At 36.2% G+C, this 72,089-nt stretch overlaps 3 protein-coding genes and 1 pseudogene across 4 annotated transcripts; 1 reads left to right on the top strand and 3 right to left on the bottom strand.

Moving 5' to 3' along the window:
• The first annotated feature begins 19,309 nt into the window (after positions 1 to 19,309).
• On the top strand, positions 19,310 to 60,770 carry LOC148166825 (uncharacterized). 2 transcript variants are annotated; one of them, XM_088048407.1, is made up of 5 exons: positions 19,310 to 19,462; positions 38,855 to 39,034; positions 55,300 to 55,458; positions 56,577 to 56,726; positions 60,440 to 60,770. In XM_088048407.1, the coding sequence occupies exons 2-5, from the start codon at positions 38,863 to 38,865 to the stop codon at positions 60,661 to 60,663; spliced, it is 705 nt and encodes a 234-aa protein (XP_087904533.1). In that variant the 5' UTR covers positions 19,310 to 19,462; positions 38,855 to 38,862; the 3' UTR covers positions 60,664 to 60,770. The 2 variants fall into 2 exon arrangements, with proteins under 2 accessions (XP_087904533.1, XP_087904532.1); XM_088048406.1 differs by having other exon boundaries at positions 60,416 to 60,770.
• Positions 29,176 to 30,329, bottom strand: LOC148166828 (uncharacterized). The gene is made up of 2 exons (XM_088048425.1): positions 29,238 to 30,329; positions 29,176 to 29,205 (listed from the first exon to the last, which is right to left on the bottom strand). Exons 1-2 carry the CDS (start codon positions 30,327 to 30,329, stop codon positions 29,176 to 29,178), a joined length of 1,122 nt encoding a protein of 373 aa, XP_087904551.1.
• Positions 30,372 to 34,254, bottom strand: LOC148166827 (uncharacterized). The gene is made up of 2 exons (XM_088048423.1): positions 34,185 to 34,254; positions 30,372 to 33,937 (listed from the first exon to the last, which is right to left on the bottom strand). The coding sequence occupies exons 1-2, from the start codon at positions 34,252 to 34,254 to the stop codon at positions 30,372 to 30,374; spliced, it is 3,636 nt and encodes a 1,211-aa protein (XP_087904549.1).
• Positions 45,259 to 54,691, bottom strand: LOC148166826 (uncharacterized; annotated as a pseudogene).
• Positions 60,771 to 72,089: the final 11,319 nt, after the last annotated feature.

Raw genomic sequence — 72,089 nt, 5'->3', positions numbered from 1 at the left:
CTTGTCTGTTAGACATCGGTTCGGCGGACATTTCAACACAGAACAAAACATAGAACGCCCAGAATGATGTTAAAATAACTTTTCCACCAGTAAAATAATGAAAGGAATCATCAATTTAAATCCATTAAGATTTTATTTATTTCTACTTAACGTGAAACAAAAATTTTGAAATGCATTGTTAATTTGCAAAGTTTTCTCCAAAGAAGCGGCTAATTTCAATGATTCTGTGCGTTTTGTGTTGAACTGTCCGGTGCGTTCTGTCCTGGTTCTGCGTTGAAATGTTCGCCGAACCGATTCTGTCTTGGTTCTGTGTTGAAATGTCCGCCGGACCGATGTCGATCAGACAAGATGGTTCGTTCATTTGAATCAGAACAGAATGTTCCTGAATTTATTTCATTTTCATTTTATTTATACTTCAAGTTACCTCTTACGTGGATATGTCTGGTATGTTAACTGTCATTAAAATCCAAAAAATTCAATTCATAGAACAAAATTAAAAATTCAAATCTTCAGGTAATAACTCTGACCAAATCCACAAAAATACAGACCCGTCGGTTATTTCAAAAGGGTAAATCCACTCACAGAGTTAAGAAACGTACATACCTGCATTCATTCACGCCTGTTTTCATACTTTGATTCTGTAAATTTCAATGCAGGAAATAAGTACGTTCATCTATATTTATCACGATCTTTATAAGAATTAATCCACATTTTTATGTGTTATTTACTTTATTAACATTATGATAAAAATTCAATGTTCAAATTAAAAAAATTGAAGTAATTAAAACTGTTTGGTTATCACCAAATGTAGCAGTTCGTGTGGTGGTTTGGCGTTTCATCCAGCTTGTCCGCCCGAATCGGAACAGAGGATTGTAAACCAAGGGTGCAATAGGATTTGCAAATTTTCTGACCGCAAAATATGGTGCAATAACTCAAATTCCATCGTAAATCAAATTCTGTTCTCTCTAGAACGGACCGTGGAAATGAGGCTTAATAAAGCTCCAGGCAGTTTGAGTATGTCGAAACAGCTAGACGTTACGTGGATGTTATTACATAAGTATAAAATATCGGATGTTCCAATGTGGGTCGGATTTCACAGCAATAGCAGGATCTCCCTACAAAATTTCGTAATTTTTGTCCAAATTTTGTTTCAACCCCAAGAGTGGACTTTGAAAATAAATCTCCGGAATCCTGCCGCCTATGGGCTATTGGGTCTAGCCATGTTGGAGTCGTTCGAAAATTCTGAAAAAATTCAGGTATACTAGGTTGACTAAGCTAATGAAGAAAAAAAATACTCCACAATTTTAGGCCTCCAGGAAGGGGGTGGAATGGGGTAAAGGGTGTTTTTTTTTTAAGTTAAACGTAAAAGTGTCCTATACTTAGAATCGCCCTGTTTTGAGAAGATTTACATGAAAAGGTGGTATTTTTTCGTTAAACAACTTCGGGCAGAAAATACTGGTTTTGTGACAAATTTGCAGGTGTCCGACGGCATTTGTCTCCAAGTTGTATTAATGTGATATTGTGAGCAAAACAAAGAAAAGAGTACCTCTATGTATTATGGAACGTTTGGAAAAGTAAAAAAAAACGGGGACGTTTTATGAATAAGCAATAATCCTTGAATTGGTAAGTTTGAGTACTCTTAGGAAATGAGAATGTGCTTCTTTTTATACTAATGTAATGGATATGGTCTCCTTGAAACTTTAACCCTTATTTGCGGCCTGCGACGTTTTGAAAAAATTACTAATACTGAGCGTTGGGTTACTAATACCAACCCTACCACAGATTAAATTCGTCTCCCCACCAGCAGCCGTCAGAAGAAAAGATAACCGCTTCATGTGAATCTGTAAAAATGGAAACGGCGACATGGGTGTCAAAACAAAGTAACAAACGTTTGGATTTATCTCTCGTATCCGATGTACCCTCTAACATCAGCTTGGGTTGTGATTGTTTAAACAAAATAAACGGGTTTTCCACTGGCAACTCAGAATGCACTTGTGTATTGTAAGTTGCATGGTTAGAGTCTCACCCTCAATACAGCTCGATAAAATCGATAGGAAAGTATAAAAATGACAAATAATTCGTTCATTTATTCTACAGATTTCATTTACCCACACCTGCCGTCATAAAGAAAAAATTCCTGTTTCCGTAAATCGGTAAAAATGAGAATGTAGCACGGCGGTTTGGGTGGCAATAAAAGTAAAAAATGTTTGTGTTTATCTCTCGTATCCAGTTTACCTTTGCCGACTGTCGGAAAGTAGGGTTGTGATTGTTTAAACAAATTAAAGAGTTTTTCCCGGCAACCCAAAATGCACTTCAGTATTAATTTACGACCATGATGATATCTTGACTGTAGATAGCCTCACCAATTTGAACTTTTAACTTCCCAACCTTTTTTTTACATATCTTTTCTTGAATTCAATCTGGTTTGGTAAAATGTCACTGGTTTGCTTGCATTGCAACCATTAAATATAAGGATGCCATAATAAAACACAATGGGCAATTTTTGGTAATATTTTATTATTATTAATAAAATGTGGCATAAATCTTTGTTCTCTTGGGTGGCTTTGTGGAAGAAATAGGCATCCTGATAGCAACCGACAGGAAGCCAATGGTCAAGCGTTAAAGTTGTTTGAGCATTGTGAAGTAGTACCGACGCGAGACCAACAAAATGCGCGTTGTCCTGTTTGCAACGTCCCATTCAATCGAAATCCTCCTGTTGTTTTGATGGGGACGATAACAGACAATGCAAGAGAGGGATGGCGCTTCTGTTGCCCCAATGGCCACAAACGCTCACGCTTTTGTGGCACCTTCCTCGAGCGTGCTCGGCTCAACGATGTGGGGGGATCCAGGATTCTGAAGATAATATGTTGCTGGTTACAAGAAACCATACTGTGCATTGTACCACCGACACCATCAACGCGTGGTACAGTTATTGTCGCGACGTTACGAGGAAAATTGCGTGGCACGACTTCGTTCCGATCGGCGGTGACCACGATATTGTGGAGATTGACGAAACCCATCTCTTCAAACGGAAGAACCATGTTGGGAGATACACACAATGGACGCATCATTGGCTATTTGGGGGAATCTCACGCACTACTGACAAGAGGTTTGGAGTAGTGGTGCCCAGACGTGACAGGAACACGCTTTTGCCATTGATGCAGCAATTTGTTGACTCGGACTCGGTGGTATTTTCGGACGAATGGCGAGCATATCATCGAGTAGTAGGACAAGCATTTGCTGGACACATGATGGTCAACCATAGTCGAAACTTTGTATATCCACCAAAGGATGAAGACCCACTTTGGGCACCGGCAGGCACATTTCATCCCAGATGTCTGGAAACATTTATCGGTCCTCGTCCTCCAGGTATGGAACAAGCGTATCGCGTTTCTACAAACAAATGTGAACGCTCCTGGAGGGATTTAAAGAAGACGCTGCGAACAGTGAGTAATGTTGAGCTGGTCGATGGTTACATTGGGGAGTGGATGTACCGACGCAACATCTTGGACAAACTCCCCGATGACTTAACGGCTAAATATGATCGCTTTCTGAGAGATGTTGCAAGAGCATATCCGGGTCTAAGAGGAAAGAAGATGCAGCCAGACATTCTCAACTGTGACTGTCATGAATGCGATCCATAGAGTTAAAAGGTAAGGCGTAAAGTCTTTCATTATACAGAAATAAAGCTGAGCTCTTTTTGCGATTCATTTCTTTAAGAACGATGAAACATCTCAATTATTGTTCTCATATTAGACGTGTCAAAGTACTTGCTTAATTAAATTTTATTTTAAAAAGAACGCTGCTTTGTGCTCAAGACTTTGCATTTTGATTTTTTATAAAATATATTGCACTATGATAACTGCGTGACCAAACAACCATTTTATCTGCAAATCGTAACTTGTTTAGCCGCCAACTTTGATGTGAATTTTTATACTCACAAAAATTAGTTTTTATGCACTAATTTTAAATCAATTATAATTGACCAGCGTTAGTCTTTGGTTTTTGAAAAAGAATGGTTAAATTATTACAAAGTCCACTTGATTTAATAATAAACTTTAAAATCGGTTTTTTTCTAAAGATATGCACATAACTCTTAAACACGACATCATAGGAACTTGCGATTAACACTATAGATTGTATCAAAATATAGATTATATTGCCCCTAAAAGTTTTTAAGGTAGCAAAACCTTGTCATACATTGTAATACTTATGCTCACTACTCTCACCTCTTATGTTTTAGACTTTATGGATTGCATTCATAACAATCGTAGTTGTGAATGCCAACCTGCATCTTTTCTCTGAAGCCCGGATTTGTTGAAGCAACATCTCTTAGAAAACAATCTAATTTGGTCGTTAAGTCAGGATGGTTGTCCAAGATGGTGTGTCGATACATCAATACTCCAATATCACCATCGGCCAGCTCAAGATTGTTCACTGTTCGCAGCGTCTTCTTTAAATCCCTCCAGGAGCGTTCACATTTGTTCGTAGAAACGCGATACGCTTGTTCCATACCTGGAGGACGAGGACCGATAAATGTTTCCAGACATCTGGGATGAAATGTGCCTGCCGGTGCCCAAAGTGGGTCTTCATCCTTTGGTGGATATACAAAGTTTCGACTATGGTTGACCATCATGTGACCAGCAAATGCTTGTCCTACTACTCGATGATATGCTCGCCATTCGTCCGAAAATACCACCGAGTCCGAGTCAACAAATTGCTGCATCAATGGCAAAAGCGTGTTCCTGTCACGTCTGGGCACCACTACTCCAAACCTCTTGTCAGTAGTGCGTGAGATTCCCCCAAATAGCCAATAATGCGTCCATTGTGTGTATCTCCCAACATGGTTCTTCCGTTTGAAGAGATGGGTTTCGTCAATCTCCACAATATCGTGGTCACCGCCGATCGGAACGAAGTCGTGCCACGCAATTTTCCTCGTAACGTCGCGACAATAACTGTACCACGCGTTGATGGTGTCGGTGGTACAATGCACAGTATGGTTTCTTGTAACCAGCAACATATTATCTTCAGAATCCTGGATCCCCCCACATCGTTGAGCCGAGCACGCTCGAGGAAGGTGCCACAAAAGCGTGAGCGTTTGTGGCCATTGGGGCAACAGAAGCGCCATCCCTCTCTTGCATTGTCTGTTATCGTCCCCATCAAAACAACAGGAGGATTTCGATTGAATGGGACGTTGCAAACAGGACAACGCGCATTTTGTTGGTCTCGCGTCGGTACTACTTCACAATGCTCAAACAACTTTAACGCTTGACCATTGGCTTCCTGTCGGTTCCTATCAGGATGCCTATTTCTTCCACAAAGCCACCCAAGAGAACAAAGATTTATGCCACATTTTATTAATAATAATAAAATATTACCAAAAATTGCCCATTGTGTTTTATTATGGCATCCTTATATTTAATGGTTGCAATGCAAGCAAACCAGTGACATTTTACCAAACCAGATTGCATTCAAGAAAAGATATGTAAAAAAAAGGTTGGGAAGTTAAAAGTTGAAATTGGTGAGGCTATCTACAGTCAAGATATCATCATGGTCGTAAATTAATACTGAAGTGCATTTTGGGTTGCCGGGAAAAACTCTTTAATTTGTTTAAACAATCACAACCCTACTTTCCGACAGTCGGCAAAGGTAAACTGGATACGAGAGATAAACACAAACATTTTTTACTTTTATTGCCACCCAAACCGCCGTGCTACATTCTCATTTTTACCGATTTACGGAAACAGGAATTTTTTCTTTATGACGGCAGGTGTGGGTAAATGAAATCTGTAGAATAAATGAACGAATTATTTGTCATTTTTATACTTTCCTATCGATTTTATCGAGCTGTATTGAGGGTGAGACTCTAACCATGCAACTTACAATACACAAGTGCATTCTGAGTTGCCAGTGGAAAACCCGTTTATTTTGTTTAAACAATCACAACCCAAGCTGATGTTAGAGGGTACATCGGATACGAGAGATAAATCCAAACGTTTGTTACTTTGTTTTGACACCCATGTCGCCGTTTCCATTTTTACAGATTCACATGAAGCGGTTATCTTTTCTTCTGACGGCTGCTGGTGGGGAGACGAATTTAATCTGTGGTAGGGTTGGTATTAGTAACCCAACGCTCAGTATTAGTAATTTTTTCAAAACGTCGCAGGCCGCAAATAAGGGTTAAAGTTTCAAGGAGACCATATCCATTACATTAGTATAAAAAGAAGCACATTCTCATTTCCTAAGAGTACTCAAACTTACCAATTCAAGGATTATTGCTTATTCATAAAACGTCCCCGTTTTTTTTTACTTTTCCAAACGTTCCATAATACATAGAGGTACTCTTTTCTTTGTTTTGCTCACAATATCACATTAATACAACTTGGAGACAAATGCCGTCGGACACCTGCAAATTTGTCACAAAACCAGTATTTTCTGCCCGAAGTTGTTTAACGAAAAAATACCACCTTTTCATGTAAATCTTCTCAAAACAGGGCGATTCTAAGTATAGGACACTTTTACGTTTAACTTAAAAAAAAAACACCCTTTACCCCATTCCACCCCCTTCCTGGAGGCCTAAAATTGTGGAGTATTTTTTTTCTTCATTAGCTTAGTCAACCTAGTATACCTGAATTTTTTCAGAATTTTCGAACGACTCCAACATGGCTAGACCCAATAGCCCATAGGCGGCAGGATTCCGGAGATTTATTTTCAAAGTCCACTCTTGGGGTTGAAACAAAATTTGAAGAAAAATTACGAAATTTTGTAGGGAGATCCTGCTATTAAGAAGCAAAATAACGTGCTAGTTACTTTTTCGATTTAGTTGAAAAAAACCACCCCTCACCCCATTTCACCCCTTTCCTGTAGGCCTAAAATTGTAAAGTATTTTTTTCTTCATTAGCTTAGTCAACCTAGTATAGCTGAATTTTTTCAGAATTTTCGAGCCACTCTAACAGGGCTAGACCCAATAGCCCATAGGCGGCAGGTTTCCGGAGATTTATTTTCAAAGTCCACTCTTGGGGTTGAAACAAAATTTGAAGAAAAATTACGAAATTTTGTAGGGAGATCCTGCTATTAAAAAGCAAAATAACGTGCTAGTTACTTTTTCAATTTAGTTGAAAAAAACTACCCCTCACCCCATTTCACCCCTTTCCTGTAGGCCTAAAATTGTGGAGTATTTTTTTTCTTCATTAGCTCAGTCAACCTAGTATAGCTGAATTTTTTCAGAATTTTCGAGCCACTCTAACAGGGCTAGACCCAATAGCTCATAGGCGGCAGGATTCCGGAGATTTATTTTCAAAGTCCACTCTTGGGGTTGAAACAAAATTTGGAGAAAAATTACGAAATTTTGTAGGGAGATCCTGCTATTAAAAAGCAAAATAACGTGCCAGTTACTTTTTCAATTTAGTTGAAAAAAACTACCCCTCACCCCATTTCACCCCCTTCCTGGAGGCCTAAAATTATGAAGAATTTTTTTTCTTTATTACCTCAGACAACCTAGCACACCTGAATTTTTTCAGAATTTTCGAACTACTCTAACAGGGCTAGACCCAATAGCCCATAGGCGGCAGGATTCCGGAGATTTATTTTCAAAGTCCACTATTGGGGTTGAAACAAAATTTGGAGAAAAATTACGAAATTTTGTAGGGAGATCCTGCTATTAAAAACCGAAATAACGTGCTAGTTACTTTTTCGATTTAGTTGAGAAAAACTACCCCTCACCCCATTTCACCCCCTTCCTGGAGGCCTACAAATGTGGAGTATTTTTTTTCTTCATTAGCTCAGTCAACCTAGTATACCTGAATTTTTTCAGAATTTTCGAGCCACTCTAACAGGGCTAGACCCAATAGCTCATAGGCGGCAGGATTCCGGAGATTTATTTTCAAAGTCCACTCTTGGGGTTGAAACAAAATTTGGAGAAAAATTACGAAATTTTGTAGGGAGATCCTGCTATTAAAAAGCAAAATAACGTGCTAGTTACTTTTTCAATTCAGTTGAAAAAAACTACCCCTCACCTCATTTCACCCCCTTCCTGTAGGCCTAATATTGTAAAGTATTTTTTTTCTTTATTAGCTTAGTCAACCTAGTATAGTTGAATTTTTTCAGAATTTTCGAGCCACTCTAACAGGGCTAGACCCAATAGCCCATAGGCGGCAGATTTCGGGAGATTTATTTTCAAAGTCCACTCTTGGGGTTGAAACAAAGTTGGGTGAAAAATTACGAAATTTTGTAGGGAGATCCTGCTATTAAAAAGCGAAATAACCTGCTAGTTACTTTTTCAATTCAGTTGAAAAAAACTACCCCTCACCCCATTTCACCCCCTTCCTGGAGGCCTAAAATTCTGGAGTATTTTTTTTCTTTATTAGCCCAGTCAACCTAGTATACCTGAATTTTTTCAGAATTTTCGAGCCACTCTAACAGGGCTAGACCCAATAGCCCATAGGCGGCAGATTTCGGGAGATTTATTTTCAAAGTCCACTCTTGGGGTTGAAACAAAGTTGGGTGAAAAATTACGAAATTTTGTAGGGAGATCCTGCTATTAAAAAGCGAAACAACCTGCTAGTTACTTTTTCAATTTAGTTGAAAAAAACTACCCCTCACCCCATTTCACCCCTTTCCTGTAGGCCTAATATTGTAAAGTATTTTTTTTCTTTATTAGCTTAGTCAACCTAGTATAGTTGAATTTTTTCAGAATTTTCGAACTACTCTAACAGGGCTAGACCCAATAGCCCATAGGCGGCAGATTTCGGGAGATTTATTTTCAAAGTCCACTCTTGGGGTTGAAACAAAGTTGGGTGAAAAATTACGAAATTTTGTAGGGAGATCCTGCTATTAAAAAGCAAAATAACGTGCTAGTTACTTTTTCAATTCAGTTGAAAAAAACTACCCCTCACCCCATTTCACCCCCTTCCTGGAGGCCTAAAATTCTGGAGTATTTTTTTTCTTTATTAGCCCAGTCAACCTAGTATACCTGAATTTTTTCAGAATTTTCGAGCCACTCTAACAGGGCTAGACCCAATAGCCCATAGGCGGCAGATTTCGGGAGATTTATTTTCAAAGTCCACTCTTGGGGTTGAAACAAAGTTGGGTGAAAAATTACGAAATTTTGTAGGGAGATCCTGCTATTAAAAAGCGAAATAACCTGCTAGTTACTTTTTCAATTTAGTTGAAAAAAACCACCCCTCACCCCATTTCACCCCTTTCCTGGAGGCCTAAAATTGTGAAGTATTTTTTTTCTTCATTAGCTTAGTCAACCTAGTATACCTGAATTTTTTCAGAATTTTCGAGCCACTCTAACAGGGCTAGACCCAATAGCCCATAGGCGGCAGGTTTCCGGAGATTTATTTTCAAAGTCCACTCTTGGGGTTGAAACAAAATTTGAAGAAAAATTACGAAATTTTGTAGGGAGATCCTGCTATTAAAAAGCGAAACAACCTGCTAGTTACTTTTTCAATTTAGTTGAAAAAAACTACCCCTCACCCCATTTCACCCCTTTCCTGTAGGCCTAATATTGCAAAGTATTTTTTTTCTTTATTAGCTTAGTCAACCTAGTATAGTTGAATTTTTTCAGAATTTTCGAACTACTCTAACAGGGCTAGACCCAATAGCCCATAGGCGGCAGATTTCGGGAGATTTATTTTCAAAGTCCACTCTTGGGGTTGAAACAAAGTTGGGTGAAAAATTACGAAATTTTGTAGGGAGATCCTGCTATTAAAAAGCGAAACAACCTGCTAGTTACTTTTTCAATTTAGTTGAAAAAAACCACCCCTCACCCCATTTCACCCCTTTCCTGGAGGCCTAAAATTGTGAAGTATTTTTTTTCTTTATTAGCTTAGTCAACCTAGTATAGTTGAATTTTTTCAGAATTTTCGAGCCACTCTAACAGGGCTAGACCCAATAGCCCATAGGCGGCAGATTTCGGGAGATTTATTTTCAAAGTCCACTCTTGGGGTTGAAACAAAATTTGGAGAAAAATTACGAAATTTAGTAGGGAGATCCTGATATTAAAAAGCAAAATAACGTGCTAGTTACTTTTTCGATTTAGTTGAAAAAAACTACCCCTCACCCCATTACACCCCTTTCCTGGAAGCCTAAAATTGTGGAGTATTTTTTTTCTTTATTAGCCCAGTCAACCTAGTATACCTGATTTTTTTCAGAATTTTCGATCCACTCTAACATGGCTAGACCCAACAGCCCACAGGTGGCCGATTTCGAAAGATTATTTTCCAAGTCCACTTTTGGGGTTGAAACCAAACTTGGAGAAAAAAATATGAAATTTTAGAGGAGGATTCTGTTAGTAGAAACCAAAATAACGTGTACGTAATTTTTTTATTTTGGTCGAAAAAAACCACCCCTCACCCCATTTCACCCCTTTCCTGAAGGCCTAAAATAGTGAAGTATTTTTTTTCCTTATCACCTTAATCAACCTAGCACATCTGAATTTTTTCAGAATTTTTGAACGTTTTTTTCGTGGTAAACTTGACACTTATTAATCGCCGCCGAGTTCCAGGATGCGCTTTTACAAAACCCCCTTATCTGGATAAATTGTAAACTTTGAGCAAAAAATACGAGATTTTCAGATTAGATGCCTTTGGCTGACGTCGAAAACGTGTGGTAATTGCATTTTTGTTTTCTTAAAAAAAACAACCCCTTCACCCCAATGCACCCCCTTAATAATGGGCAAAATTTATGGCATATTTTTTTTCTAGTTTGTTTTGATCTCCAATGTGTTCGTGAATTTTTTCAAAATTTTTGAGCTAGTTTATCCGTTACAAATCAAGTCCTTATCCATAATTTTGACAATTTCGTTAAATTTTAATAAATTTATTGTGAGTCCCATAATCCCCCTAGAAACGCCAAATTTGACATAAGGGCTTTGGAGCACTTGGAGAGTTCAAAAAAAAATAAAAAACTCAACTTTTTCTTGTTTTCAACCCCCTACCCCTAACATGCCACCCTTAAATTTTGGAATTTGGGGTTGATTTTTTTTTTACGTTATATTGGGGCCAAGGAAAACATGTGTGCAAAATTTCAACATTATGGGACAACTCTTTCTACCCTAGACCCAAGAGCCCATAGCTAACCAACAAACGAAGTTCTTTAAAATAAAATAAACAAACTCACGAGTATCTTTGAACAAAACCCTTTATTTTATTCATCAAAAGAACAAGCCTTCTATTTTTTGGTTTGCAATTTTTAAATTCACGGTTGGTAAATTTTAACAAATAAAATGTTCTTAATTTAATAAACAATTTTAGAAGTTATTGATGTGAAAATGCAGGGCATGGATGCTGTAATATTTTAATTTTTTTTGCACCTTTCATACAGGTTTTTTCCAACGCTCCCTCGATAGGTTATAAAGAAAGTGCTATACTTTAATTGAACTATTTCAGAGATATCTTGATTTTTCTAAAAAAAAGTTGCACTTAACAGAAGTTAAGTTTTTTTTCCTAGTATGCAAAAATCTATTTCAACATCGTGATGTTAATTGGAAACTAATCACAAGACTGGCGTACAATTCAATTTTTTTGTTGACTTTATGTATTGAACACCAATGTCAAAACGAATATACAGGGTTTGGTAACACTTGTGTCCACCCTCAAAATTGCCTTTTTTAAAGATAAAATTTTGAAAATTTGCATGCGCTCCTAGTTTGACAAAGCTTTAAAAGCTGACGCAAAAATTTGTTTTCTATCACTGATAGTTTGGCGTCGCGGCGCCTTACAATCATATTTTTCAACTAATTGTGAGTGTGTGTGAAATCAACCGCTAATTAATTACTTATTTTTTTCAATCTAAATGAGTTAAAAATACCTCAGTTGTCATTTTAAATTTAAAATTTAAAATTTCATTAAGTCAAAATTGGGAACTAGGTTTACACCCATTTGTCAACATCTTGTGTCAACAATGTCATCTATCCTTTGGTTCGCTTTAGAGTATAACAAAATTCTTACTTGGTGAAATTGTCGTTTAGTCGATGTTAATCAACGATTTCTTGTGTCCATAAATATGAGTTAATCAAAATTGACCTTCATACGAGAGAATGAAGTGACTTGCGAAAATTTGGTGTCAACGTAGTTTGTCACTGCGCCGTCGTAATTTTGAAAACTGACTTGATAAAACAGTGTTACGCAAATTTTAAACCACAATTTACATTAAATTGAATTTAAAATAAATAGTCAAATATTTGTATGACAGTTATGTTAAAAAAAAAGTAAAAAAAAATTGCTGATTTTGGTTATTTTCTATTTGTTTATAGTTTATATTTCAGGTTTCAGAAGCAAGAAACAAGTTTTAATTTTTTTTATGGGTGGAATTACATTTTGATTGAAAATGTTGACAGAGCAGCGAAATTACTGGTTACACAAAATTAAACCAATCACACACTTTCTGAAATCAACTTCGGCGCCGGATGACATAAGTTAGAAATGTCAAATTCAGTAACCCGTCCTTCTTTGCTTATCAATATCTAGTTATCTGGCATCGGGAAATAGTCACTTCTTAGCGAATTGGGAAGTGAACACCCTAGTAACAGCTCACTTTCCACTTTACGAAAAGTTAAATAATGAACAATTGTTGACTGATTGTGAGTAAAATGTATATTGAATTGGCAAATTCACTGATTTTTTCAGGATAATTTTCCCTTGTGGTTTCGCCACTCTGAATATTTTTAATATACCGTGACATTAAAATTGCTGTGATATCTTCGGCGCACAGTTTAGGAACCCTTGATGTATACAAACAGCGGAATAATTAGACGAAGTTCAAGTCGTTTGTGAAGAAGGCATCTTAAATAAGTCATTTTTAAGTCGAGCAAAAAATTTATTAAAAAACATACCGCGTTTTTGCAATTTGCAATATTTAGTATCGTGCGATTTTCCGATAAATCTATTTTTGAATAAAGTGGTTTGATAGAGAAGCTGGAAATTATGCAATAAATGTTATTCAGCCTCTATTTTTAAGAAAACAAGCTCAACTTACTAAGGAACAATCATTGCTAAAAAGGTGTGAAAGCGCGGGTTCACATTGAGCGGGTGAATCAGAGAATTGAATTTTTTGAAACATTTAAAAATCTATTGCCAGTTTGTCTTTGATCTCGAGTTAATGATGTTTTTACTCTAATTTGTGCAATTGTTAATTTTGCTAAATCCATCTTGGACGAAGTGTGAATAAACTAATTTATTTTGTAAAGAAAGTTCTGTCACTGCGACTAAAGTCCAAAAATCCAAAAATATGTTTGTTTAACCTAGCACTCTTAATTGCAATTGCAATAGGGAGAATGCAAAAAATGTAACCTATATGTTTTTGTACCAAATTTTGTGGAATATTGTTTAAATAACGCAGTGGTGCAAAATTTTTTGAAAAATTCATGATGGTTTTGCAAAAATTGGCTAAAGAAATTTAAATATTCAGGCGGGAGCTAAACACTTTTTCATTGGTTTGACGTCACATCTCAGCTGCACGCTCCGCCTACTGATAGAATTCCGTATGCCGAACGTATGCGAAAGAATTTATACACAATGGAAACGGGAGTTCAAAAAGCCGACACACAAAATTTGAGACACCTAGATGTGCAAATGATATGGGATTTTTTATCAAGAAATCCTAACTTTGCGGTGAAAGTGTCGCGGTAACTACATCTATCTTTAACTTGATATGTCAGTTTACAATGAATAGTTGGGTTTTTATTATCCAAGAGAAATACAATTATAATTATTATGTTGATGTTTCTTATTCAACCGATATACTTTCACACGTTTATTCACATTTTTGCTTTGCATCATTCTCGGTCGGCGGGCGCATTTACCGCATTTAACGATAATTTCTACGAATACACTGTCAGATTTATTATTTCTTTCCCTCTCATGACACCTTTGTAGAAAAAAATATGGTTTTTACATTTTAATCTATTCTGATTTGATTGAATTTTATTTATGTACGATAGAATAACCATCTATTTTTTTCTATATTCGGAAATGATTCGTATGAAGAATACACTCTCCGTATTCGCAAGAAAATTTATAATTTAATAATTTGGTAGAAATTAAATAGGTGGTTTACTGTATTGGATTTTTTATAATCAGACCAAATTAATAACAATAACTGATCCAAAGCTTTTGTTGTTTTTTTAATTTTTAATTTATATACAATCCACTATACAGTATGTCCGCGGATTGAGTTCACAAGAAAGAAAAAAAAAGTTATTTTACATTTTACAAAAAAATGACAACGGAATAACATTTTTGCTTAATTCAAAACATATAAATCTGCAATACAAATTTAAAAATAATTAGTTTGTACTCTTAAAATCAATTTTTTCACATTTTTATTTATTGAATTTTCTAGTCGTAAGTAAATAATAATAAAATAAGAGGCTCTGAATTCAAAATATCAAATGGTGCATTAAAGATTAAAGGAAAATTTACTCAATAATGGGTAAGTATTAAAAACTCGGATACTAAATGCAGTTGCATCCGATAAAATTCGAAACAGTTAGAATTATTGTAAGACGTCAAAAATTGAGACGAAGGTAACAACATTAATGTGAACAAACCTCCCCGCTAACATATGTTTTACTTGACCTTGACTGATTGGTTCCCTTTAACTTATTTGAGGGAAATATCTTTAGTATGCTGGTGGTCGTGATTACGTGCGCTTGGGCGTCTGTGTCGTACCCGTCAGGGTCGTACTGGCCCATTACGGAGTTGTTGCTCTACGTCGTTCTGAGCAAGTGTATTCCTCTGTGTTAACCCTTTCCTTCAGGGGCTTTGGCCCCTGGCAGACTCGTGAAAGTTGGAATGGCAGAGCGAGTATAATTCACTATGCTATAAAACCCTTGGCAGACATCTAGATGTAATTCTTGAGCACTGGGTCTCCCCTGGGGGGGGAGGTCCAGGTGAGGCAGACTTTAGCTCATGTAATGGAGAATCCGGAAGGGTTCTCGTGGGCACACAATGCAAATGACGAGAATGTACGGCGGACGTGTTGGAGGGGTCCCCGTGTCCTGTCGTGGGACGCCGCTTAGTACATGGGTGTGATGGGGATGTGCCCCATCACCTTGGTGGCTGGAACTCTCACACACATCGTGAGTTGATGCCGCGGGCTGTATATCCCCGAACTATACACCTTTCAGCGATTACGTCGTTAACCAGGAGGTCATCTCCAGAGGGTTAACAGATGGCAACAGTTCGAGCCTGGCATCGCCTGGGGCAAGGGGGTGGAACACCCCTGGTGAGTGTACCTTTCTTTCCTATCCATAATTACAGATAAACAGGTGTTGTTATCTTTTGTTTCGAGTCAATCAATGTGGGCCCAATTCTGGTGGGTCCGGTCCTGACTAAATGTACCGATAGGGTGGTTCAGATGTCTGGTGAGTCGATTAGTAGTTTGATTGGCCGTAGCTAGTACCTGTTAATTAATTTGCGATAATCAACGACATCGAGACCTGTAAGGTTCTCACAATTTCAGAAGTGGGATAAAGAATTTGCGTGTCTTTATCTTTGAAAAATTGGTACTGCTACATTGCTAACAAATTACTGATTGATCACAATGTAAATGTATGTGCTAGTAATTACCAAAGGCGGTACTGCATGGTGCTTTGTTTGCATGTAATGTAGTTCTCACTCCGAATCAAATTGCTTGATGGTTCTCGTGGAATTCAACCACTTGAATACGAGAACTTCATAATAATAAGGGTAAAAATGCCACAAAACGGTCCTTTTCTAATCATTACTCAAATAATAAATGTCAGATTTATCACCGAAGCTGTTAAAAAGTTGGGGAGAAGGTGAAGCGTGCATAGAAACGCAGCTGCAGGGTCCCAAATCGGGATAAAACAGGCAAGGTCATTAATGAGAGCAAGTGCAACGAGGGTTAAAAGGAAAGAGAACGAATGTCGTCTGGAATTTGAATATTCTAATTAACACCCCAGTTCAAGTTGAAATTCAGCCGAACAAAGTTCAAAATGTTGCGTCGTCGTGCAAGACAACTGTCAACAAGCAGTTCTTCAGGTGATGATGAGTCTCCCTCGACTTCAGGACGACAGGTGAACGTAAACTCTCCGACGAGTTCGGACTTATCGGGTGTCCTCACCGAATTCGTCCACGTACTGAAAACGCACGTGACCGCACCATCTGGCACTTCCATCATCAATGCCGATCTGCTACCTGAGTTCGACCCGGAAGTGATGAATCTCAATGTGAATCAATGGATGGCAAAGGTGGACGAATTGTCATTAATTTATGGATGGCGTGAGGAAGTCACCATCCATAACGCAATGTCAAAATTAAGGGGTTTGGCGGCGACGTGGTACCGCAGCCTAAGTACCGTGCGTTACACGTGGGAAGAATGGAAACAGCATCTGGGAAATGCGTTTCCATCGGAGTGCGACTACTTCTCGAGACTTAAGACAATGATGAAGAGAACTAAGAAACCGGAAGAGACGTACCTCAGGTACTTTTATGAGAAACAAGCCTTGCTACACCTGTGTGAGCTGACCGGAGCAAAGGCAGTGTCCTGTATTATCGCTGGAATTGAGGATCCGATAGTAAGGACTTCTGCAAAGGTCAGGGGACACGAAGACTTTTCCTCACTCTTGTCATATCTACGTAAGTGCGATGCAGGACCGACGCGGGTGAGAAAACCCAGAAGGGATGAGGCGGAATTAGGTCGTCGATCCCCGTTGGAAAGAGAACAAACAGCTGGTGCACCACTAGAACGATCTCCCCTGAAGAAAAAGACAATTTACTGTTTTAAATGCAATGAGAAAGGGCACGTTCGTACTAACTGCCCAAATAAAGAAAAAAAAAGGTGGTGAATTTAATTAGGGTTTTCTTTTAAGTATAATGTTAAATTTTAAATAAATAAGCTAACGTAAATTGACTGAGCATTTTTTTATTGTCATGATGGTGAAGAGAGTGAGACAATGATTGTCCGCAGATGTAGTAAGCAGCATGCATTTGTAGATTAGAGCACTAGTGTTGCAATTTAGCAAACTTAGAAGCATTGGGATGCTTAGTTGATTAAGAAGTAGTAATAAGTTGAATTACTGTATCTCGGGACGAGCTAATGTCAGGATGGACGAATTGTAAGACGTCAAAAATTGAGACGAAGGTAACAACATTAATGTGAACAAACCTCCCCGCTAACATATGTTTTACTTGACCTTGACTGATTGGTTCCCTTTAACTTATTTGAGGGAAATATCTTTAGTATGCTGGTGGTCGTGATTACGTGCGCTTGGGCGTCTGTGTCGTACCCGTCAGGGTCGTACTGGCCCATTACGGAGTTGTTGCTCTACGTCGTTCTGAGCAAGTGTATTCCTCTGTGTTAACCCTTTCCTTCAGGGGCTTTGGCCCCTGGCAGACTCGTGAAAGTTGGAATGGCAGAGCGAGTATAATTCACTATGCTATAAAACCCTTGGCAGACATCTAGATGTAATTCTTGAGCACTGGGTCTGCCCTGGGGGGGGAGGTCCAGGTGAGGCAGACTTTAGCTCATGTAATGGAGAATCCGGAAGGGTTCTCGTGGGCACACAATGCAAATGACGAGAATGTACGGCGGACGTGTTGGAGGGGTCCCCGTGTCCTGTCGTGGGACGCCGCTTAGTACATGGGTGTGATGGGGATGTGCCCCATCACCTTGGTGGCTGGAACTCTCACACACATCGTGAGTTGATGCCGCGGGCTGTATATCCCCGAACTATACACCTTTCAGCGATTACGTCGTTAACCAGGAGGTCATCTCCAGAGGGTTAACAGATGGCAACAGTTCGAGCCTGGCATCGCCTGGGGCAAGGGGGTGGAACACCCCTGGTGAGTGTACCTTTCTTTCCTATCCATAATTACAGATAAACAGGTGTTGTTATCTTTTGTTTCGAGTCAATCAATGTGGGCCCAATTCTGGTGGGTCCGGTCCTGACTAAATGTACCGATAGGGTGGTTCAGATGTCTGGTGAGTCGATTAGTAGTTTGATTGGCCGTAGCTAGTACCTGTTAATTAATTTGCGATAATCAACGACATCGAGACCTGTAAGGTTCTCACATTATTGAACTATGTGCTGAAAGCGGTGTGGATTAATCAAATATTTAAAATTGGTTTAAATTAAGGAATAAATTTTATCCTTTTGGCATTTGCTGCAAAATTAAAAAAAAAAGTTCTTTGTTAGTTTTTGTTTTTTACGATTTTAGAAACACATTCTGACTGAAACTATTATTATTTTGAACTGAACTGAACTGAACTGAACTGAACTGACTTGACCTGACCTGACCTGACCTGACCTGACTGAAACTATTATTATTTTTCGGTGATTTATGCGTAAAATTAAAAATAAAGTTTTTTTTCCTTTTGCAAATTCAATCCGGGGTCATACTGTAGACTACTCTATAGAATAAAAGTCGCAACTAAATAGGTAAATTTCTTCGAATAGTTTTTTCGTTAGGCCAAAGTATTTTTTTTTATTAAAACCCCCAACCCTCAAGTCTTTGAGAAAATGTACAACTGACAGTTGTTTCAAATATAACAAAAGTCTTCAGTTTAAGCAAAAAATTCATTCTTTTAAGTTTGTATAAAACAGTTTAATAAATAAAGTCAGTGTATGTAGCATGTGGACTAGAGTTAAAATAAATTAAAAAATGTAATGCCTGCATGTATCATGGATAATAACATAATTAATTACAATAAATTTAAAATATTACACTTTATAGAAACATATCAGACATCGAACATCTCGCGGTCGAAAAGCATTTTTTTTCTTTTTATTGTCTTAAGGAACTGTTATAAATATTTTTTCGGGTGCATTAATATTAGCACTTTTACATCCTGGCACAAAATACCACTGTTTTGACCCCATTTTTAATTATAAAGACGGCAATCGAATTAGAGTAATACAAACGGACGGTTCCGCTAAGAGCGAAGCTGAGATGTGACGTCACAAAGCTAGCCTCGCTGTTAGGTATGTTTTCCAATCTCGCTCGAATCGGACTTTTAAAAACGCTTAAAAAATTATAAACAATTTTTTGGCAATTTTTCTACTAACGACATCATATTATACGACATGAAAATTATCGATTTTCGTCAAAATTCAAAAATGTACATTCTTCCTATTCCTTATATTCTTTCCTTTACTTATAAAAAAAATTACCAGAGGACAATTTTACCCTATAAATGAAACCTTACTTTGAATTATATCGTGCGTCCAAGTAAAATTCTGGGCTAGGGAGGTGTTGAAAACATTCAACTATTTTTCTTTTTTACAGTGTACATTGACAGATGTAGTGACCACATGTTGAAAATTTTACAACTCAAACGATGAGAATCTTGATATTGGCAAAAGTGAGGTTGGAAGTCAAGAGCATGACAAATATCTACGACAGCTATGAAAATGTATGTTGGGTTGTAGTTTGAGTTTGGTCAGGCTCATTATCACTCGTGGACCTCGGTGTATGTAACCAATGTGTTGCAGGTACTACTCATTTCCTTAGCTTTTTTTTCCCACATATGCTTTTTAACTTTTGAACTAAATTCATTGTCGTATTTTTTTACGAGGCTAATCAAGAAGAGGGTATTTTCTTTTGTCCAAAGTTTAGTTTCACCTGGGGTTTTGTGTACGTTTGCATCATTTGCTCCTGGTGATGGCAGTTGATTTGTGATTGCTGTAATTTTAATTTACTTAGTGTTTTAACCATGACCAATACAATAATGTTAAGTTCACTTACAAGATGTACAGTTGTCCTTTACTTGAGATTCTGTTTCCCATGTTGGTCTCTGAGCATCTTCCAATAGTGTCTGGGCAAAGTGGGGATCTGTAATTGCACACAATTATCATAACTAGGTACATGTGTTATTGTAATTTTAACATTGATAGCTCTTGTATATTCTTCATCAGTCACCGAAATTTCATAACACATATTGCACTCGGGATCTACCAATTGTAACGTACGTTCCATGACTTCAAATAACTATACTAAACAAAAAAGCAGTAGAAAATGAAAATAGTCACTCTGTTTTCAATGGTTGCTAATCTGGCTCTGCTCGTTCTTAATTCGCGCCTAATTCACCATAACCTAACATTTGACGTATGTCAATGTCAAACACCAATATTATCTGACATCTCTCATTTTAAAATCAGAGAAGAAAGAGTGCCTGTGATAGCTCTCAGATTTATTAAAAGAACGCTACTAGTTTTTTACTTTTTTACCCCCACTATAATAAAAGAACGCATTTGGTTCTGTTGGAGCAACGAAAGTTAATTCTGGAACGCAGTAAAAATTACATCCACATGCCTGAAACACATAAGGAACAGCGCTTAAACAAAAATTTTACAATATTGCTCGTTTTACCAGATGCGTAGGACTGCACTCATGTGAAAATTTTGTCTCCTGTAGAGGAGATAACGCAGAGACATTTCGCAGTCGTAAACAATTTTTCTCTTTAAATATCCAAACAATTGCTTATCCTAACTTGAAACTCTTGAATATAGTATGCCGGTGGCCCGGATCTGCACATGATTCACATATTCACATATTTTTCAAAATTCAAATGTCTGTGCACATTTTAAAAGGGGAAATTTTGGAATTTTTCTAGTTGTTGGCGAAAAAGGTTACCCTGTCAGACCATATTTAATAACTCCATTGCATGAAACTCAAATTGAAGCAGAAATGTTATCTAAGTGCTTAAACGAAGATTTCCAGCGGTAGCTATGGGGCTGAGAGTAAAACTTGATACAGCGCAAGCTGTTGTTGTAGCGACATAGGTGTTGCATAATGTTACTTGCAAAAATAATGAAGAAGTTCCACCAATAAATCCAGAACAAGAGCGAGCACTTAACCATGTTAACAATGTCTTGTGATGATGGGATTCGGGTAAATAATTGAAGTCAAGTTACGGAGAAGTTGTATTCACACTTTCTTTACACATTTCGGCATTGACAATACATTACTGGTGAGGACGATGACTCTTCCTTACTATACATTTTATAGCAACTATTTATAACAAACAAATTGAGTTGTATCAGCAGATTTACCTGCAATAACCATTACCATATATGGAAGTATTTCGCTAAAGGTAATGGGTATTGAACTCATTACCCAATTGCGTTCTCAGCAATTGGTAGAGGTAACTGTCCGCTTTGTTGGACTTTAAACAATAGTTTAAATAAGCAAATTTAATATATTAAGATGTTTTACCATTACACCTCCCCCGCAAGAGGAAAAAAAAATACAATTTACAATTTTTTTTTTATATAACTTAACATTACCTAACCCATCTAAATTGTTCTTAAACTACTTTACAATTTTAATTATTAATTTATACAATCTAACATTATGTACTTAACATTTTACTTAAAATATGGCTTACACTGGTTTTTATGTACAATTATTTCCTTATCATTTAAACTTATAACTACATTTGGCGTATTTTTTTTAATTACACAATAAGGTCCTTTAAATAAATGTTGCATCTTATTTTGCACATTATTTTTTACTAAAACTAAATCACCTGTCTTATAACTAATTAATTTAGAAGTATGCTGATCGTATATTTCTTTACGTTTAATCTTTGCATTAACTAATTTTTGACTTGCGTCATGCCATGCTTCTTGCAACCTAAATTTGAGTTCTAAGGGGTAATTATCAAATGTGTATAAAGGATCTACTTTTGCATTGATATTAGACGGTAACCTTGCTATTTGGCCGAATACTAACTCATACGGTGTATACTGAGTAGTTGTATGAACCGTTGTATTATAAGCGAAACACCAAAAAGGTAACCAAGTGCTCCAAGCATTCGGGTGATGAGCTACTTGCATTCTCAAATATGCACCCAAATGTTTATGATTATTTTCTAAAGCACCTATGGTCTGATGATGATATGCGGTAGACTTTAATTGTTTTATGTTTAAAATCTTACACGATTCTGAAAAAATTACGGATAGAAATTCAGTTCCTTGGTCGGTTACAACTTCTGCTGGTATTCCATATCTTAGAATGAAATTATCCACAAAAAAACGAGCTACAGTTATTGCTTCTTTGTTTGGTAAAGGATAAGCTTCTACAAATTTAGACAAGTCGCATTGTATTGTAAGTATATATTTATTATCATTTATATCAGGATCTAATGGTCCCACTAAGTCTAAGAAAATTTTTTAGAAAGCTGACGATGCTGTTGACGTTATAGTTAAGGGTTCTACATGAGGTTTTGCATGTTTATACCGTTGACAGTCGTCGCATTTTTTCACAAACTTTTCGACATCTGTGTGAAGACCTATCCAAAAATAATATTTTTTAATGTTCTTATACATTCTGTTAATACCTGCATGCCCACCCGTCGGTAGCATGTGAAAATCATTTAAAATAAGTTGTCTTGTTAGTAAATCATTAATAGTATTTACGTTTCTTAAAATTGACAATTTTATAGAATTTTCATTAATTATTTTGGTAAACTTACATATTTCTTTAATAAATTTTTCTTTCATTGTACACCTATCGCCTCTTACGATAATTATTTCCGGAATTTTAAATCGTGTACATATATGTTGAAGATCTTTCAACGACGCTCGCAGAGCAGACGCGGAACAAGAACTCCACTCGAAGTAAATTATATGCAACGTTGCATCATATATAAATTGTTTGTTTGAGTACTCGTATTGTTTTCCATTTAGTAATTTTTTGTACATTTGCAAATTTATGGGTCGCAATTCGATTGAATCTTTTGGTCGTTTGAGAAGTTCCACGGTTCCAGGGTGATCAGTCCCGGTTACGTTTTCTTCTTTTGTCTGGTTTTGTGTTTGATTGTCTTTCAATTGTTTTGAACGTGCGCGGGTTAAAATATTTAGTGATTCGGTAACATTTTTTGACATTTCTCGTAAATCATTAATTTTAATTCTTGATAAAGCATCAGCTGTCACGTTTTCCTTTCCTTTGATATACTGAATTTCAAAGTCATATTCTTCCAAAGTTAAGCGAAATTTAGTTAGTCGACTTGACGGATTTGCCATACCAAATAGATACACTAATGGCCTATGGTCAGTTTGTATAAGAAATTTTCGTCCATACAAATAAGGTCTAAAATGTTTTACGCTCCACACAATCGCTAAAAGTTCTTTTTCAATAGTACAGTAGTTTCGTTCTGCAGGATTCAAAGCTCTGCTTGCGTAAGCTACTAGTTTATCGTTCATATTTGATAGTACTGAGCCAATGGCATTACCCGAAGCATCAGTTTTAAGTATGAAGCAATTGTTTTCTAAAAAATCTGGATATTGAAGTATAGGAGGGTTTACTAAAGCTGATTTTAAGCGTTCAAAGGAGTTTTGACATTCTTTAGTCCATTTAAATTCAATAGATTTCCGTGTTAAATAATTTAGAGGTGCAGCAATATCTGCAAAATTTTGAATAAAATTTCTATAATAATTTGAGAAAGCAACAAATCTTTTTGTTTCCTGTGCATCTTTTGGTACTGGAAACTGCAACATAGTTTGAATTTTTTCCGGATCTGGAGACACACCTGAAGCTGAAATAACGTGTCCTAAATACAAAATTTCTTTCCTCAAAAAATTACATTTACTTGGATTCAATTTTAAATTTACTTCTCTTAATCTTTGCAATACTTGTACAAGATTTTTATTGTGGTTTTATAAACTATTTCCGAATACAATTAAATCATCTAAATAAATGAAACATCTTTCGTAATTTAATCCAGACATTGCAATTGTCATTGCTCGAGAAAAAACATTTGGACTAACTTTCAATCCCATCGGTAATCTTGTCATTTGATATTGTCCTTTATTAGTAGTAAATGCAGTATAGGGACGACAAGAAGGTTCTAGTTCAACTTGATAGTATCCTTGAGATAAATCTAAATGTGAGAAATACATAGCTCCCGACAGAGAATCAAGAATTTCAGCTATGCATGGTAAAGGAAATTTATCTTCTTTTAATCGCGTATTTAGCATTCGATAATCAACCACTACTCTCCATTTACGTGTACCATTATTATCTGGTTTTTTAGGAACAACTAAAAGAGGTGCGGACCACGCGGATCTCGCTGGTTCAATAATTCCATTTTTTAACATTTTTTCAATTTGATTTTCAATTTCTGATTTCTGAGTTTGAGGTAATCTATAAGGTTTCACGTACGTTGGTGTCGCATTATCTTCTACTTGTATCGCGTGTTTATAAACATTTGTTACAGTTAAAGGATCGTCTGGTAAATGAAACACGTCAGCAAATTTTGCTATAATATGATCTACTGCACGTTTTTCTTCTTTATTTAAATGGTCTATTTTAATTAATGCAAGAACTTGTTCTACACGATTTACTGATGTTACACTTTTATTTTCGAAGTTGCATACATGATAATCATTAATGTTCCCGATTTTTGGTTTGAAATTTCTTAATTTTACTTCTTTGTCTGAAATATTTAGTATTCGAACCGGAATATGTCCTAATTTTCCATCTCCAAGACTACCCGCTATGAAAACACCGTTTTCGATTTCTTCTGGTAGAATTAAACACTCGCCCGTTGTTTCTGTTTGACAGTATCTAATTACTTCGCACCGTGGCGGAATTAATATATCTCTAGTACAATTTGATTCTATAGGTAGTATAATTTTTTCACCGTTTACATAAAAAGAGAATGTGAATTTTTCGTAGTCAATTGACGCTCGATGTTTTTCAAAGAAATCTGATCCTAGAATGCCGTGCATATTATTACTAAGTGCTGAGATAATCATAAAATCATGACGTATGCGCTTGTCATTAACCTTCAATGAAATGTACGCTGATCCACTTGACATTGTTGACCCAGATATCCCGCTAATTCTTATTTTGTTCTGTGAATTAATTGTTTGATTTTTACTTAAAAATTTTGAGAAAAAAACACTTATAGAAGCACCTGTATCTAATAGTAATAAAATTTCTTGACAATTGTATATCATTCGAATAAAATTTAGACTATTTAAATTTAAAATAACCTCGTCTTTACTGATTTGGGGCCCGAAAAAACGTTTTTTCTTGATTTACGTTCTGGAATGTTTCACTTGTATCGGTACTTGATGCTTGCTGTATATATTTGTGATCGCATGTTTCCACGATTATTTCCACTATTATTATTTCGATATGAATTTCCACCTTGTTGATTGAAATTTTTGTACCCGTTTCCCGATTGTTAATTACTTGAAGTGTCATTTCCGCGTTTAAAATTCTTTGACTGTTGACCACCAAAATTATTCTGTTTATAGTGATTATTTCCTGATTGTTGCCTGTTAAAATTTTCGCGTTTATAATTATTATTTCCGGACTGTGAATAATTATTATAATATCGTTGCGAATTATTTGGATTTGAACGGTAGTTTTGCGATGAAAATCTATTAAATTGTTTTTTAGCGTTTTTATAATGGAACACCGACTCGGTTGTATGATCAAGAACGGTTTCTTCCTTAGCCGCCGCTATCGCATCTTTCAATGAGTCATATTTTCGCGCTTTTATGATAGTGCGTAGCTCAACATTTCGAATACCTCGTGCAAAAACGTCTATAGCTACCTTTTCGTTTTCTCGACGGAACGTTTCCTTTTCGTTCATATTATCTCCCGCTTGTGTCAGTGTTAAATTTGACATTAACTCAGCAATTTTTTCACCAAATTGTTCAATTGATGTATTCCCTTGTTTTGTGGTTTGTAGTTGAGCTGCTAGTGCTGCAGCGGATTGCTTTGGTAAAAAGTTTTTCCTAATATCTGCCAATAAAGACTCAACTGAATTATAATTTGAATTTAAATAAATTTTGTCTTTATGCAGTATACACGCTTTTAAGACGTAATTTATAAGTAAGGGTTTGCTGGTGTTGTCTAAGGCTGGATTGTATAGCTCAATCCCTTGAATTAATCGATAGGTACTCTCTACTGTACCATCTAATTTAGGAAGCAAGCTTGACGCCGTTTTAACCTTCCAGCGGTCGCGCCCTCTTGAGTAACAAAAACTGTCGCGCCGGGTCTGCAAGACCCAAAATTTAAAAATTAATATATTTGTAAACAATGTTTTTTTTTAATTTTTTGGTGTTAATCTTAAATTTGGACTTTTTTCTTACATGCGTATTATTTGTTTTAGGTCTGCAAAATTTTAGAATAATACAAATATTAAAAATTTATGTCGGCTTATTTTTGACGTATTTCAAGACTTACTTATATTTTAATTTTTTTTTTCTAAACAAATCAAATAAACGTTCAGTTTTTTTGTGTTTATTAGAAAGTAGAAACATGAACAATGAAAAAAATAATACATGTTTTAATCTTTAGAACAATTTTGACAATAGGGCGTGAGGTGTTGCAAACATAAAAAAATTTGGATTTTTTGCAATAATATTTAGTTTTTCTGTCGTTTTTAGTCTGAAGACAGTAATAACACCTTTTTCTGGTTCCTTCAGGTATGTTTTCGACCGCTTTAGATGTTCCAGCAACTTCTTGTCTTCTTTCTTGGGTAGTATGTGTGTTAAAGGGGGTTGGGGAGTAGATCGAACGACTGTTGGTTCTATACTGAATTTATTTTATAAAAAATTGTGATGATTAAAAACTTAACAATACATTGAACTTAATTATGAGTAGTAGACAATTTCGTAATATTGCCTACATGTACGATTGCTGCTGGTCACTGACCCGGTTGAAGAACCTGCTGAACGACAAAAATGCACATATTGCATTTTGGCAAATAGTAAAAATTATTAATCTGTTTAAGCGATTAAACATATTGGCGACTCGACGACTGGAACTGGACACATCCTTGTCGGTGATCGCTTCCTGTACGTCAGCAGATTCTTCTTGTGTGCCGTGTTGTGTGTGGTCAGGGTGTCCATAGTACATCTGCAACAATTGCTGACCACAGTATTCTATTCACATTATAGACAACATAAAAGTAAAAAAAGTAATTGTTTTAAAGTAAAAGTAAAAGTGTTGAACGTAAATATTGTAAAATGCCATATTTTCTAACTATCCAATAATAATAATTAATTAAAAACCCCAACTTATTTTACCGCTAACTTAATTCCACCAATTTCTACACTATGTTCCCAAACTAAGAGACTCGAATCCTTCTAGAGGATCTGCTACTAATCGATTCAGAGGCCTCAACTCAACACCTTCCTCGGCCCTTTGCTGTGGCTTGCCTCTTGAATTTCTTCTTTTTTTCCTTAACTTCTTCACTGTCCAAATTGTCACTCCAATTGTTATTCCAATTGCTGCAAGCATGCTTGTCGTGAGAATGCTAGTGACTGTCGAATGATGTCGGATTTCCTCCCAGTGCTTCTCCTTTATCTCTGTGTGAAGAGATTGTTCCTCTTCCCATAAATCTTTGAGATCATCGTCTGGTTGTATTTCTTCTTCATCCAGTCTCCGGGTTCCAGTTCTAGTTTTTGACATAGTCAAATTTACCGCGACCGGTCGGATGTAACCACCTACTACTGGTAGAGTTTCTACTCTTTTCGCTGTTAGTAAAGTCTTCTTTGTCGTTATTACACAATGCTGTGCAATTGAGACTATTCCGTATGTTTGAATTTTAGTTTCTTCTCTTTTTCCATTGCAGATCACTGCAATTTTTGTGATGACTGGCGTGACAAACAACCATGTATTTTTCGTGTATAATCTTTTCCACATTATTGACGTAATTTTCTTTTTCTTGACTGGACAATTTGATGATATGTCTGTCCTGTTGTATAACGTGTCGATCACACAATTCGGATTATTCTCAATGCTTCGAATTATGGATGGGGAACATATGTATGTTTGTTTTCTTTCCAGTATGCAATTTTTTAAATCCGTTTCACTGATTTGAAAGTACCGTTGTGTGTCGTGTCAATTGCAATGATGTCTGTATCTACATCTAATTCCCAATACGTATTGTTTTTGATTTTTATTGGAATCGGATTCGGCTTCACAAGTTCAAATTCAACAATTTCTGCCATTGCAAAATATCCATACACCGACGTGATGTTGGTTTCATGACGAACTTCTTCTCGTATTATTGGTTGTGATACAATTTCGATGTTTTGTGGTAATCTTTTTCCGGCTTCCTCTAACGCTTCTTGTAACTGTGCAGGTGAGATTATTTCATACAGATTTCCTTCACTCACTTGTAGTCGAGATAAACTACGATAGTGTTGTAATACTTCTTGTATAAAATTGTTTGCTACTTGATAAACACTTAGCATGTAGATTTCTAACTTGGATCTCTCTACCTTGCTGTACCAATATTGCATTCCTTCTACCGCTTCTAAGGCCTTACCTAATTTTACTTGATATTGTTTCAACCTTTCGTTTATCCGAATTTCTGTTTCGTTGAATTTCGTTAGTGCGTGTAACATGAACCTTGTTTGTTGATTTGATGCTTGAATAAGATCCTTTTGATTGTTGTCTAATGATTCGATGTTCCTGTACACCTCATCATTTACACCAAAAATTGACGTTAAAATGGTGCCAAAAACTCCTCTTTTTTGTCTGTTTCTTGTTGTAATGTCTAAGCCCTTTTTGATCCATTCCAACTGTCTTGTTTCCTGTTCAAGATGATTGATTAATGTCTTACATTCGATGTCTTCAGCCAGCTCATTCATTTTCTGACATAAATTTTTCATCTCCCGTACTATGCTTTGTCCTGTTAGAGTGTCGTTCTTCCATTTTGAATCTTCAAATTGTATTTCAACCTTGAGTAATCCTCTATCAATTCTTGCAGTTCCAAGGTGTTCAATATAGAATCCAGGCTCTGGATATTCTATGTTATACATCTTCGCTGCCCTTGCCTTCCCAAAATGTAGTAGAAACAACAACGCTATCGTCACTACTTTCCATCGCGAGCAGTTTGTGTAGTTTCTTTTTTGTTGAGTTTGTTCTGTTTTTGTTTCTCTCCTTTGTAATTTTCCCTTTTCTTCATCTTCTCCCGGTAGGGGAATCAGTTTGTGAATTGGACGTTTCAACTCCGCGCCTTCTGCTCTTTTCACTGTTGCTACTCGTACTACGCCTTGATTATCTGCATGTGTATCTGTAATTCGTGCTAGTGGCCATTTACTTGGACTAACGTTATCTTCCTTTATCAACACCACTTGTCCCACCTTGACATTGCTTTCTTGATTCTTCCACTTATACATTTGTTGCAATTGGTTCAAGTAGTCTGTTGACCACGCTTTCCAAAAATCTTTCTTCATCTTTTGAATGATTTTCCATCGCCCTTCTAATAGCAGCTTCTAATAGCAGCGTCAGCACCGATGAGTCGTTCATCTCTTCAGTGAGTCTACATAAGGGTCGCGAATTTAAGCAAGCTTCAACTTGATGCAACAGCGTAGTTAGCTCTTCGTATGTAAGTGTGGATTCTCCGACCACACGTTTAAGATGATGTTTTGTCGATTTTACGCCTGCCTCCCAGATTCCACCAAAGTGGGGTGCGCTTGGAGGTATGAAGTGCCATTGTGTTCCCTTATTCGCCAATTCATCTGTTATTGTTGATCCTTGTATCATTTCTTGAACTTGTTGTTCGAGTAATCCACTTGCACCTATGAAAGTAATACCATTGTCTGAATAGATGTTTGCACTTGGCCCTCTGCGTGCTGTAAATCTTTTAAGTGCAGCCATAAAAGATTCTGCGCTCATGTCGCTCACTACTTCGAGATGAATTGCCTTTGTGGTTAGACAAACAAATACCGCTATATAACCCTTTGTCGACTTATGGCCTCTGCCCTTCGTTGCCCTCACTTGAATAGGGCCAGCATAATCGATGCCTGTGTTTAAAAATGCTGGAGCTGGATTCACCCTGATTGCTGGTAATTGACCCATTAATTGTTGGGCTGTTTTAGCTTTGTATCTTGTACAGACAGTGCAGTTGTTTATTATTTTCTTGATTGTGTTCTTTCCACCTGTAATCCAATACATCCTTCTCGTGTACGCTAGCGTTTGTTGATTTCCACCATGCAACGTTTGCAAATGGGCATCTGTTGCAATCATCTGTGCTAGACGACATTTCCCTGAGATGATGATTGGGTGTTTTTCGTCGTATCTTAGTAATGAATGTTCCAAACGACCACCTACTCGCAGTATTCCATTTTTATCTACGAATGGGTGTAATGTTGATAAACAACTTTGTTTGCTTATGTTGCTTGATTTGTTGAGTTCGCGAATTTCGTCAATAAAAGTGTCATTCTGCTCACTTTTAATCATATAATTGAGAGCTTGTTCCAGTTCTTGTACCTTTAATGGACCAATCATCTTCGGATTTTTCAGATTGTGGATGAACCTCATGCAGTACGCTATGACTCGTTTTGCCTTTATTAGCGATGACCAATGTTCATGGATCTTGTTCATGTCTTTATTCTTAACTTGTACATGCAAGCATTTCCTTTGCTCTTATTGTGTGGATGGAACGTTTTCGTTTTTTGGCCAATTCTCATCTTCAAATTTTAGCCACTTAGGACCGTTCCACCATAATTCGTTGTTGACCATTTTCTCTGGGGTCAATCCTCTTGTGATTGCATCAGCTGGATTTTCTTCCGATCTGACGTGATGCCATTCTGCTCCACTTGTGAGTTGGTTGATCTCAGTAACACGATTTGCTACAAATGTTTTCCACCTTGTTGCTTCACCTCTTATCCAACATAATGTTATCATGGAGTCGGTCCAGGCATGCATTTTGTAGTTGATGAATTGTAATGATTCAATTACTCTCTCTATTAGTTTTGATAGCAACAACGCAGCACATAGTTCAAGTCTCGGAAGGGTACTTTTAGTCTTTAACGGTGCCACCTTAGATTTCGCTGCCAGTAACGTTATCTTGACATTGTCCTCGTCATCAGTTACTTTAAGGTGCACTGCTGCACCTATAGCTTTCTCCGAAGCATCGCAAAATCCATGTATCTCTGTACTTTTAAGTCCCTGGTGATGGTGCGTCCATCGCTCAATTGTAATTTCTTCAACTTCTTTCAACTTCCTGTAGAATTTGTTCCATTTGTCTGCAATCGTTGATGGTACTGCTTCATCCCATTTACTTTCACACTTCCAAAGCTCTTGGATCAGTAACTTTGCTGTGATGACTACGGGTGATAGTAGTCCCAGTGGATCAAAAAGTTTGGCGATTTCAGATGCAATTATTCTTTTTGTTAGTTTTCCATTGTCCTTGTCGTTTTTAGTGATTTTAAAGTTGATTGTGTCATTGTATGGAATCCAATAAATTCCCAGTGATTTTTTTACATCATCTTCAGTCAGCTCTACTGCTTCCTTGTCTCTCAACTCTGCTGGTAAATTCTCTAACAATTGTGTGCTATTACTACACCATTTGCGTAGATTAAATCCTCCTGATTTAAATAGCTCGATCAATTCACCTTGTAACACTGATGCTTCCTGTGCTGTGTCAGCTCCTGATAAGACATCATCTACGTAGCAGTTTTTTAGTACCATCCTTGCTGCCATTGGAAATCTGTGCATTTCGTCTCTGGCCAGCTGTTGAATCGTTCTGACTGCCAAGTACGGAGCAGCTCTGGTTCCGTATGTCACTGTGGCTAGCCTATATTCTTTTACAGGTTCTGTTTTCGTAAATCTCCAAAGTATCCTATGATACTCTTGACTTTCCACATCCATAAGTATCTGCCGATACATCTTTTCAATGTCCGCAGTAAAAGCAATCTTCTTGCTTCTCCATCGAAGTAGAATGTCAAATAACTCTTCTTGAATTCTCGGACCTGTTAGCATGATGTCATTGAGACTTTTCCCGTTCGTTGTTTTGGACGACGCATCAAACACAACCCTTAGTTTCGTTGTAGTACTTTCTTCTCTTATCACGTGATGGTGAGGAATGTAATATTTACCTTTTTCTTCGTCCTGTCTCGGCACTTCAACCATGTGTCCTAGGTCAACATATGCCTTCATGAATTCATTGTACTCTTTGTTATTGTTTTCTTGCTGTTCTAAGCGATTCTCCAATTGCAGTAATCTTGCCATTGCACGCGGCCTTGACTCACCGAGCTCTAGGTCACCGTCTTTCATCGGAATACTAACAACATATTTTCCGTCTGAGTTTCGAATTGTTTTTTCATGAAATTGTTTTTCACACACCTCTTCTTCTTTAGATATTTGTCGAGATGATGTCACCTCCTCTAGTTCCCAGAATCTCGAAAGATCTATATCAGTTTCTGTTCTATTCATCATCGTAACCACCTTCACATCTTTACTGTCAGATTTCTCCGTGGCCCCAAAAATTATCCAACCCAATTCTGTGTTTTGACCGACTAACCCATTATTTGTCTTCTTAACTCCGTTCAGTAACATGCTCTGATACTCGCGGACTCCTAAGATTATGTCAATGGGTCCTGGTTTATAAAACGAAGGATCAGCAATTATGGAATTTTCCCACTCAGACTCCACGAATTCAACTGGTTGACTTGGTGCATTACTTGTAAGTTTTGGCAACACAAATAATTCAGTGACAATCTTGAAATTACTTGATGTTCTAGGTTTACAAATCGCGGTTATTTTATGATGACTCGTACGTTGTTTTGAATCACCGAGACCCATTATCTCAGCGTTGATCTTCTCTCTTGGTAGACCCAATAAGCTTGCAGCCTCTTCAGTAACAAATGCTGCTTGAGACCCTGGATCAATTAACGCCCTCAAGTATTCGAATCCCTTACCTGAGTTCATTACCCTAATTAATGCAGTTGCTAATATTGCATTTCTGTCTTTACACGCTAAATGATTAGTCACCTTAACCGATTTTTCAACATGCTTAGTTGAGACAACAGGTTTTCGCTCTTCTGAATGAATTAACGAATGATGATTTTTGTCACATACCCGACATTTGTTTACGGAAAAGCATTTTTGACCGTACTCGTGATTTAAACAGTTAAAACATAGTTTTTTGTCTTTAATAAATTTCAACCGCTGGGAACTGTTTAGCTCCTTAAATTTTTTACAAGTGTATATCAAATGTGGCATATTACAGTACTTACAGTTAGCCTTGGAGTGCGACGGCTCCCATACAGGTTTCTCCACTGTCCTTGTGCCTTTGTTGGTAGCATGTCCCGACGCTTCCATGGCTTGAAATCTTCGCATGATGAAATTTAGGACCATCTCCAAACCTTGAATGTCGAAGGCGTTCGTCAACGATGATTCAAATAGTTCATTTGTTCTTGTATCCCATTTGTTTGCGATGATACACACCACGATGGCATCCCAAGAATCTGTTTGAACTCCTTGCATTTTCAACGCCTCCAAACACTCCCTTACTGTGTTGTAGATTTCTTTCAATTCATCTGCAGACTCATTCGTTGAAGTTGGTAGCAGTAGAATTTTGTTTATCAGTTGATTTACAATTCGTCGCTTGTTGTCGTACCTGGACTTTAGCTCATTCCAGGCACACTCGTAATTTGTCTCAGTAATTTCAAAGTGCTGAACTGCCTTCAGCGCCTCCCCTTTTACGCTTGTTTTTAGGAATTGAATCTTTTCAACGTTACTCAAGTTCCCATTATTGTGAATGACTTGATTGAAGATATCCGCAAACGTCGGCCATTCCTCGTATCTTCCGTCAAAAATTGGAATTTTCAACTTTGGTAGCAACCCATTGTTGTTGGTTATTCCTTGTGAACTGGTGTTCTCCTGACTGCGTATTTTCTGATCCAGTTCAATAATGCTGTTTCGATACATTGTACGCATCTTGTCAAACCAGTGTTCAGTAAAGTATTTTGAAGATCTTCCTTCTTCTTCTATTCGGTTAATCTCCACATCGTTGTCCATTATAGTCATCCATTGCCTTTTTATGTCATCCAGATATTGCTTGAAGCCATCCGTTGCCAGCTTGGCACTGCTGATGTCTTCTTTTAACATCTCCATCCGTCTTGCCTGGTCTTTTAATTTCCTCTCATCTTCTGCTGTTGTTTGCTGTCGTGTAGGCATTGTGTCACTTGAATCGCTCGTCACTTGCACTCACGATTCACAAAATAAAAAAGTTCAAAAAGTTGTTTGTTTAGTATGTTAAGCTTCTTAACTTCCACGGCTCAAATTTTTTAAAATTCTTTCGCTCGAAGGACCATGTTAAAGGGGGTTGGGGAGTAGATCGAACGACTGTTGGTTCTATACTGAATTTATTTTATAAAAAATTGTGATGATTAAAAACTTAACAATACATTGAACTTAATTATGAGTAGTAGACAATTTCGTAATATTGCCTACATGTACGATTGCTGCTGGTCACTGACCGGGTTGAAGAACCTGCTGAACGACAAAAATGCACATATTGCATTTTGGCAAATAGTAAAAATTATTAATCTGTTTAAGCGATTAAACAATGTGGTACATTTGTTTCCTTAGATCTTCGGACTAAATGTGCTTTGGTAAGTTCTAAGGCTAGCGTTTTCAAAATTGTATTTCTTTTATTTGGCTAGGGGGATTGTTGTTAAAATGAATTATTTAAGCATTAATCCCAGCCATATTCAACATTGAGTAAAACACCACCATCGGCCATCTTCTGGTATTCCGCGCTACATCATAAGCAGCACAAAGCTTGTCAACGGTGTCTACTCCTCCTTTTGTTTCGTTGTAGTAAGTAATTATGTGTGGTTTAGTTTGATCGCCACTTTTAGGATCAATAGCATCGTCGTCATGCATACTGGACACTAGTATAACATTTTTATATTTTTTGGGAGTATATGACACGATTGTTGAATTTTGACTGAATCCAAATACACTTGAACTTACAGGACGTGTTCTTGTATTTACAAATTCTGGCGGCAATTCTCTTTTATTTTTGCGTACAGTTCCCACATACGTCAATTTAAAATTTTGTAAAAGATCTGATACTAATGGAAAACTAGTAAACCAGTTGTCTGCAGTTACATTTCTACTTGTTCCTTTAATTGGCTGAACCATTCTTTTGACAATACTAGAAGGATCATTTTAAGTACGAAACGGACCATCCGGTTGTAAACCAACATAAACTTCCAAGTTCAAAATATAGCGATTTGTAGCATCCACAACTGCAAATATTTTTATTCCGTACTTATTGGGTTTATTTGGAATATATTGCTTGAATATACAACAACCTCTAAATGCCTCTAGTTTTTCGTCAATTGTTACACAGTCACCTACTGTACAACCTTTATTGCAATTTGAAACAAAACAGTCAAACAGTTGTCGAATTGGTGCCAAACGGTCGACAGATTTTCGTTCTTTTCTAGTTGTAAGATCGTCAAACCTGAGGCACCGCAATAGAAATAGATATCTTCTTTTTGACATTGTTAGCCAAAATCGTTCAACTCCTATACCGTTCTTATCCCACAATTCATCGACATTTAGTCTAGAACTTTTGAGAACTCCGGCTAAATACAGCAAGCCTATCAGAGCTTCTATTTCTATTTTGTCCGTACATTTGCAGTCGCGTTCACGCGAATAATTTTCTGATTTAGATCGTATGTACTTATTGGTTTCCTCGACAATCAAATCTAACATACCATTGTCAAAAAACAGTCTCCAACACTCTAAAATGCTCTTAGCGTTTTGACTATAATTTGTGACACCTGGCTGTTGCTTGATAATATTTTTTGAGCGAGTTTTTACTTTTGGAGGTATATGTTTGTACCATGTTGTTGTAGAATCTTTACCTATAAATGAAGGTATTTTGGGTTGTTTTGAAGTGGTTCATCAAATTCGGAATCACTAGAATCTGCTTCTTGTTCTGTATCCGATTCAATATTATCAATTGTCATAACATTTACTTCAGTATCAGTTTCAACGTCGGAATCTAAATTTTGACTATAATCTTCATCTAAATCTACTTCATCCAACAAAGCTGACAGTCTTTCTTGTTCTTTTTCATAATCCATAGCTTTAAAAAAAGTTTGGGTAAAAGAATTTCATAAAAATTACAAAAACATTTTTTACCAATTAACAATAGTTCGTCTAAAAAAACTGACGTTAAAGGTCGCGCTGGGTCTGACAGACCTATTTTGGAAATAACTTCTGCACGTTTTACGCACTCACAAGCAATGTTACATCCACGAGATCACAAACTCAACTAGAAAGCATTCTCAAATGGACGATTACCTGCTCCTTCTACTTCTAGAGGTATTGTAAAAAATAGACTCGCCCGGGTCTCAGAGACACGGCGCGACCGCTGGAAGGTTAAAACAAAATTTTTCAGTCATTTTGACGCTGTCTGAATTACAATTTGTACGATCAGTATCTTCTTGGCGTTGTGATAAAACAGTGACTATTTCTACAATTTTCCTGTCTATCCGTTCTACAAAATTTTTAACTAACACGTCTTCTTCTTTTGAGACCGATTTTTTCGCAAATTCAGTTACTAACCTTTCTCTTTAGTCTTTACACCTTGCGATTTCTTGTAGCTTGCGTTCGGTGACGGACCTATCCTGACGCCTTGCTGTGTTGTCCTTTTTGAGGTTTTCCAAAAATGTCCTTAGCTCAGTATTGAATTCCTCAAACTTGTCCAACATCACTTTGGCACCAACACATAGCTTTATTTTCTTCTTTTTATGAGAGTTACACTATCTTATTTAATTGCCCATATTTAAAACACCACTTCACTTACACTAACTATAGGTATAATCACTAACTTTATCTTTGTGTTTTAATTGTTGTCAATACTTGCTGTTGACCTCCTTAGAGCTTCTATTTCAAATTTACGCCTGATTTTCGTCCTCTCTGATTTCCTCCATTTCTTAATACCATACCATATAAACCCAGCAATAATTAAAGCGAAAAAGACCACCATCATCCATTCGGTTCTGTTTAGTTTCATGCTCTCCTCCGCTTGGTTTTGTCCCATACCAGCTGCTTCAATGATAATTTGTTCCTTTTTAGACTGTCTGCTTCCACACATTTTTTCTTCCGGTTTCTATCTTCTTACGCTCTGTCCAAGGTTTGTTCCGTTGGCAGGATCGCCATGTGATGATGGGATTCGGGTAAATAATTGAAGTCAAGTTACGGGGAAGTTCTATTCACACTTTCTTTACACATTTCGGCATTGACAATACATTACTGGTGAGGACGATGACTCTTCCTTACTATACATTTTATAGCAACTATTTATAACAAACAAATTGAGTTGTATCAGCAGATTTACCTGCAATAACCATTACCATATATGGAAGTATTTCGCTAAAAGTAGAGGTAACTGTCCGCTTTGTTGGACTTTAAACAATAGTTTAAATAAGCAAATTTAATATATTAAGATGTTTTACCATTACAGTCTACGTTGAAGACGTTCTTCAAGAGCGAGGAGGCTTAAATAATTTAACTTAATTAATAACTATTTTGCCAATTTATAATTATTAATTACAAGTTTATTTGACACGAATTTTAAACTATGTATGTGTTAAATAAACAAAAACCAGGAATGAAAAAATTGCAATAGAAAATACATACATAACTTGCTTATTCTAAAAAATCACATTCTGCATCAGTCTAACTAGTCCACTTTATTATTATTAATTGTCAGTTTGTTGTCTAAATCTAAGTTTTTTATAGTTCATATTGTTTATTTCTTATTTCGTCCTCTGATCCAACTGAATATTTGCAAGTTGTGCATATATTTGCCAATTATCTTTATAATACAAAAATGGGTCATGTTTAAATTACCCGCCACAAAAAGTTCTTTGAAGAGGACACTTTTTGAATAATATTTCGCAATTTTATGCTTGGTGTCGCTTCTCGTTGTTGTTCTCTGCCACAAGTCGCAGTGTTTCGGCTACCAATTCTAACCTCAAAAAATTGTCAATGGGGCCAATGTTTCTTGTGTGCAATGAGTTGCTCTGTCCTGCTAAAAGTAACTTTGTAGCAGTTCGTCGTGATGTAATTCCTTCGTGGACCTTCACATTTATTACTTGTTTCTAATGTCATTCCCAAATAGCTTGGATTAACGACATACTTACACGCTGACAAAAGCATATCAAAGATGACTTTGATTCGTTCTTTATTTGAACGCACGATAGTTAATAAAGGTCATAACAAACTGAGACGTAATGTTGGTTACTTTAATGTTCTTCGACTGTTTACAAAAATAAATACTTCTTCTGTTACGCGTTGATGCTTTACTTACATAACATCCTGTATTTGTTGGTGTTTCAATTTAATGTCACATAATAGTTCAGATGAACTTATCAGATGTTCAGATGTTTATAATCGGGGCTTTTGGCTAATCTGACGGGGGCCTGGCAACTGTCGTGTCCGATTGATTCGTCCATTACTGTATTTATTAATTTTTTTAATAAATATAAATTGGTACATTTAATTCTTAATAATGTTCCTTTTGTGCTTAAATGTTAGTGTCTAATTCCACAGATTATCCCAAAACTCGTCACCTAAAAAACGCGCGAAGATTATTTGACTTGATTATTTCTCGCTTAAAAAATTTTTCGTTTTGAGAATATTTATTTCTTACTGCTGTCTGCATATGCAGTGAGGGATAGTTCTGGAACACTCAATATGTGTGCGGCTGTCCCAGAACTCGTGCCTCAAAGAGAAAGAGCTTATGGAGGCGACTACTCTGAACCAAAATTTAGAAAGTCGAGTTAAGACAAAAAAACGGGTAGCCAATCCCAAAGCTGAACTGTATTTGAGAATTGGCAACTATGTACACATACTATCATCCATTGGTCAGATGAACATTACACACTCATTACCTAGGAAATTGGGATGGCCTTTTACTCCACTTGTAAAATAAGCTTTCGGGATTGGTTATTAATTTTTTATCATTTCTCGAATACCATTAATCATAATCAATTTTTGTTTTGAAATTTACCATCTGTATTGCTGCCGACACCATCCCTTGCTCTCTGGGGCGCGAGTTCTGGACAGCCTGTATATAATGAAACATATATTTTTAGCTATAAAGATGCCGAAAAAGAGAAGGTTCAAACTAACATGGCAAAAGGGGTCTAGAAACAGGAAGGCAGCTCTTAAGAAACTAGAATCAGCTGCTTTTTTGCTTGTCGCAAGTGACGAGAAACATCAAGTTGCCAATAGTGGAATATCAACGGCAGCACCAGAAAGTCAGCATTTCACAGGTATATCTCTATAACCTTTTTAAATTTATTAATGCAATTGATTGGAAACTGAGACGTTGTGCTTCATATTTTTCTTATTCTAATTAAGCGAGGACTAAGGTTTTAGTCTAAAGCTTGCAAAGTTTTCCTTGATTAATTTTAATTAATTTTTCTCTTCAACTTTTTTTTGTGTGAACTGGAACCTGGACAGTTCAGTTCAAGTTTATCTAATTCTAATTACCCAATTTGAAAATGTGAAAAATAACTTCTGAAAATCGTTTTTTAGTCGTCGTCAGACGCTTGATAATTGAGGTTTATGTTGTGTTCGATATGTTACTGGCCGCGAGGTCACCTTGCAGAGGCGGTGGCGAAAATCATCCGATTCGACCAGCGTTTTTCGGGCATAGTGACGATGTGACTGGGCGATCAATTCGGTGCAAGAACCTCGTGGGTTGTAAAGAAATGTTGCGAGCCCAGTGCAGAGATGTCGATATTGAAAGAAAAGACGGTGTAAGGGGAGGAAACTGTTTATTGAACGAGTGACTTTTTTTCGTGGTATTCACGACTTGCGTGTTCTTCCACAATCCTTGATTCTGTTCTTCGGTGGTGGTTTTGCTTTTTTTTTTGTTTTTTCTTCGATGGCCTTGGTTCGGTGATTTTCTTTCTTCTTCGGTCGGTCTTGAGTTTCCGGTTTGAGTTTTTTTCTTCTTCTTTTTTCTTCTATTCTTCTTTCTCTGTTCTGTTCGAAGCTAGCTATTACTATATACGAGTATATAAAACGTGTACAGGCGGAACCCCTCTTTTGAAACGAGATTACCGATAATACTTTGGGAACAAATTTCTCCTAGACCGATTTTTTCTCCATCTTTTCATCGAGCTTTTCCAAAAGTACAGTTTCCCGAAAAAGGTTTAGGGGAGGTTTCGTCCTTTTCGGACTTTTTTTTTGGCGTGGAAAGAGACTTTTGAAAGTCGTTTTCGTTCATCCGGCTTTGCTGACGTGCTAGACGTTTCAAAATGCTTTGAAACAGAGAAATGTTCGTAGACATAGTGAAAAATTCTTGGGGATTCTTTGAGTGAGTTGTAAACACTTTTAAGCGGCCACCCAAAAAGGTTTACATTTATGGTAGTGATTTTTTTTGCCACTTGAAATCGATCCCAGCGACGACGAAAACATAATCGGAGATTGATTGAAGTACTCTGAATTAAACTGAACGAATTTGTGGCACTGAATTTTTTTTCATCGGTTTATAGACTGTTCGGTTTATTTTTTTAATATAAAAATTTTGAATTGATTCACTTTCAATAACAAATGACAGGCTATTTTTTCTAAAAAGTAGTATTTGTTATTTCTCCGAAAAGTGGCTTTGCTGTTCGCAATTTTGCATACGCTACGCTTCGCCTTGCTACGATACTAGATTTTAATTGCTCGACAAAAAGTACCACTTTTTTGCCGTCTGATAAATTCTACTATTTTTTTCAAACGTCAAAAATTTGCCAGTTTTCACGACCGAACCGTACCATTCTCGCTCCTTTTGCCCTTTTGCCGACGAGTTTCCAAACTAACAAAGTGGCAGGTTTTCGCCCTCTTCGGCCGTTTGGTTTTCGCGAAATCAATTTTTAAATATCGCCGTACGTCCGTTGTCGCGGGGACAAAACCATAACCATTATGTCGAGAGTGCCATAAAGATCTCTCACCATTTCAGAAAAGGGTCTGATTTTTTGTATACATAAGTACGGTAGCCGCTTTTTTTCGGCACTTATTTAAATCGGTCCAAGCAACGAAGAAAACATTAGCGGAGATTGATTTATTAATAGAGTTGGGCTTATTTTTAATAGAGGATCTCTTTGACCGTCAAGCTGTCTTCTCGGTATGTATGCGTACAAGCGTGAATTCATTATTCATCACAGATCATCATTTGATGGACAAACATTTGTTGACACGCTGTATAAAAAATTTGCATAGATAGCAAGTACCTGACGGGCTTTTTTGAAATTTTGACTATCAAATAATAATTTGGCGCGATTTTATCGAAAGTGAAGGCAGATCTCCACAGTCCACACCCATCCTCACCCGAAAAAAAACGACCAGCAGACAAGCGGCTGGTGAATTTTACCGAATCTGCTAATTTACCGGTTTAATGCTTTTGTGCAGTGAATACTCCAATTAAGCCATAAAATCACTATTTTTTACCTGCTGTAACTGTAACTTGACAGCGGAGCTTCAAATATTGCCCGAGTGTTATGACCAATATTTTTTACCTCTTTTCTTGGGATCTGAAGTGTAAACAAACTGTACCGCCCCTTCCGGGCGACGAAGACTTTATTACTTAAAGTATAATCAAAGAACCGAACGTGTAATAAATTTTTTGGCCTCATGAATTGTAAACGTCAAATTAACATTCAATTGACATCTTCGGAAACACTAGATTTACAAGCGCCCTGGACGTTTACACACGCCGTGCTGTAAAAATTGCCCAAATCGTCTGCTCTTCACATGCGTTTATAAATTAAAATCACTTTACCATAATGAAGATTGATCACCAAAGTGGAATCTACCTAAATTATTATCTCAATTAAGACAATATTTCTATTTTTAAAGTAATATTAAAACGTTTTTTATACAGCGCCATCTTGTGTACTTTTTGTGCACGAACTACAAAATTGACAGAATTGACAGATGATGAAATTTACAAATGTCAGATGTGACAGTTCTCATAAATTTTGAAAAATCCAATTATTTAAATTAAAATTTTTCAGCCAAAAAATTTAATACAACTCTTGTGCGTTAACCATTTTACAGCGCTCAATCATTAAAGCACTCCGGCTACTCCGTCGTGCTTCAAACTGATTTCGCGCTGTAAAATGTAACTTACCACACGCCACTGTAAATAACTATTATTTTTCTAAATTTTGACTTTCTGCAACAAAGTCGTACTTTATTATCTCTCGAAACCGTAGCGTATCATTTTTCATTCATTTTTCGCACAGTGGGATATTTCTCGAAACAGTTACCGATGGAAATTTTATTGCAAGCGTGTGATTTTGTTACTAGGGGAAGTTACAAAAAACATGTCTACAAATAAATCTTAACTTATTCTGTTATGATGATATAAATAAAATATTCTTCATTGTATAATAAATTTTTCAACTGTCAACTACGTCTATCACAAAATAGATTTTTTCAAAAGTCAAAAATCTGACAGATTGTTTATCCCAATTGTCACGGTAAAAGTTTAATTTTTGTGCTTATGCAGACAAAGCACTTTATATGATCAGATCAGGCTCCATCGTAACAATAGAAATGTGTCAATTGCACTGAGTCTGCTTGAATATATTTTTTTTTAAGTAAAATAGACAAATTTTGTTTTTAATCGTTCGAAAGCAGTAGATATTAGAGGCTAAAAATGCAAATGTGTGTGGCTTAATTCGGTACTCACTACACAAAAAAAGTAATCTATCACAGTACTTGATTTGTTATTTATTATATACAAATATACATACATACATACATACAAATGTGGCATATACCGTGCAACATAAATTTAAAAAAGTTTGCAAAACATATCTTTCTTTGTCAATTGTCAATCAAAAAGTCTCTAAATTACTTTTTTACCACCAACTTTCCCTTATTCAGGGGCGATAGTTTCCAAACCGCTGCTAATAATTTTAGTTCATTGTTACTGAACGCATTTTCACCTTCCTCGATAATTATAGCAAACTCAGTCGACATACACCTGATAAACATTTTATGGCTTAAGTCAAACCACCCTTAGAAATAAAACTGGGTGTTGTAAACTGCAGCCGACAAATGTCTAGGTAGAGGATTAACCGATGGTTGAATAGGCGTGCGTCTACTTTTATGGTCCCCAACCGCAAGGATTAGACTGCCCGGTCCTCTCATAATGTGGCCATAAAATTTACTAGGTGTATGTCAACTGGGTTTACAATACAGTGTTTTCAATGGAATGACACTTATGTACGTACGCTTGTATTCAGTTTGAGGAATAAATTCTTAACACAGGTTGCGATGTTAGGTGGAAGATCTATGTTCTTTATGGATTTTAAGAAATCGGTATATAGTTCACCTCTTTTTGATGGGAAAAACTCAGGAATTTTCGTTTCCTCAAATTTTGTTAATCCACTGCGTACTAGTTGGTTATGCAAGAGGAGGTTCTTATATTTTTCTTCATTTTTAACCAACTTATTTCGAAGGTCACGGACTTCGGTAGATTTTTCAAAAAGTGCTGCATTACATTTAGCGAGTTCTTCGTGTTGAAACGTTAGCTGTCTATGTAAATTATGTATCACTTCGTGTTTACTATCTAGCTTTTCGTGTATATTAATTAGCTTTTCGTATGTATTTTTTAACTCCTTTTGAACATCGGTATATTGTAGTCGATTCTCTTCGAATTTATTATGGTAGTCTTGAATTTGCGCTTTATCTTTTTTTATTTTGTCCTCAAGTTGATGTATTTTGACTTTTGTCGTCGCAGATAAACATTTATAATCTTCTGTGCATTGGTTTCTCTGTTGCTGCAAGGCGTCAATTATGTTTTTCACTTTAACTTCTCTTCTGGTCATTAAATCAACTTGTTGCTGGTGTTTGCTAATAGTTTCTCGTAGAAATTCGATTTCAGTCTTGAAAAGGCCCGCCAAAAAGACATTAACATACACACAAAACATATTTAAAAATAGCGCTAAAAGACCGCGAAATTTAAAATCCAAAGTTTGGCTGTGATCGTCAAAAACGGTTAGGACCTACGTTGTGTTTGAGAAAAACAAAATTACTAAAGAAAATTTAGACAACGGACCTCGGTTCTTTAGTGTAACGGGCAAAAGCGACACAAACGGAAGAGTGAAATAAAACAACAAATGGGTTGGAGAGCTGTATTAGTAAACGTTGTTCTTTGATGTTATTTGCTTTGGAAAATTAGTGTAGTTAGTGATTTAGAATGAAAAATTAAAAACTAGTCATGCAACGGACCGTTAGACCTGTAGTGAGTGTGTTTAGTCAAAACGTCGAAACTCGTTTACAGTCATGGAAAACAAAAAGCAAAATTTACATGAACACCACCACTCATTACAAGACTGGCTGGACTAAAAACCCAGTGGGATAAAAACCTAGCTTTCACAGTCAACTGCTAAGCTACCCATAATACTCGATCTTTTCAAAAACGATTACAAAGATTACAATGATTTGAACAAAAAAATTACAATTATGAAAGCGTAGTAACGTGTCTGTACGATTTGTTTTGGATTTGCGAGAAATTTGAATTGAATTGCAAGTTGATTGTCGTATTGCGGTCTGCCTGCCTCTTCTTCTCAGTTTTCGTCCAAATCATAGCACATTAGATCATCATCACATCTTTGGAATTTTCGGATAATAAAATACACCCGGGACTGGGTTTACGGGCGACGGCGTACTTTAGCGCCATGTTGTGACAATATCCTGCGAGATTGGGAGAAACACGAGTATATTGCAGAAGAGGGTACAGAACGTAAATGGCAGAGAACAGGGAGCAGAGAATCTTTGTGGCAGAGGGGAGCAAGCGAGTTGACACATAGTTGACAGATTATCAAGTTTGGCAGTTTGGTTATAAATCTAAAATTCTCTATCTAGAAGATGGTGACATTTTGTGCCGCCAGTGTCGCTATCATGCGCAGTTTAAAGTAAGTCCACGTCGTGATAACTATGGCGGGATGGTTTAAATTGGAACTGATTGACTAAAATTTTATCAACAATATAACTCCAACATTCTTTGCAAGTTGCATGATGCCCATCTGAATGATTCTTATTCCTATAATAATTTTCTAAAGTCTTTTCAGTTTTACATTTTGTAAAAGACTTCAATTGATTATTAGCCATTTATTTATCAAAATTTTTTGTTAGTAATATAATGACTTGATAATGATGGGTGAGCAAAGTATTTTTTAAATGATAACTAAAATTTGTATGGAATTCGATTTTTAAAATTTCTAAACCAGTTTGATCTTCTATTTTTATGATTCAGTGCTAGATATTTCTATATTTGTTTGATGCAAACTAATTGGTTTTCTTAGTCATTTTTCTATTTTCTATGGATTTTTTGTCAACAAAAACCACAGATTGAGTTGTTACGTCTGGCTCACATTTTTAAGATATCGTAGAAATCAGAGTAGTTTTCTTAATTTTCACCATAAAAATCTGACTCACATTTCTAAAAACATTATAAAAAATGGGGTAGTTTCCATAAAAAATTGATGTTTCAGTAGATAAAACAAGCCATTTTTTCAATTTTTTCCAAACTCAACAAACTTTAACGACGAAACTTGAAAATCGACTCATTTTCCTAAAAAAATTGATGATTTGGGAAAATCTGAGTTAGAACTTAGGGTTAAAAATCAGGGTAAAAAGTTAAATTCAATGTTGTTTTTTGATGTTTTGGTAGAAATACGGGTTTTTGTTGAAAAAAATGCATTGAAAATAGGAAAATGACTAAGAAAACTAGGCATAATAATCTGAGTTAGAACATTACATATTAATATTCAACTACTACTTTTTTCCACTTAGTGCCTTGTGTAAAATGAAATGATATTCAGATCCTTTATTAAACGAGATGATGGCTGCATAACACCTCATGGTGTATCCACCTCTTTTCGAAAAATCAATCCTATTCCCGCCGATGAATTTCTCAGTCATGCTGTCATAACATTCGGTGCTATTGTTCATGTTTTTAATTAAACTGCGACTATTAAAAATGAGGCGATCAACATTAGATAATAAAACGTTTTAAAAGCCGCATTCTTTAAACGCTGGTACATAGTTGATCTCGTTAGGCTTAGTGCCCTTACAGAAATATTTGTCACATTGCATGTGATCACTGAATATGTGGGATATACTATTTTCAATGTCTTTCTTCAAATTAACCACTTTTTGTTGAAACGAAATATTTTCTTTTTTTCTGTACTGGATAGCACACTCCACAGCTACTCTAAATCTTTAAAGATTGCTTTTTAAAAAAGTTCTCAAATTGACGTCAATCAATTATCCTTTTGAACTAAACTTTTTGGTAGCCAGTTGTTTTAAATTATCAGAATAGTTCCTTAGGAGATGATTAGAACAGCCTATTTTCGCTATGTCAAAACTTTTATAAGGTTTTTCGTTCTGCAATTTTCGAAAAACGCTACTATCTAAATCACCAACTAAGAAAGCGTATTGTCACGTTAGCCGAAAAATCAAAAGTCTCGCTTGTAACAATAACAATTTTATTGTGCACTATAAACACTCTCGTACTTCACAATTATTCACTTTACAGGACTTCCAAATACTAGACTATGTACAATCCTATCACTACTCCCCTATATACAGATATTCCCCTACCACTAGCCTAATGCTGGAGCGCTGCGAGAATATTCGGGAGTTCCGCCTATGACTCAGCGACCTTCTAGAAACGGCGACTCTAGTAGCACACGGAACGTTCCAGCGCTGGCGCTCGAAGCTTCCAGAATCTTCTCGTAACACTGCCCCCCTCTTAGTTCTGATCGTCCCGATCAGACCAAACACCTGATTCTCCGTGATATTTACAAAGTCTATTTAGATGATCCACTTTCATCTTTGAACGGGCGCTGCGTTGGATCCGATACACCACGTCGTTGATCCTCTTAATCACCTTATACGGTCCCTCCCATGTAGGTGTCAACTTCGGAGATAGGCCCTTCTTTCGCCGAGGGTTGAATAACCACACCAAGTCTCCTTCGTTGAATCCTTCATGATTAGCTGTCACATTATATCTGGACCGCATCCTATCACTAGCCATTTTGATCTTCTGCCTCACAAGGTGGTGTGTATCCAGTAGGGTCTCTCTCAGGTTGTCGACGAATTCCGGTACTTCCTTTCGTTCCGCCCCAGGCGAACCAAGCAGAAGATCACAAGGGAGACGCAGCTCTCTTCCAAAGATAATCCTCGCTGGTGTTTCTCCCGTGGTTTCATGAATGGCAGCTCTGTAGGCCATCATAAACAAGGGCAGTCGACGATCCCAATCCCTCTGGTGCTCTTCCACTACCTTGGACAGGTGTTCCTCCATCGTCTGGTTGAATCTCTCGACCATGCCGTCGGATTGCGGGTGCAAGGGTGTGGTTCGAGTCTTCCTAATTCCCAGCAGCTTACACATCTCTTGAAAAACGCCAGACTCAAAATTCCTTCCTTGATCGGAATGCATTTCGAGTGGAACTCCAAACCTGCTGAAGAAATTATCCACTAGGACGCGAGCTACTGTTGTGGCTTCTTGGTTGGGAAGGGCATACGCTTCCGGCCATTTACTGAAATAATCCTGCACAACCAAGATGTACTTGTTGCCGTCGTCAGTCTTCGGAAATGGCCCGGCCACATCTAGAGCGATTCTCTCGAACGGGGCTCCCACGTTGTATTGTTTCATGCTTCCTTTAGTTCGCGTTCGAGGTCCCTTGCTCGCCCCACAAACTGAACATCTCCTACACCACCGTTCGACATCTTCCCGGCAGCCAACCCAGTAATACCGCTGCCTAATCTTACTTAAGGTTTTGTTTACTCCGAAGTGAGCGCCTGATGTTCCGTCATGGACCTCCTTGAGTACTTGGGGGACTCTATTCTTGGGCACTAGTAACTGGGAGGTTACTTTCTTCCCGTCTGCGCTTTCCCAAGCCCTTTTCAGTACCCCATTTTCTACTAGCAGTGAGTCCCACTGCGCCCACATCGCCTTCAACCCTGGACTCTTTTCCGAGACATCTTCCCAACGCGGCCTTCCATTATCCGCTTCCTTCCACTCCAGCAGTGGCCCAATTTCCTGGTCTGCCTGTTGATCCTTCCGAAGATTCTCCGTAGTCCAGTCATCATCACAACCGATAACCATCCTGTTTACCGGCAATGGCCCTTCAATCTTCGCGCACTGCTTGCAATCTTTGCAAGGTCTTCTAGAGAGAGCGTCAGCGTTATTGTGTTGCTTCCCTGGTCGATGTTTGATTTTGAAGTGGTATTGCTGCAGCCGGTCAATCCACCTAGCCACTTGTCCTTCGGCGTCTTTCATCTGTAGTAACCACGTAAGGGCAGCATGATCAGTCCTTATCAAGAACTCGTGGCCAAACAAGTATTTGTGGAAATGCTCTACAGATTTTACAACGGCCAGCAATTCCTTTCTTGTAGCGCAGTAATTTCTCTCTTGCTTGCTCAACACTTTGCTGTAGTACTCGATCACTCTCTCTTCTCCATCCTGCACCTGCGATAACACTGCTCCAATGCCGATGTTACTGGCATCTGTGTCCAAGACGAACTTCCCATGAGTCCTGGGGTAGCTCAAAATCGGGCTAGTGCACAAAGCTAACTTCAGTCGCTTGAAACTGCTTTCGCAGTCTGATGTCCAGTTGAATGATGCCTTTGCTTCCGTTAGTTTGTGCAGAGGTGCAGCAATGTTGGCGAAACCTTCTACAAACCGCCGATAATACGTGCAAAGTCCAATAAAACTTCTCACATCGTGCTTGTCCTTGGGTCTGGGCCATTCCTTAATCGCCTGAATCTTATCTTCGCAGGTCTTGATTCCTTCAGATGACACCGTATGCCCCAGAAACTCCACATTCTTCCGAAATAGATGGCACTTTTTCGGATTAAGTTTCAAATTGGCACCCCTAAACCGGTCTACCACTTCTTGAAGGTTCTTCAGGTGTTCATCGAAGTTTTTACCCATGACTATAACGTCGTCTAAATAAACCAGACACGTTTTCCACGTCAATCCACGCAACACACATTCCATTAGTCTTTCGAATGTAGCGGGTGCGTTGCAAAGCCCAAAAGGCATAACCGTAAAGTGGTACAGGCCACTTCCCGTGGAAAACGCTGTCTTCTCCTTGTCTTCGGGATGAAGTCCCACTTGCCAATATCCACTCTTCAGGTCTAAGGTTGAGAACCACGTCGACCCTGACAGAGTTGTGAGAGTGTCGTCAATCCGGGGTAATGGAAAACTGTCTTTCTTGGTAACATCGTTGAGTTTTCGGTAATCCACACAGAATCTTGTACTACCGTCTTTCTTGGTTACGAGCACAACCGGCGAAGACCAAGGACTGTTGGATTCTTCAATAATCCCTTCTTCTTGCATGGATTTTACCAACTGTTCGGCCTGCTCTTGCTTCGCCCACGGTAACCTTCTCGGTGCCTGTCTGATGGGTTGATGATCGCCCGTATTCATTCTGTGTTGAACGATGTTCGTTCTTCCTAATGGTTCATTCTCAACGGCGAACACGTCCTTATTCCTCTTGATGAAAGCCCGTGCTTTAAGGGCCTCTTCTTCAGAAAGGTCACTCGTGTCTACCTCCAGCTTTAACTTTTTCACGGTCTTCACGTTTTTCTTTGATGGCTGTGCGTCACTTATTCTGGAATTCGGAACACACACAGCAACTAGATCGCCCTTCTTGATCGTGACTGGAGTAGGGTTGATATTCGCCACCCGCACAGGTATTTCTTTCGTCACTTTTACTAGTGTCTTTCCAACAAGAATTGGTTTTGTCATGTCTCTGGTCGGTTCAATCATTCCAACGCAGCTCCCAAAGTTACTTCCTAAACGCACACTTATCACTTTCTCGCTGTTCCCATCCACACAAGTTTTTGCACAGGCGAACGCTTTCACTCCATCTTCTTTTACTTCTGGGGTCGATAACACGAAGCTTTCGGTTCCAATCTTGAGGATCTTCTCGTTGTGATTAAAGGAAATCCCATGTCGTCCAATAACATCCATTCCCAGGATCATCTCATCCTCGATTCCGGCCACCAGCACCCGATACCGAAACTTCATACCTCCCAACTGGACCGTGACCTCTGCTTCGGCACTTACTGTGGCGACATCTCCCGTGACTGTTTTTAAAATAGCACTCGTTGTTTCCAGAGATGTCCTGTTGTCCAACATGTCCTTCCTCACGAGGGAAACCATGGCTCCGGTGTCGACCGTCATCTTCACTTTTCTCCCATTCACCCTTCCTTCAATTATCAAACTCTCAAAATTCCTCTTCAAACGCATAACGGAAATAACTTTGGGGCTTGTGTTCTCCCCAGCCAGTGTGTGCCCCTTGACACTGCTGGGCTTTAGTTTTCCGACTGCTGAGGACGTGACTGGGGACCGTTCTGGTCGTTCCTAAGAACAACCCTACAGTCACGTGTAAAATGGCCTGGTTTTCCGCAGCGATAGCAGGTCTGGCTAGTTCGCTGCTTCAGTGCCATCCGTAGCTCCCTGTTTTCCTTGAGGATGTCGTTTAGCTCGGCTTTCGTGACGGAAGCGGTAGGTGTTGCCTCTTCTTCGTCAATACCCACACCTCGAATTCGTCGGTAATCGGGGACATTCACAGAGCTCTTGAAAACGGCTTCCACCTCTAGAGCGCGCACCAGAGCTTCTTTTGCGGAGTGATAGCTACCCAGTCGGACGGTTCTTTGTATTTCTGGATCTCGAATCCCTTGCAGGAACGTATCCACAGCTAGTTGTTCCACAAAATTCGCCGGAGCCGAAGGGTAGGCGAGCAAAACAAGGCGCTTGACACTTGCCTCGAATTCCTGCAGAGACTCTCCAGTTCTCTGCCGCCGCGTCTTGAGCTCTGAGACGTATACTTGCTGCAGGTGTTGGTTTCCAAATCTGGCCTCTAACGCTGCCATCAGCTGGTCGTACCGCTCTTTGTCTCGACCTGGAATTGTCTCTAGCAGGTCCAGAGCCGCCCCTCTCAAGGAAACTATCAGAAATGAGGACTTTTCTTCTTCCGACCATCCATTTTGTTTGGCCGCCACTTCAAATTGCAGCTTGTAATTGTCCAGTGAGGTCGACCCATCGTAAGTCGGAGGTTTCATTTCTTTCGTTGTGGTCAGGCCGGTCCTATTTGGAACTTGACGCCTTAAGCGTAGTAACTCATTTTCCATGTGCTGTTTAAAACGCTCCAGATCTTTAACTTCTTCTTTGACGCCTTGTAGTTCTCCCTCAACGCCTTCTAGCCGCTCTGTTACCTCTTCTTTGACGCCTCGTAGCTCCTCCTTGACGCCTCCTATGCACTCTTCTACTTCCTCTCTGACGCCTAGTAGTTCCTCCTTAACGCCTCCTAGGCACTCTTCTACCTCTTTTTGAATTTCATCGACCTTAACCATAATGGTTACGTTCATGTTTTGTTCCATGTCTTTAAGCTGGTTCAGGATTGCTGCATTCTCTGTTTGTCTTCTTTCTTCTTCCTCTAATTTTTCTTTTCGTCTTCTTTCTTCTTCCAGTTTTTCATTTTGTCTTCTTTCTTCTTCTTTTTGTCTTCTTTCTTCTGCTTCATGTTTTTCATTTTCTCTTCTTTCTTCTTCCTCTAATTTTTCTTTTCGTCTTCTTTCTTCTTCCTCTAATTTTTTTTTTCGTCTTCTTTCTTCTTCCTCTAATTTTTCTTTTTGTCTTCTTTCTTCTTCTTCCAGTTTTTCATTTTTCTTCTTCTTTTTGTCTTTCTTCTAAATTCGTAATCAACTTTTGTTGTGTGTCCATTTTCGCCATCAACGAAGCCATCAATTCTTGCAGCGCCTCCATTTCTGCGGCTTGCTGTCTGGTTTGAACAGGCATAAAAATTGTCCACAATCAAGTAACAATGTCACAGTCCGGTGACTCTAGTAGCACACGGAACGTTCCAGCGCTGGCGCTCGAAGCTTCCAGAATCTTCTCGTAACAATATTTTCACACCATGCATTTCTAAGCTGCGCTTGAATCTTTCTAAGATGATGTCACTTTCCATTGACGTTGATGTACTTGTCCAATTCTTAAAACATAAATGTTCACCAACACTGCTAAGTTGACACAGAGCGCAAAATTTATTTCTTATCACAAGATGTACAGTTTGGGAAATTGACACCCGATGAATGGGAACAATTTTAATAAGAAGTGGGAGAGGAGTAGTCTCAGTGGGTGGTATTACTCCCCTTAACGCATCTTAGCGACAAAGCTCTCGAAAATTGTAACTCAAATTCATTGGAAAGACTGCCTATCATTAATCATAAAAAAATAAAATTGTTGCATTTTGCATTCGAACCACCAAATCCCTCTAATAGCGAAGAATTACTAAAGAAGCAATCATGTTAACACCTCGTCTTGCCAGAAATGATAAAAAAATGCCACGACGCATGCATTCGCGCTGATGGGGGTAAATTATTTTTATCTTCCTCGCTACAATAGCAATTACTCGGTCTTGGACTCACCAAAAATTCATGTTTCTTGATGAGATTTCTTGTGAGAATGAAAGAATGCAAGAATCTCTTTCTCGCTCGGTGTCCCCCACTTTCTACTAAATTTAATTCCATGCATCGGGTGTCAATTCCCCAAACTGTAGAAGTTGTCCGGTCCTTTAGCCAACAATACACGCTGCACCGGAGTTAGCATTATATTTGGTTCGGTGTGACCTTTTACACCAACCCCCATCTGCAATTACGGTGATTAATGGTACTCCTTTTTCATCCATTTCGCCATGTTCTCGTGCGAGTGCTGCTTCTATTTTTTCCGCTTCTATCGTAGTTTCCCACATTCCTGTTCAATGGTGCTCTGCAAATCCTTTTCCTCCTTTTTGTAGCGTCGATAACCCATTGGCGGAATGTTAAGGGTACTAACAAACTGTGATAGCTGCGAATAACCACAGCTTATGTTTATTGCTCTCAAGACGAATGCTTTGCTTTATTTTAAACCTGCATCTCCTTTGCTGGTACATTTTTTTTTCTACTTTACACATACATAGAACATTGCAAAGTATAGTCTGAAATAAATCCCCTTCTTTCTTTCTTTGCAAGTTCTACATTTTGCGAAGAACACGAAAAAAGTCACATGACGTGTGAACGATAAAATTTCATTCACGAAATGTATAACGTCAACTAGTCACCTATGCGGTGTCCGTCCTGAAGTTCGTTCACTTTTTTCGATATCGAAGAGACAGGCGTCGAATTTTGCAAGCTAGATTCGTTATTCTCATTGCGATCGGAATCAATTTCTAAAATTCCAATGGGACAGTCTTCGTGCGAATTAGGAGTTAGAAAAGAAACGTTTTCTATAGCAGAGTTTTTCTTTGATTTGTCCCAGTAACCTATAGAATTTTAACAATATGTAGTACACATCGAATAATATACAATTAAACTTGATATAATGTACCGTCAACGTCGTTAGATAGGTATAAAAAATTGGAACAATAAGAATTTTAACATTGTAATTTGAACTTCAAAAAAGCAATAAAATGTAAGTTGTTTTGATGCATCTAAAGAGTTTCAAGTTTAAAATTCCTACTTTTGAAATTTATGCACTTGCGGGGTTATCGCCCCAGTCCGATTTTCTTTTGTTCCTCCTGCGAAAACAGGGAGTCTGGATTTTTTTTTAACATTTTTTTGGTATTCTGGGAGATCACCCAATTCCCCCTTTCAAGGTGGTGCGCCACTTTCCGGACACCCCCTGCATACAAATATTCCCCTACAACTAGCCTAATGCTGGAGCGCTGCGAGAATATTCGGGAGTTCCGCGTATGACTCGGCAATGAACCGGCGACTCTAGAAGTCCACCGCATGTTCCAGCGCTGGCGCTAGAAGTTTCCAGAATCTTGTCGTAACAATATGTATATTTTTTTCATTTTTGAATGAAGCTTTTGTGTCAACAGCATCGCAAAGTTGGCGTGTATTTTAGCAACTTCACAATTTTTTTTTTTTAGAAAAACGTAGTGACCTTTTGAAAAATGAGTTATCAAGGGATCAAGATTTCGTTTAGTTTGATAAGTTATGCTTTTTTTTGAAAGAAATTGTGCACAGTTCCTTGAAAAAAATTCTTATTTTCATGCAAGAATTTCACGTGGAAGAATCTCCTTAACCTTCCAGCAGTCTGCTGGGGTCTGACAGACCCAGAGGTGGAAAAAAAGCGTTGCACTATCTAAACTAATTGACTTTAAATGCCCAAATCTATTATAGCTGCTTATTTTGACTCATTCTAACTACCGTCCTTTTTATTCCGGCATTGTCGGTGCAAAAATATAAAATATGTAATAAAATATATTGATCAGGCCTCTCAGACCCCACCAGACTGAAGACTGATTTCAAAAGTTGTCTATATTGTTTTTTAACTCTAAATGTATTATTTTTTTGAGTCACATGCGTATTTTCAACTCGTGGATTTTTTTATAATTTGTAACCATAAAAAAATTGACTTTGGACATGAAAAATGTGCTTTTTCGTTTTTGGAAAAAAGTGCCGTTTCAAAAAAACATTTTTTTTTTGAATGATGAAAGGAAAATTGATTATCTAAGTGATAATGACTTAAACAGTATTTGCATAGAATCCCTCATTTTGTGCGTTTGTTCACTTTTAAATTGATATTTATTGATTTGCAAGTTTATCATATTTTCACGTTGTAATTAAATATGTTTTTTAATCTACTGAATACAATCTTCTAATTTACAATGTTAGGCCTAAATAATATATAATATCGCCCGGCTGAGCTAGCTGACTACTGGAAGGTTAACAGAAACCAAATTTAAATTAAATCAATTCCACACTACGAGAAAGAAAAACTGAACTACACATATTTACAAAGTTAAACGATCGAAACCGTAAATCTAATTATATACAAAAATACATAAATTCACACACAATTTCTTGATTGATCGTTTAAACACACCCGATTTACACTGAACTGTCACAACTCGTATGTACATTATCGTCCTTTCCGAGATGCAGTTTCACGACGCGTCCAAGCCGTCATTGGGAGGAATGTTTTCTTTCTTTATTAACAATAAGGATTCTATAGTGGGTGGTCTGCTCGACGTCCTCTGTTACTTGGTGCGTCCTTGCAGGGTGCAAAGGTACTCTCTTTCAAATGACAAGACTTTACCAGCTGCGATCGCGACAACCTATTTGCTGAAATGTCCAACATATCTTCTTCCATAGGTTTAAAAAAAATGCGATTTCGGAAAAAGTTGATTAAGAAAAATTATTGCAAATGGCCTCTTACCAGTTTAATTTTAAGCATTTATTTCCCATAACACCCCGTATATTGTATGATCAAAACTATACGTACCTCCGATATGTGAAAAGAAATTTTAATATAAAATTAAATTGAGTTTATTGCAATTATCAATTAGTAATTATTAATTCATAAAAACATTACAGATAAATGCGAGGAACATGTTTCATCGGAAAAAACGCACAATATGAAATTAATATAGTACAAAAATTAACTGCTTACCAGTTATCAAAATTTGATTGTATTAAGCAAATTACTATATGTTAATGCAATTACATAAACTTTTAATTTTTTTTTTAGTAATTGACCTAAATAAGACAAATGAAAGTGAGGAGCAGAGTTCATCCGAAAAAATCTCATCATGTGATATGCAGATAGTACAAAGGGTCATTACACCAAATCCGACAATAGGTGCAACCGTCATGGACAACTTCAATTCCGCCAGCCTCTCGAACGAAGGTAGTAATTTTTGATTGAACTGAACTAATCAATATATTGTTTACTTTAAAGCAATTATACAAACTCTTATCCACAATTAACTTATAACCACACTTATACACGTGACCCAAAGAAAGCAGGCACATGCCGGCAGCCATACGAAACCAAAATTTGAAAACTAAAAATGTTTAAGGCAAAGTATAATCGAGTTTACCCTAAAAAACCGGCGATAGTGTTGTGAGGGGTTGCTTATAACGTATGGTTAATTTATTTTGTAATCTAGTCGACTATGAGATTTTGTTTCAAGTCATGTAGGAGAGTTACTTTACCAAATTCGACATCAAATTTACGATCAAAAAGTTTTGCAGAAACGTTAAGCCTGTACTAAACTGCGGCTCAATGACCGACTGGTCATTAATAGTGGTTATTTCATTTACAGGTTTCTAACCTATAACTGTCAAAACTTTTACCAAGAGAGTTACGTTAATTTAAGTCAAAGCCGTCTGAATCCCAAATTATGATTACTGCATACTTGCTAGGATACGCAAAATGGAGGGTACTGTTGTCCATTTGTCAGGCTGACATTACGATCCTGTTTCCTAGAAATGAAATGGTCTTTTATTTTCCCGCCATTCTACCTCAGCAAAAGCTTTCGGCATTGGTTTTATTCATGAGATTGACCAAGTCAACCGAGTGAATAAGAGTCATAACATGCGAGTGTAATACATAGAGCGCGGAAAACGTGCATTTTTACATTTTCAAATTTGTGTTAGAGGAAATTACACAAAAATTGATTAAATGAAAATGAAATGGTTGTCATATAAATTCACTTTTTTTTTCTTGGCTCACTCAGCCTTTTTTTTAAGAACAATTGTACAATGGTCATTATTAAATGAATTTTATCTAGATGACGAAAGCACATTTATCTAGTGTGACAATTAAATGACAGTTTAATTTTTTTATTTTTTTTTAATTTGGGCTGGTAACTGGATAAAACATTGTATTGCATTCGTGTTTTATTTACGTGGAATCCACTTAAGAACATTAAACTTTCGCAGTACGTTCTTGCGTGGACCAAACATTGTCTATATGTCTTATATTTATTAACTATTAGCCATTATTATTGATTAAAACATTAGGTGGTGGAAAAACCGAGGGGCACACTCAATCAGAAAGAAAAGAAAAGGGTGATGTGCAAATGGTGCAAATGGCCCATAGCCCAAGCACGCCAATGGGTGCATTGGTCATGAGCGACTTCTTTCCCGCCAACCTCAACCAATCGAGCAAAGGTACTAATTTAAAAATGTTGGTGAATTCCTTGAGTATTAAAATAACAGAGGAGCCACGCTTATGCGAATTTTGTAACCGCCAGTATGTGGTGAGGAAGTGGTGCCACCTTTCTTTAAGAGTTCTATACCACCACCAAATTTACAGTTTCGTGCTACGAACGAAGTTTCTTTCCAGGTTGATGATAATGGTCCACGCATGTAATATGATATCGTGTTGGGTTGAGATAGGTTCAGGTCAGATAAACAGTTTGGATTGAATTTCGTAGAACATATCGTTTCAACAAACGAATATTCGCAAGAAGTGAACAATTTTGGAATTCGTAGGTTTTTATTTTTCAAAATATGAAATACATGAAAATACAAATTGCGTTAAACAGACATAATATAATTTACCTAATTAATAAATTGACAATTGACAATTGAGAAGTTGCCATAAAAGTGAAAATGTCTTAGAAAACAATACATTATATTCAAACATATTATACAAACATAACATATAATAATAAACATATTATTAGCTATTAGTTAAGATATAGCACATAAAAGTTTTTTTCAAAAATTGCTGTTATGTATGAGAAAGAGTTTTCAGTTTTCGTTTGCTCTGTTTGACATTTTTTACATTCACGTTCAGCAGTTTATTAACATTAAATAATTTAGTTCTAATTAAATTGTCTCTTAAATATTGTCTATGCGTTGAACAACCTTCGTATGGCAATAACCATTGCGCTAATTTTTGATGATCATAAATAACAGATAATATGGTATTTTTCATGTAAGAAAGGTGATGTCTTTAAAAGAAAGTCCCTTGAAATATTTTTAAGCAAATATAGACTATTTCAAAAGTTTCATCTTTTGGTCTTTTCAAATATTCAATTTGTGGTCTCTCAGAATCAGAATAATCGCGTTTTAATGTTAAAATTTTAATTGGAACAATGTCTTCACCATCATTTCGTAGTAATGAACTTTTACAATTGGTAAATTTAAATTTTTTAATTGTCTTACAACAAACGTAACATGTAAAATAATTTACCGAGTTAGTTTCTAATGTAGGATTGGACAAAATTGTTTCACAGACGGTTACTTCTACAGGGGGCACTAAAGGAGATGTCTCTTTAGTAGAAGTACTTAAATTGTGATTTTCCATTTTTAATTAGAAATGTAGTGATCTTCATCTATTTCGCAATTTGATAACTCGGTCGACTTTTCTAACGCAGCAGATATACAGGCTGTCCCAGAACTCGCGCCCCAGAGAGAAAGGGCTTATGGAGGCAACAATTCTGAACCAAAATTTTGAAACTATAATTTTTTAACTCAAAAAATAACCGAGATAAGACAAAAAAACTGTGGCCAATCCCGAAGCTGAACAGAATTTTAAAATTGGTAACTATAGACACATACTATCATCCATTGGTCAGTTAAATATTAGACTCTCGTTGCCTAGGAAATTGGGAAGGCCATTTACTCCACGTCTCAAATAAGCTTTCGGGATTGGTTGTTAACTTTTTATCAGTTCTCGAATACTATTAAACTTAGTCAATTTTTGTTTTGAAATTTACCATCTGTATTGCTGTCGGCACCTCCTTTGCTCTCTGGGGCGCGAGTTCTGGGACACCCTGTATAATGGCTTGCAATGCTAATCTAAAATGTCTAACAGACGAATTGGGGTCGTTACCTCTTCTTTGACAAATTTGGGAAAAAAGATTTTTTATCGGATCTTGATTTAATCGATTCGTTAACAGATACGGAAAATTTTCTTCATTATCTTTCCACAAATTTAAAATGACGTTAATTGTTTGCACAAGACCATTGAAACAAAAGGGTTTCTATTTTTGGACTGCCCAAGATTTTATCCATTCTATTGAGTCTAATAAATTCCTTTCGATTTGAGGATTATCATCGGAGATGGCACATTTATTGGGATTTCTGTGATATTTTAATTTAGAATTAAGGTTGTCAATTAGATTGTTAATTTAAAAAAAAACTCTGCTGTGTTATTACATGTCGAAAAATTAATTTCTTTTGTTTCAATGCATGTGGACATTGCAGCGTAAAATTTTTGACTGAAAATTTGTGTTGCCAAAGAAACATTTTTGAAAATTGCTTGGCGCCATATGTTTTTCTGTTATTTTTGAGATTGGATTTGATATTTTATTTTTGCAAATATTGTACGTAGCCTCAATGTCTTTCTATGAAATTATTTTTTTGTCACAAATAATATCCCGTGTAAATAAAACATTTCTTACATTTTTAAATAAATGCGGAATATAAAAAATTTCTAAAATTTTGCATTCATTGTAAATAAAATATGGATTTTCTGAAGTTACGTTTAAAAGCTTATACAAACCCCTATTGTTACCTCCTTGATCACATACACGTACTTTAATATTTAACTCCACATTTTTTAATTGATCCAAGCATTGCACTAAGATTTAGATTTTCCAATTGTCATACAATCCTCGAACCACAAAAGTTAGCACATGATTACCATATTCTTTGGACCTACCAAAATCACCAAAATCTTGAAAAAGTCTAAATTTTAAGAATAAAATTGAGAATAATATCTAGGGGATATCTAAAAGAAACGGAATGAACTTTATACAGAGTAACTTACAATTTTTAGTGTAAATATTTAGTTTACAAACCAATAATTAAGAAATTCAAGGTAAAATTTTTACTTGTAATCACCGTTAGAACTTTGGCAACTAATTGTAAGTTTATTAAGTGATATACTAAGAAAATCCTTAATCAACATAGCTATCAAATTGAGAAATTAATGTCTACCTGGTTGTTTTGTTAATCTTTCTGTATTTTCGTCTAATCACGTGTATTTGATAAAATGTCTCGACGCCGTCGAAATCGTCCAGGTCGACGTGAACGCTTATTTAAAAAAATGGAAAGCGCCAATTTTGACATATAACGGCCGCCGACTCCAAGGTGTCTATTGTTAACAGAAAACTTGAAGCTGATTGTGAAAATTCGTTTAAAAAAGAAACAGTTGTTGCAATTAAAATTGCTTTTGCTTTTCGGTTCTGACCCGGAATGCTAAATATGTTTATTATATTATATCATTCTTTTAAAACGCTTTAATTTTTCAGAACGCTACTTCCTCAAGTAATTTTTAAATTTATTTAAGTTTTTCAAATGTTCTATTTCAATTTTTAATGTTAAAATAAAATATTTTTTTCTAAGTTCTAACTTCTAATTTTCTATACATTATTAATTTATTACTTCAGTTCATTTAAATGATATTGTATAAAATCGGCAAAGGTGTGGCCTAAATTCAGTGACTGATAAATAAAAACGTCTTATCTCATTTTAAAAAATCCTCCATAACAACAATTAAAAAAAAAATTAAAAGCCGTGTTGTAAAATCTGTTTTGTTGTTATAACGCTAAATCTTATGTTTTGGTAGAACACAACCACAAAAAAGGATAAAACAATCAACAATTCTCTTTCAAAGAAATGACGTCATCACAAAATAAGATTATCTTCTCATTATACAATCTTGACCACTAGATGGTGTGTGACGACCATCTTGAACGATAGGTGGCGCTAGCGTTTTTTTATGGTGCCCACTGGTGTTCAAGTCGTTCGTTTGGTTACAAAAATTAGCATTGGGTGGGTTCTCTGTTATTTTTATACTCAATGGTGAATTTAACAAATCAATTTCGTTTAACGATTTAATGTAGATAAAAATTCCTGTCATCCCGCAGAATCATCGGACAGCGATGATGACAATTTAAAACTATCTTCACTTGCAAAAAAAACTGAGCTGGCTTCGAGGGAAAAAGGAATGGTGTTTGCAGATGAAGCGAATCAAGACGACGCTAATATTTCTGAAGAATCCAATACCGTAAAAACAACGAGTTCTAGGGAAATAAATTTTTTTACCAAAGTTGTACGGCGTCTGGAAGCTTTTACCTCGGAAATTAACTAGTTGTCATGGTTGAATTTAAGTGAAGGTTTTTGAATTATTCTAAATGAAATATGTTCTTGAAATTTTTTGTTGTGGCTACTTTTTGACTGACTACTGTCTGATAACACTGTATCTGTATCCAGTGTGTCTCAGAATCATAGTTCTTAATTTAAACTCGCCGTCATGATCTGAAAATATTTTTGTGTTGTACCGGGTGTTTCGCAGATTGTTAAACATAGGAATTTCCTGCTCTCCCGAACCTTTAAATTGAATTTTCCACTCGAAATGTCAAAGACTGTGTGACTACGAAATGATGATCTGTCACCGTGTAACTTCGATTTGTGCCTAAAGTAACCTTCTTTGTGCAAATATGCATTTCCAAAGCAATTTTATGATGCGTGTTAATTTTTGGTATTATCCACGCACAAGTAAATTTAAAAAGTAAGGTTGCTTTAGACAATGTGACAGCTTTTCAATTTTCAGTTTTAAAATGTACTTTATTGATGTATGTAAGCGTGTTCATTTATGCTGTATTTGTGCTGTAAATAGCTATTTATTATGTGCGTTGTTTTATTTTACCAATGCCATAAATTGATTATTGAGCTGTGATAAAATTTCTTGTAACAGAAGAACTAACACCGACTGAATTTCAATTCAAAGTTTTTAAAGTTTACGGGGATTCTTCTCCTTCATTTTCCATTAAAAAAAATGGGCTGCTGAATCTGTATTGCAGTCGGCACCCTCTCTTGTTCTCTGGGTAAGTTCCAAGACAGCCTGTATACAAATATGTATTTAAGTTTTATTCTGTGTAAACAGTTTTTTTTTCGGCCTTAAAATCACCGTAATTTTTAGGTCTTTACTTACTTGTTGGTCAAACTTTTACCGAAGACGAATTAGTACGGTAATCAGTTACGTTAAATTTATTACTGAAATTACTTACTAGATCCATGACTTTTTGAAGACGACGCAATCACGATGGGATTTATTAAATGTTTTTCAGCCCAAAGTGCATCCATTAAAACGAAATATTCAACTTCTATCGGGGAGTCCCTCGTACCCTTGTTATACAGGGTGTTATGGAAATGAGTACAAAAAAATTAACTGGTAAGAGAACTCACCATATGCAACAACTTTTCTTAATAAAATAACAATCCAAAATGCTTTCGTTTTTGGAATTAAAAATCAATGAAAATTTGCTGTGAAAAGCGTTACCCGCCCATGCATTAAGCATACTAACCTTCGTCTATGCCACAAAAACCATTGCTTCATAAAAACGAGTGGTTACATCAGGTTGATACTTTGTCGCTCATTTGTTTGTAGGAAAATAACAGTAATAAATTCACGAAAAACCAATTGAACAATTTGTTTATAAAAATTGCTCAATATGCCGTCCTTCACTGTTAATGCATGCCTGAATTCTCCGGGCCATTGAAGTTGGTGTTCTCACAATTATCGCTGGATTTTAGGGAATTGTTTCAGCCACAGCATTCACACGTTCACTTAATTTTTCCACTGAATTTACGGGGTTCGCGTGCACTAACTCTTTCATGTGTAACCACAAGAAAAAATCGCAGAAATTTAAGTCTGGCGAACGAAAGGGCCACAACACTGGTTCATTTCTACCTATCCACTTGTTTTCAAAGTGCACATTTAGCCATTGGGACACGGGCACTGTACAGACGCGTTACCTCGACCTTCCCCATAGAGAAGCACCATATCCGTGTATTTCATGTTCGTGTAAACCATTTTGTATAGTAGCCAGCTTTTACCATGGCGTACCTGACTTTTAGAGTCGAATATTATCTTATTGCACTCATAATGTGGAGGGTGTAAACAGGCTATTGTGTCCGAAAATTAAAATTTACGACATCTTCAAGTAGGTAGAAAAAGGTGGACCCGTGCCTCTTCCAGGTATTAGCTCGAGATAATTTTTATTGATCCCTTCAATGTTTTCTTTTAAAAACGTTATTAAAGTTTTAATTTTTGTTTATTAATTTGAAAAACCCAAGAGACATAAATTTTTCAAACTTCTTCATTAGATTGATCTAACCAAGGTTGCCACACCATGAAATAGGTTGTAAAGAAAACAAAGTGAACAAAATTCGCCAAACAGTTAACATCAAAATGATTTTTCATACTTACCGGTCGTCTTTATACATATTACCACTCCAAATAAATTGTTTAAAAAAACCTTTTAGTTTAACGACATTTTAATGTTCGACTTAAAGTCCCCACTTTTTCTAAAAATGAAAGAATTAAGAACAAATACATAGTTAAACAGACTTCTTACAAAAGATTCTGGAAACTACCTATTTGTGGATTAATTAAACAGCAAAATTGGATTGCGATAGAAATCTAATTTTGCGTATGTCAAATACGAGTGCAAATGGTACCGTTCTGGGAAAAAACAATGAGAAGGAAACGAATGTTTATAATTTATTTCGCAAATTCAGAGACATCTTGTTGATATTAAATTTTGAATTACTATCGCGAAATTAAAATTTCCCACATCAAATTGATTGATGTTTAAAAATTGTAAACTGTCCTTTGTCTTTATAACCTTAAAATTTATAAACGGCACAGCAAGTGTCAGAAATTTACTTTGTATGTCAGTCACAATGACAATAAAGGTTGCTTTACATTGCCATGTCAAAAAGTGATTAAAAAATTCTTTATAATTATGTAAAATACACGTTCCAACATTAAAATGATGCTAATTTTTTCGATCTCATTGTAAAATTTTGAAAACTTGATAGCCCTCGATTTTTTTAACTTGTTTAAAATTTGAATTAATAAACAAAAATTAAAAGCTCAACGTCATTAAAAAAAAAACACGGTGAAGGGATCAACAATCATCTTGAGCCCCCGCGCTAATACCTGGAAGCGGCACGGGTCCACATTTTTCTACCTACTTGAAGATGTCGTAAATTTTAATTTTCGGACACAATAGCCTGTTTACACCCTCCACATTATGAGTGCAATAAGATAATATTCGACTCTAAAAGTCAGGTACGCCATGGTAAAAGCTGGCTACTATACCACCTTTTGCACTTTAAGAACGATCTGATAACTTTGACACTGAAAATTCACAACAAACTGAGCGTTTCTAATTAAATTACAGCTAATCAGTCGTTTTTATGACAAAAAGTTGTGATAAAGTTTAACTCAAAAAACCTCCTCGTTGCCAATTATCGCCTTATTCGTATCTGCGATTAGAAACGTTCATGTGAAGGTTTTGTTAAGGCGAGTGCCAAGACATTTTTCTTATGGAGAATCCCATGTAAAGTATCGTCTAAATATTTCGCTTATTTTTTGATGTATCAGTTTCGTTCTTATTCTCAACTGCTTGTAATCACATTTTCTTCTAAAACTAAGAATCAAACATTGGAAAAAACATTTAATTTAAAAGTTAAAGGACTTGAAAATTCGATAATTTAGGGGTAGTTTTACGAATAGAAGTTTATGTCCGATTTTTGTGAATTTTTAAACTTAGAATTAGTAAAGAATACTTTCAAAATCACTTTCCCGCTAAATTTAAATCGATATCATTAAAATTGGTCTAGTTATGAGTGAGATAAACTAAAAATTTTTCAATCGAAGCTCTGAGCTTTGCAGATAATTTACGACTAGGTGATTTACAAGCGTACCCTCATTTGCGGTTTCTTGACCAGCTTTGGAAGTTGTAAATCAAGGGATTTCTTCTAAAATTTTTACCTGCTTGTTTCGCACAGCGGATAATAAAATGGTTACAATTAGAAGAGCGTTATTAAAAGTGCTAATAAGTACAAGCACATCGAAGTTTCATAATGCTTGATGTATAAAATTATAGAAACAACTATGTAGTATGAAAATTCATTTAATTTATAGTCATGTTTTCAACTAAAGTCTTTCAATGACACACGAATTAATTTCTCGACTATTTCACGGTGTTGGACGTAAAATTTAGAAAATGAAATTTAATAAAATAGTAATTTATTATTATTTTTCTTATTACATATTTTATTATTTATGTTTATTTTTTTCTTATTTCACTAGAATTTGAAAGTTCATCAATGAATAAAAAATGTTGAACGAAACAAAATTGTTTTGAATGGTATGACTCTATGGAGCAACCTGACTGGATGCAATTTACCTGATGTTTGCAATATTGGATTAGAGTTTATCTAAGAAACTGACCGGAGTTTTACTAGGTGATGACAATTTCTTTCATTTTGCCGCCGGCCGGTTCAACTTTTACTGAAAAACCCACTAAATCTTGTTCCTTTGAGAACAATATAAATTTTTTTTGGGAGAATAAAAAGGTTGACTTCTGGTAACTAGAAAAAAATGGAACATACATTGTAAATTCAAATCATAATTGGTATTACCAAATCCAAGGGCAGTTAAGAATAACACGAAAAAAAATGTGTATTCTGGGTGTTTGGTTTGGACAAGAAAGTGATATGAAATATGAATATATTTATGAAGACACAACTTTGTGGAAAAAAAATGGAACCAAAATTGATTAAGTTTTATTTTGATCACATGTTGCTAGAATTAATTGACTCTAGGAAACAAAGATTGTCTATTCCGATCCGCCGTCATTAAGTTTGTATTACCTATGTATTAGTTAATTGTTAATATTGTAAATAAGTACCTATTATGTAAATACCACTTTTCTTATAAATACTTACTAACATGTACATATTATACACATTATTATACTATGTATTTTGTATCTTTTGAGTATACCTTCATACCAAATACGTATCTATTTGAAAACAAATAAAATTAAACATAAAACAGATAAGTTTAGTTTTTTTTAGAAAATTTCTGTTTGGCATTCTAATATTAAATAATACTTTAATCTATTTATTATTTGACTAGTCAAATTATTTTTTGAACAACGTACTAATGTACATACAATTTTAAAATAACATTTTTTGATTCACATTATTTTACCATGAATAAGTATTTCTACCAGACAGAGACAAAATAAGCATTTATCATTTTACAATCACTTTACGATAGCACAGTAAGGGGTGTTGTAAACAGAGGTACCGCTTGACACCCTTCCCGATGTGACAGCTCAGCTCGAATTCTGACCAGCGACGAGTCTTGGCACTCGCCTTAAGACCGAGTGACCGTTTTTGTGCCATATGCATTTACGATGGTATTTAGTTTTGGGTCAGACGGCTAGGTTTCGGTAGACGTCTGCCTCAGGGTCTACTAGGAACTTCCCCTTTGTGACATGGTCTCTTATTACCAGACAGCGACCGTAAAGCTATGGTTTCCTAAGAAAACGGTGGCGTAATGTAGCGGCCGTAAGATAGCGGCAATGACGTCATAATAGCGGCAAGAAAAAGCGTCCGATCGTAGCGGTGGGTTTGAGTGTAAAGTTAGAAAACGTACATGATAAAGTCAGTGTGTTGAACGACCATGGACGAACTTGACGTTGCTTCACTGGGGTGTTTAGAAAATGAGTTATCTTTAGATTAAGAACCCGAAGGTCAAGTGAGGCCGACCTATTCAAAATGCGCCCAAAAAAAGGTGCTTATAAAATTTTAATTCGTCGTCACCTGCAGTGCAGCAAAATTAAATTTAGAGAATATTTTCGGGTCACCTTAGTGTTGTTTAATTACATTTTAAACTATATAAAAAAAGACATTGTGGCAAAACCCTATAGTTTTATAGCACCCTTATTTGACACTCATACCAAACCATAGCTTAAAGCCGCGATTCCACTTGCTTGCTCTAGCCCAGACCAGACCAGACATCCAAGATTTGAGTGACGTTTTATAATTCTTCAGCCCCTTTCTGCGGTTGAGCCGTAATAAAACATTAATATGCAATTGCACCCCTGATTGCTGATGGCTTGTCTGGGCTACGCCAGACAGGCCAAGTTGGTTCAGTTCCGTGAACATAAACATAAATATGATCCACTTCATTATGACTGATATTCTATTAATTACACAAAAATAATGTCTGGCGTAGCCCAGACAGCCATCAGCAATCAGGGGTGCAATTGCATCTTAATGTTTACTACTGGTAAGGCCCCTTCAGAACACAACACATTTTCAATGATTTCAGCCTGGTTTTGAAGATAACTTTTGAAAAGTTAAAATTTTTAAAGAATTTGCTCGGTTTTTCAAAATTACCCTTTTCAAAAAAGTCAACATTTCAAGGAAAATACACCGTTTTTTCAAACAAGAATACAGTTTGGTCCAAACAAATTTCTTTTTCAAAAACACTTAAAATTCGTCTTTTTACCATGTTTTTTTGTTGGGTTACTTCAGAACAAAAATGAATACGGTTTTGGCCTGGTTTTCAAAGTAACTTTTAAAAAGTTAAATTTTTTAAAGAAATTGCCCGGTTTTTCGAAATACTTTGTTGCCCGTCACAACACAACACATTTTAATGCTTTTTAGCCTGGTTTTCAACGAAACTTTTAAAACGTTAAAATTTTTAAAGAATTTGACCGGTTTTTCCAAACATTCCCATTTTTAAAAAAGTCAAAATTTTAAGTAATACAGGGTCCGGCAACACTTGTGTCCACCCCCAAAATCATCTTTAATTTTAAAGATAAAACTTTCAAAATTTGCATACACTCACAGTCAACAAAGCTCTAGAAGCTGCCGCAAAAATTTGTTTTTTATCACTGATAGTTTTGGCGTCGCGATGCTTTGAAACTACGTTTACACCCATCTGTCAACACCTTGTGTGAAAAATGACATCTATCCTTTGGCTCGCTTTAGATTGTAACAAAAGTCATACTTGGTGAAATTGTCGCATTGTCGATGTTAATTAACGATTTGTGGTATCCATAAAGTGCAACATGCCCGTGATAATCAAAATTAGCCTTTATAAAAGTGAATGAAGCGACTTGTGAAATTTTGGTGTAAACGTAGTTTGCCACTGCGCCGTCATAATTTTGAAAACTAACTTGATAAAGCAGCGTTTTTTTCTCAAATTTTAAACACAATTTGTATTTAATTTAAAACAAAAATTCAAATATTTTTGTTACCGTTATGTCGAAAAAAATTTGAATTCGGGAATATTTTCGCAAAAACTCAAAAATCGCTAAAAATTAGACTTCTTGAGCGTCGCGACGCTGAACAAACCGTGATAAAAAAAAATTGTCAACTTCTAGAGCTTCGTCAACTTTGAGCGTATGCAATTTTTTAAAATTTTGTCTTTAAAGTTAAAGACGATTTTGGGGGTGGACACAAGTGTTGCCGGACCCTGCATATCTTGTTTTATCAAAAGTGAATACGGTTTCGTACAAACAAGTTTCCCTTTTAAAAACATTTAAAATTAGCAATTTTACCTTGTTCTAAGCCGTCTGGAAAATCAGTATTTACATGTTAATGCATTTTGGCCCCTTCAGAACAGTTTGTTTTTAAGCATCTAACTCGTGTTTTTAAAGTATATTTTAAAATTAACATTTTTCAAAGATTTTGCCTGGTTTTCAAAGGTATGTTTAAAAAAGAAAATATTTCAAACCATTTTATTTATTTATACAAAAGAAAGAATAGTAATGTACTTAAGGGGATATCTAACAAACTGTAACGGTAAATTCGGCTTCAAAATTCTGCGTAAAGGAAAAATTATATGAAACATTTTAAACATCCAAACGTTAAATGCAGCATCTCCCTTCAACCCTCATTATTTGTAGACGGCACTCTTTTAGTGAGTTACCCATGGTCAGTCTGCTTACTACGGTAATAAAACCATAAATAAAAACTATTTCTTAAAACCCCAGCCCGAGTGGTTTAGATTATTATTACCATCATCTTGTGGTCAGGACAATAGCTAATAGTTTTGACTGCACTGATGGCCAAATTATTATTGCCCATGGCCAGTAAATCTTAAATACTTTGATAGTGGAGTCCGATATTTTACAAATTACACCCGTGAAACTTAATAATTACAATATCTCATTATTATTATTTAATGTTTATCTTCATAAATAAATTAAATTTTTCCCGAAAAGATGGGATTTGTGTAATTGCAAAAATTGAAGAATTAATGGATGCACTGGGATCTTCGAATTTTGTCCAAGATTTTTGTAAATGTAACAAAAAATAGTGAACATAATTATAAATAATTAAATTATATATAATAATTATATTCTGTTACTTTAGTGATTGATCTATCTTTTAAAACCTTTAAATTACGAAAATTTTTTCAGTCTTTTCACCACCCCAAAGTCATAATTTTGACAACAAGACGTTATATTACTGTCTGGTTGTTCTCAAAATACGTATGTGTGAATTTTGAAAAGTTTACGCATGTGGAATGCTAAAAATTATTTCGCTTTCAGCCAAGTTTTCGTATTTAATTAATCAAAAAGTCATTAAATATTCACTTTACAAAAATTGTATATAGCATTTAACATAATGCACATTGAACAGATTCATATGCAAAAAACAGAAAGCAATTTACTCAAATAGTTTTCGAGTAATCGTGTTTGGAAAAATACATTGAATTTGTCTTATATTCAAATTTGTTCGAGATCCCCTTAAAAAATTAAGATAAAGACAAATATTTATCACCTAAAACTATTCTAAAACAATTTAAAATCCTAATTCATCAGATTTAAAGTCCAAAATTTTGAAATGATTATCCTCAAAGCTGCTACGTTCAGTTTGAATAAAAGAGAAAAATCTTGTTTCAGGCAAATTTAAGATTTTGTGTGTTTATGGAAAAGCTTCAGTTGTAAACTATCCCTTCGGCTACAAAATTGATTTATGGTACCCGCATTTCTACCTACCAGACCTCTCTGGTACAGAGAAAAGAGATGTTACTGCTAAACAAAGATAACATGTTTCGAATATGAAATTTTCGAAACACGATTTCTCAAAAACTATTAACTTTAAAAAAAATCTGTTTAGTCGACATTATGTAAAATTAGTCTACGCATGTGGAATGCTAAAAATTATTTTGCTCTCAGCCAAGTTTACGTATTTAATTAATCAAAAAGTCATTAAGGAATCATTTTACAAAAATTATATATAGCATTCAACATAGTGCACGTTGAACAGATTCATATGCAAAAAACAGAAAGCAATTTACTCAAATAGTTTTCGAGTAATCGTGTTTGGAAAAATACATTGAATTTGCCCTATACTGAAATTTGTTTGATATCCCCTTAATACTTATAATTAAACAAACAAAAAAAAATGGAATAATAAAAGTAACAATCAAATAATCTATTATTGTATTACACTCCTGGTTCACTGCAATTAGTCCAGTCAAATTCCGAGGTTTGCCATTAATTTCGCCTTATTTGACTGTATTAAATATCAATATCATTGATTAACTTCGGGGTTACTGCAAAAAAAATTGTTGATGAGGTACATACAAAAAAAAATACAGGATTCAAGCATAGCATAGCAAGTTGTTCATGAAAAATCAACCTTAGCAACAACGCATGACGACAAATGTTGTGTGTAGTTGTGTTCCTTCTTCCAATTTAACACGAGCTACGTGCGACATTTTTATAGTTTTAGTTTGGTGTTTGATCCGTTTGCGGTACGCTTGTAACTCACGAAAATCGTTAATTATCTCTTTTAAATCCATATTGTTTTTTATCATTTTTATCAAGACTGCAAAAACACAAAAGTCACAAAACAGCGAACAGCCACAGCTGGTCAGTCGCAAACGTAATAAAACGTCGGTCATTGGTGCGCAAACTCAAATTATCTTCCCGCTGGATGTATAAATGGCTATTATTAATTCCATTCGAGATTCGATTATTGGTCGATTGTTTTTTCTCCTAGTTCCAAATCTATTATAAGAAGTCAGTCCAAAGACGGTGTCAAACCCCAATTTATTAAATAAATTTTCCATTTACATACATTTTTTCATTATTTTTATTTATTAAATTTTAAAATCGTATTAAATAATAGCAGGCTGTGAATTCACAATATCAAATGGTGCGTTAAAGATTAAAGGAAAATTTACGCAATAATCCGTAAGTATTAATAAATTGGATAAGAAATGCAGTTGCATCCTAAACAATAATTGAGAAAATTCGAAACAGTCTTAAAGAATTACGAGTCAGAATTGAACTATGTGCTGAAATAGGTAATGGGTCAATCAAATAGTGGAAATTGGTTTGAGTTAAAAAACAAAATTCATTCCTTTTTTGCAAAATTAAAAATAAAAAAGTTCTTTGTTATTTTTTGTTTTTTTCAATTTTAAGAACACAGCTTGATAATATTAAAGTTTGAATTAAAGATTTATTTATTTTAAATTAAGCAAGAAATATTATTCCTTTGTTATTTTTTTGTAAAATGAAAAATTTTTTTTTTCCTCCCCATTTCGTTTGTCATCGATTTAGAATATTGCACTTGCAAAACATCTGTAACAAATAATAAAAGTAACACTTGAACGTAAAGAAAAACCTTACCAAAAATTTCCAAAATGAATTTTTTTATTTTGTGTCACGCGGCTTTGTGAAAATTTGGAATTGGTTCATCCGGCTGCGATGCCAAAGCCATTACCATATCCCCTGCAATCCCTAAGGACGGCACTTCTTCGAATAGGTTATGACTGTCGGTTGTCACAGCATTTGCGTGATACCCACCAAATTGGTGGACCACGGTTGTTGGAAGCGGTGGAATATCGAGACGAGTCTCTTTTCCCATGCTATCCGTGTAATTGCCCAATTGAGATAAGTAGATGAACAGTGGCTGCGGAACGTTAAACGTCTCTTCCGAAATTGCCTTTCTGATCGTCTTCTCCTCTGATGTTTTGTCAAATTTTGTCAAAAAATGATGACGCGCGTTTCGATAGCAATTCTATTATCATCAGAGCGATGATTAAACTTGAGCATTCTTTTTTAGCTGTTTTTTTCTCACCCTAGAACAACAAAAATATTGCTAAAAAAATTATTTATGCTGAGCGGATAAAATATTTGAATATGTCATAGAATTTTGTCATAAAAAAAATGTTTAATTTTACTTATCTTCTCCTTGTATCTAAAGATTGATATGAATTATCAGATTCGTCTGTGCTAGGTGAATACTCGTCGAATAAATAAGTATCAACATATAAAGACGCAGTGTCATCTTCATCTGAAAGAAATTCTTGTAGAAGTTTTTCTAGATCCTTCTGTTCTTTTTCGTAAGACATTTTGGGTTCACAGTTTTAGAACACAGTAAAGATTAAGACAATGCTTTGCCGATTACCACCACCCAAACTCACAAATGTAAGTTCAAACAAGAAATTTTGTGGTGCAATACGGATTATTCATTATACAAGTCAAAACAAGAGTGTGATGACACATTGGTCTCACACGGCATAATTTGTCTTGGGTAACTACAGATTGCCGCGTGAGACCAATGTGTCACCACACAAGAAAAAAGTTTATTTGCGAAAAATTATTTAAATGGAAGGTTATTTAATAAAACAAATGATGTTTTAAAACATTTTAAAACAATCCAAATAATAAAACCAAAGTG

The sequence above is a fragment of the Gnatocerus cornutus genome, unplaced genomic scaffold (genome assembly GCF_029298725.1).
Source record: "Gnatocerus cornutus isolate USDA-ARS CGAHR unplaced genomic scaffold, icGnaCorn1.1 Chromosome12, whole genome shotgun sequence".
NCBI lineage: Eukaryota > Metazoa > Arthropoda > Insecta > Coleoptera > Tenebrionidae > Gnatocerus > Gnatocerus cornutus.
This window is presented reverse-complemented; position numbering and strand designations above follow the sequence as displayed.

What these genes read in the sequence shown, in the direction of transcription:
- LOC148166828 (XM_088048425.1), bottom strand. Translation starts at nt 30,329, where the DNA reads ATGAACAAGATCCATGAACATTGGTCATCGCTAATAAAGGCAAAACGA. An exon ending in AAGAGATGAACGACTCATCG is followed by an intron (nt 29,206 to 29,237) that starts GTGCTGACGCTG and finishes AGCTGCTATTAG; the next exon opens with AAGGGCGATGGAAAATCATT.
- LOC148166825 (XM_088048406.1), top strand. Translation starts at nt 38,863, where the DNA reads ATGCCGAAAAAGAGAAGGTTCAAACTAACATGGCAAAAGGGGTCTAGA. An exon ending in AGAAAGTCAGCATTTCACAG is followed by an intron (nt 39,035 to 55,299) that starts GTATATCTCTAT and finishes TTTTTTTTTTAG; the next exon opens with TAATTGACCTAAATAAGACA. An exon ending in CCTCAACCAATCGAGCAAAG is followed by an intron (nt 56,727 to 60,415) that starts GTACTAATTTAA and finishes GATTTAATGTAG; the next exon opens with ATAAAAATTCCTGTCATCCC.
- LOC148166827 (XM_088048423.1), bottom strand. Translation starts at nt 34,254, where the DNA reads ATGCAATATGTGCATTTTTGTCGTTCAGCAGGTTCTTCAACCCGGTCA. An exon ending in GACCAGCAGCAATCGTACAT is followed by an intron (nt 33,938 to 34,184) that starts GTAGGCAATATT and finishes GTGAATCGTGAG; the next exon opens with TGCAAGTGACGAGCGATTCA.